Genomic DNA, 60,948 nt, shown 5'->3' on the forward strand with positions numbered 1-60,948 from the left:
CACTTCGCCCATGTTGTCTGTCAGTTGTCCGTCAGTTTTAAATCGCACAATAACGCAGTCGTCGTTGGCACTTTTATCAGCTCAGAGAATCTCCGCCATCGCCGGTTTTCGTAGCGCCATTTAAACCCCTCTCCGGAAGAAAAGCTCCGCTTCGCGGGAAATCACGCTTCGCTGAAGTTGTGGTGTCATTGCGCGACTTGTGATGAAAGTTAAATGCCCCCCCCTCCCCTCCCCTCCCCTCCCCCGACTGGCTTATACGTCAGCGGTGATTTTTGGGTGGCAAATTATGGTTTGTAGTCTGCTATTATAATCGTTGCTCCAGTTGGTATTGTTTGTCCAGTGATTGCATAGTGTAGACGTCATTCATAACGGACGCGTGGGTGATAATAGGCTCGGGGGGGCTACAGTTTATTGACAGGGGGTTTTGACGCGATTTATGTGACGATTTCTTTGGGGCAGTTTTCTCTCACTTCACTGCACCTCCAGTGTCATCCCATGCTGCTGAATTCAGCGAGCGTCTCACACACAATGCAGCCAGCGATAGAACATGTCTTTATTGTCTTGTAAGCCATTTTCCACTTAAAGACATCAAGGTCACATCCAATAGGAGTTGGCAGGAAGCTCAAATACGAGCGGATCCCATCATTGTTGGTCGTTGGCTGACAATATGCACGTTTTGTAACCAGTGATGAGATATTTGTTGCCAATACGTTGTATGTGATTGTGTTATGTTGGCAGATCCTTTATCGGTGCCATGTGATGACGCGTCTCTCTGGAAATGCAATCAACGAACACGATGTTTATTTACAGTTTGAAGCCTACGTCCAGATATACCTGTATGAAATTCTCATACTTGAGCGATTCCATTTTATTTGCTCACTCGGTTGACGCAGATTGTCAGACAAAGGAGGATAGGTGAGGACAGATGTGAAGTGCACGCACTTGTCTTTGTGCACCGCGCAGGTAGGCAGGTAACAGTTATCGTTTGGGAGGCTGGGTAGTTCCCTTGGCTATTGCCGGGTCTCGAACTCTGACTCCATCACAGCGCCCAGTCTACCGCATCCTCATCCAAGGAAGACCTTAAAGAAATGGGAACGTGTCTTATGAGTCACATTTGACTAAAAGAGCAGTAATACGGTGCATATATCAGGAATCGGGAACACTTTATTTGTCATTTCATTTCATGTACGCAGCACAAAGACAAAAACTTATCCAAAACCTACAAAAACACAACATATCAATTAAAAAATTGAAAAATCACTGTCCAAGAGAGCGAACGTTAGCCAGGATGACTGACTGCATGGGCTAGCAGTTAGCTTAGCCTGCCACGCTTCCGCGTCCTGTAGGCGGCCTTCGGTGTTTCCTCTTCGGGCGCAGCTCCAAGCAGAGCCGTGGTCCCTGGGCCCACAGTACGCAGCAGACCAGGCTCCCCCAAGCAGATCCAGCGCCAGGTCCCAGAGCCATCAGACGAAGACACAAACCCAGATGCGGAAAAAGACATTGCACGGACGGCACTGGGTGAGGCCGCCACAAACGCGAGTTCCGGCAGCCACCTTCCCACACCGGAAGCGGACATAGGGTTAACGTCCATTGGTTTGATTTATTTTCATTTTCCTGACTCTGGCATACGCGATTATGCTGATGAAATGAAATTATCTTTACAAGCTGTGGAAACCCCAGTAAGTACGCTACTCGTTAACAAAGTGAACTTGATTCTCGCTAAGTTTCTTTAAATAAGAACAAAAATGCTGAATTTGTTTGTTTATTTGCAGAGTTTGGAATAGGAACAAAGACGCTTATTCCCACAAAATGACGGTGATGATGATGAGAGTAAAAGTCTCCACTATTTATTTTTTTTAGAAAATGTTGCCTATCTGTTACTGTAGAGGAGATCCAGCCATCTTTAATAATAATAAAAAAGGCCTCTCAAGACAAATTGCCATCCCTTAGTTATTCCCGCCAGAAGAAAAAAAACTGCTCTGCTTACACCACGCCATGACACCAAATCTAATCACTCCCAGTGTGATGGGAATGATTGCTTGCATCATAATAGTTGATAATTACAAGTTCATATGCTGTCATGTGTCTTGGTTGACTGATACAAAATGATAATGGCCTTTTGAGCTGCATTTACAAGACCTTGTGTACTATTCAAAGATGAGACATCCTCGCCAAATGATCTAAGTTTTGAAAAGGCAGTAATAAGTGCTGCCATAAAAACAGGGGGAAAAACTGTCCATTGAGAACACTGAAAGGATTTTCCATTACAATAGATAACGTGTTTGACAGACCCCCATGAAAAATGTTTGCACTTCATTTGGTAATACGGACACCAGGTGGCAGTATAGGAACAAGCCCGCTTCTTCTTTTTTTCTTTCAATTTCTTTGGCTCAGTTCTTGAATGAATATTGATGTTCTTATTAAAACAACGTGCAAAATGCTCCACACCATCAGATCCATATATTAGGTACGTTCAATGTGTAAGTCCTTCCATGCAAAATAGTCCACACAACAGTCACAACCCATAAAACATATATTGTATAAACTGCAATGATGTGATATTGTTGTAATAGCAACTGCATTACTGTAACAAAACTTACCTGATGCATGTTTAAGTTTCTTTAAGATGGAAATTTCAGGTCAACCAATCAAACACGTTATCAAATTAGCTAATGAACTGCAGATACTGGTCATGAACTATCAGTTCCAAGACACATTTATACCATAAAGGTGTAACATCACATGTAGCACCACAGATTATGAATCAGGTCCAACAGGTCCAACAGGCTGCTCATCCCAGTGGAAGAGGATTAAGGATTCATTGTGGGGGCAGAGGACTTGTTGGTCCAGCACATCCCACAGATGCCTGATCGGATTGAGATCTGGGGAATTTTTGGAGGCCAAGGCAGCACCTTGAACTCTTTGTCATGTTTCTCAAACCGTTCCCCAACCATTTTTTCAGGGTGGCAGGGTGCATTATCCTGCTGAAACAGGCCACTGCCATCAGAGAATACCATTGCCATGAAGTGGTGTACCTGGTCTGCAACGATGTTTAGGTAGGTGGTACATGTCAAAGTAACATCCACATGAATAGGACCCAAGGTTTCCCAGCAGAACATTTCCCAGAGCATCATACTGCCTCCGCAGGCTTGCCTTCTTCCCATAGTGCATCCTGGTGCCATCTCTTCCCCAGGTAAACAACGTACACACACTGGGCTGTCCACATGATGTAAAAGAAAACGTGATTCACCAGAACAGGCCACCTTCTTCGACTGCTGCGTAGTCCAGTTCTGGTGCTCACATGCCCATTGTAGGCGCTGTCGGTGGTGGGCAGGGGTCATCAAGGGCACTCTGACTGGTCTGTGGCTACGCATCCCCATACACAGCAAGCTGTGATGCACTGTGTGTCCTGACACCTGTCTATCATAGCCAGCATTAACTTTTTCAGTGATTTGAACTACAGTAGCTCTTCTGTAGGATCAGACCAGACGGGCTAGCCTTCACTCCCCACGCACATCAGTGAGCCTTGGGCACCCATGGTCCTTTTGCTGGTTCACCGGTTTTCATTCCTTGGATCCACTTTTGGTAGGTACTGACCACTGCATACCGGGAGCACCCCACAAGACCTGCCGTTTTGGAGATGCTCTGACCCAGTCGTCTAGCCATCACAATTTGGCCCTTGTCAAAGTCGGTCAGATCCTTATGCTTGCCCATATTTCCTGCTACCAACACATCAACTTCAAGAACTGACTGTTCATTTGCTGTGTAATATAGCCCACCCCTTGTCAGGTGCCATTGTAACGAGATAATCAATGTTATTCAGAATCAGAATCAGAAAATCTTTACTCACTTACCTGTCAGTGGTTTTAATGTTTTGGCTGATCATTGTATAATCATATTATTATTATCATCATCACCATCATGAAATGCACTGGAATTTATTTATGCACAGTGGTCTGAACAACGAAGTTCAGCCCAGACTTTGAATAAAATATCTATCTACGTAAGTTGATAATGTCCACCCCCCCCCCCCAGCTCATTCCAAATGTCATGCATTGACCCACCCAGATAATTGTGTCATTATGGAAATTATACCGGCTTTATATAAAGCAGAATTTTACCATTAAAGATGGCCTTTCAGCAGGAGGTGTCATTTAAAGAGGATCATTTGGAAATATAAAGTGTTCTCTGTCTGACAGATGTCTGAAAGTGGGCAAACAGTGGCCAAAGGGTTTTATATGTGTGTGTGTGTGTGTGTGTGTGTGTGTGTGTGTGTATATGTATATGTATGTATGTATGTATGTGGGTATGTATGTGTGTGTGTGTATATACGTATATATATATGATTTGTTTTAGTAAGTAAATAGTTATTCAAGGAACAAAGTAACCTATTTATAATAATAATGGATTACATTTTAATAGTGCTTTTCTAGGCACCCAAAGTGTAAAAGTGCATCACATTGAAGGGGGTAACTCACTTCAACCACCACCAATGTGTAGCACCCACCTGGGTGATGCACGGCAACCATTTTGCGCCAGAACACACATCAGCTTGAGGTGGAGAGGGAGGAATCATTGAGCTAATTACATGGGGGGATGATTAGGTGGCCAGATGGAGAGAGCCAGGTTGGACGTTCGCCAGGACACCGGGGAACCCTCTTCTCTTTCCAATAAGTGCACATGGGGTTTTTAATGACCACAGTAAGTCAGGACCTCGGTTTAACGTCTCACCCGAAGGACGGCATCTCCCACAGCTCAGTGTCCCCCTCACTGCACTAGGGCAATGTATTTATTTATTTATTAGGACCAGAGGGAAGACTGTCGCCTACTGGCCCATCAACACCACTTCCAGCAGCAACTCATTTTCCCAGGTGGTAGCCTATCCAAGTACTAGCCAAGCCCACGCTTGCCTAGCTTCTGGCATGCGGCAGAGCCAGGGCACATGTTGGTATGGCTGCCTTACCATTTAAAGATGGCCTTTCAGCAGCAAGTATACATTAAGGAGGCTCATTTGTCACTATGAAGTGTTCTGTCTGACAGACATCTGAAAAACGCAAGTGGACAAACAGCTGTCTTCTCATTTAGTGATCAAAGGATTATATATATCTATATATAATGCTGGGATAATTAAAAAAGTATATGTATATACACACACACACTCTCACAGGGGTGCTGCCAGGGATTTCTCGCCCCTATAAAGAATATGACTGAGCGCCCTTTATTTATTTAATTAATCAAATAATTATTGTATTATTTTCCTGACTTCTCTAAACATTAAACCCCATCCTCTACCTTCATCCCATGCTACCAGCTTGCCCAACAACCCCCTCATCAACAGCTTCTCCAGCTTCTCCAATTAGGGACCATCTTCTTAGTTTGACAAATTTACATGCTTAATTAAATGCTCTTAACAAAAAGGAATGTGATACCACCATAGCCCAGAGTCTGCGGGCTCCTTCCTGTGGATCACGAATCAGAGAGGTCTTTGACAAGATCTTTCCATATATCATTGGGTAATTGGGTGGCGATAAGGGCTATATATATATATATACACTACCGTTCAAAAGTTTGGGATCACCCAAACAATTTCGTGTTTTCCATGAAAAGCCACACTTATTCACCACCATATGTTGTGAAATGAATAGAAAATAGAGTCAAGACATTGACAAGGTTAGAAATAATGATTTTTATTTGAAATAAGATTTTTTTTACATCAAACTTTGCTTTCGTTAAAGAATCCTCCATTTGCAGCAATTACAGCATTGCAGACCTTTGGCATTCTAGCTGTTAATTTGTTGAGGTAATCTGGAGAAATTGCACCCCACGCTTCCAGAAGCAGCTCCCACAAGTTGGATTGGTTGGATGGGCACTTCTTTGAGCAGATTGAGTTTCTGGAGCATCACATTTGTGGGGTCAATTAAACGCTCAAAATGGCCAGAAAAAGAGAACTTTCATCTGAAACTCGACAGTCTATTCTTGTTCTTAGAAATGAAGGCTATTCCATGCGAGAAATTGCTAAGAAATTGAAGATTTCCTACACCGGTGTGTACTACTCCCTTCAGAGGACAGCACAAACAGGCTCTAACAGGTACTATTTAATGAAGATGCCAGTTGGGGACCTGTGAGGCGTCTGTTTCTCAAACTAGAGACTCTAATGTACTTATCTTCTTGCTCAGTTGTGCAACGCGGCCTCCCACTTCTTTTTCTACTCTGGTTAGAGCCTGTTTGTGCTGTCCTCTGAAGGGAGTAGTACACACCGGTGTAGGAAATCTTCAATTTCTTAGCAATTTCTCGCATGGAATAGCCTTCATTTCTAAGAACAAGAATAGACTGTCGAGTTTCAGATGAAAGTTCTCTTTTTCTGGCCATTTTGAGCGTTTAATTGACCCCACAAATGTGATGCTCCAGAAACTCAATCTGCTCAAAGAAGTGCCCATCCAACCAATCCAACTTGTGGGAGCTGCTTCTGGAAGCGTGGGGTGCAATTTCTCCAGATTACCTCAACAAATTAACAGCTAGAATGCCAAAGGTCTGCAATGCTGTAATTGCTGCAAATGGAGGATTCTTTGACGAAAGCAAAGTTTGATATAAAAAAAATCTTATTTCAAATACAAATCATTATTTCTAACCTTGTCAATGTCTTGACTCTATTTTCTATTCATTTCACAACATATGGTGGTGAATAAGTGTGACTTTTCATGGAAAACACAAAATTGTTTGGGTGATCCCAAACTTTTGAACGGTAGTGTATATATATATATTTATTTATTTATTTATTTAATTTTACAAACAAACCCTTTCAATGTACGTTTTACATCATTATGTCATTCTCATAACACTTCTGCTGAAGAATGACTGATTTTTTTTTAAAACTGATTCATTTATTTTTCTTTTCAATATTTTTAGCACCATTGTGGCGCCCCCTCTAGTCTGGCGCCCTTACAATCTTCATAAAATTACGGCGCCACTGTATATATACACTCACCGGCCACTTTATTAGGCACATCTGTCCAACTGCTCATTAACGCAAATTTCTAACCAGCCAATCACATGGCAGCAACTCAATGCATTTAGGCATGTAGACATGGTCAAGACGATCTGCTGCAGTTCAAACCGAGCAGCCGGATTGGGGAAGAAAGGTGATTTAAGTGACTTTGAACGTGGCATGGTTGTTGGTGCCAGACGGGCTGGTCTGAGTATTTCAGAAACTGCTGATCTACTGGGATTTTCACGCACAACCATCTCTAGGGTTTACAGAGAATGGTCCGAAAAAGAGAAAATATCCAGTGAGCGGCAGTTCTGTGGGCGAAAATGCCTTGTTGATGCCAGAGGTCAGAGGAGAATGGCCAGACTGGTTCGAGCTGATAGAAAGGCAACAGTAACTCAAATAACCACTCATTACAACCGAGGTATGCAGAAGAGCATCTCTGAACGCACAACACGTCAAACCTTGAGGCAGATGGGCTACAGCAGCAGAAGACCACACCGGGTGCCACTCCTGTCAGCTAAGAACAGGAAACTGAGGCTACAATTCGCACAGGCTCACCAAAATTGGACAATAGAAGATTGGAAAAACGTTGCCTGGTCTGATGAGTCTCGATTTCTGCTGCGACATTCGGATGGTAGGGTCAGAATTTGGCGTCAACAACATGAAAGCATGGATCCATCCTGCCTTGTATCAACGGTTCAGGCTGGTGGTGGTGGTGTAATGGTGTGGGGGATATTTTCTTGGCACACTTTGGGCCCCTTAGTACCAACTGAGCATCGTGTCAACGCCACAGCCTACCTGAGTATTGTTGCTGACCATGTCCATCCCTTTATGACCACAGTGTTCCCATCTTCTGATGGCTACTTCCAGCAGGATAACGCGCCATGTCATAAAGCTCAGATCATCTCAGACTAGTTTCTTGAACATGACAATGAGTTCACTGTACTCAATTGGCCTCCACAGTCACCAGATCTCAATCCAATAGAGCACCTTTGGGATGTGGTGGACCGGGAGATTCGCATCATGGATGTGCAGCCGACAAATCTGCAGCAACTGTGTGATGCTATCATGTCAATATGGACCAAACTCTCTGAGGAATGTTTCCAGTACCTTGTTGAATCTATGCCACGAAGGATTAAGGCAGTTCTGAAGGCAAAAGGGGGTCCAACCCGGTACTAGCAAGGTGTACCTAATAAAGTGGCCAGTGAGTGTATATATATATACACACACACACACACACACATACACTGTGTGTATATATACAGTGCATCCGGAAAGTATTCACACCCCTTCACTTTCCCCACATTTTGTTATGTTACAGCCTTATTCCAAAATGGATTAAATTCATGTTTTCTCTCATCAATCTACACAGAATACCCCATAATGACAAAGGGAAAAAGCTTTTGTAGAAATGTTTGCAAATTTATTAAAAATAAAAAATTGAAATATTGCATGTACATAAGTATTCACACCCTTTGCTAGGACACTCAAAATTGAGCTCAGGTTCATCCTGTTTCCACTGATCATCCTTGAGATGTTTCTACATTTTGATTGGAGTCCACCTGTAGTAAATTCAATTGATCGGACATGATTTGGAAAGGCACACACCTGTCTATATAAGTTCCCACTGTTGACAGTGCATGTCAGAGCAGAAACCAAGCCATGAAGTCAAAGGAATTGTCTGTGGACCTCCGAGACAGGATTGTATCGAGGCAAAGATCTGGGGAAGGGTACAAAAAAATTTCTACAGCTTTGAAGGTCCCGAAGAGCACAGTGGTCTCCTTCATTCGTAAATGGAAGAAGTATGGATCCACCAGGACTCTTCCTAGAGCTGGCTGCCCAGCCAAACTGAGCAATCGGGGGAGAAGGGCCTTGGTCAGGGAGGTGACCAAGAACCCGATGGTCACTCTGATGGTCACTATATATATATATATATATATGTGTGTGTGTGTGTGTGTATATATATATATATACGTATATATATATATATATGTGTGTGTGTGTGTATATATATATATACGTATATATATATATATGTGTGTGTGTGTATATATATATATATATATATACGTATATATATATACTTTTTTAATTATCCCAACAACAAAGTAACTTATCTATAACACTAATTTTGCCAACATGGATGGTAATGATAATGAGAATAATATCATTCTGATCCTTATTATCGTAAAAATAACAGAATGAACTAAGGAGAGCAAGAAATGCTAAGAAAAACACGAATGTAGGAACATTATTCATAGCTATTGATCCCAAACGATTATTCAAGTGATATAGAAGAAAACAAAACAAATACTGCATGGTTTGTGTAGCCTATGTGTCACTATTGTGTTTGCGCATTATCACGAGTGCTAAGGTTTGTTTTTTTCCCCTCTTTTTTGTTTGTTTGTTTGTTTAACGATGACCCACTGATCTCAAAGTCTGTCAAATACTTTCTAAGCCAACCCAGAAAGGAAAGGAATAGAAAGGAATGTCAATTCATCAAAAAAAAAATCATCAGGACCATCTCTTAACGCAGGGTCCGATATCCATCTTTTTCAAACTTATTTTTATTGATATTTTCCATCATACAAAATATGGACTTCTTGACGTGTGGATACATTACCCCCCCCACACACACACACCCTCCCACTCCAACGTCCTCTCATCGTCTAGTGTCACACAAATCACAGGAAGAGAAAGAATGACCACATATAGAATGTTGTGGCAATTATTTAATTCCACTCTGACATTAAATGAGGAGCAAGACAAAAATATCTTACAGTATTGTCACACTTTAATATAATATAATATAATATGTTCATGAACATGACGCACAAGCCTAGATGCTTGAATGCGTGCCGATCGATACAGTACAGCTTCTCTTATAGGACAGTTGTCTGTTCTTCCCCTCCTTATCTCATGTCTTCCAGCTCTCATCCCACCAAGGCCATTTCTCCAATTAGTGTGTACAGACTTGCTACACTCAGTGAGTTTCCCATACAGTCCTCTGCTATCAACCAACAGTCAACAACAGGCCTTTGTTTGTTCACATGGGGAAGCCACTTTATAAGACCACCTTTATTCTGTTACACATGGACTTTCAGCATAGCAATGTAAAATAAAGTTAAACATGGTAGATCATTCAAATATGAATCGCTCTCACAAGAGAGAGAAAAATAAACAGATAAATAATAGTACTTATCTTACGGAATAATAAAAATAATAACAATAAAACACAGCTCTATATCCAGAATAGTAATGTGGTGCAAGTCGAGCATCATATGAGGAGGGCGTTATCCTAAATTAGGATAGCATTAGGCTTTTTAATAGTGGACCGGTATTTAAGTAGCAGCAGCAGCAGTAGGCCCTCAGCATGATGCTGATATCCATCTTTAAGGGAAGTCTGCGGATTACGGAACAGTTTGAAAATTACCACCAGACGGGGCCGTGTAAGCTAAACCACAGAGACCGAGCCATAGATGGGCTAGATATCATTTCAGCAACGGAAATAGCGTTAAAACGAAAGCGATTGATTTACTTTGCCAGTTCGGTAGACCTTTTCTTTTTTTTCTAACACGGAAGTAAAGATTGACGCTGACGCGCTGACGTAGTACGTACGTCCCGGAGATTCCTCGCGACACAGGAATGGTTTGGCTGGACTCGGTGCAGAGCAGCGGCCTGACTCGAACTGGCGTTGTTTTCTGCTATTGCAAACACAGGACAATATTCTTCATGATTGAAAACCTTGGCGAAATAAATAGGCGATGTCGCCTACATGTCGTGCAGCCAAGAGCAGGCTACGCTATTGTGGGGTTATATAGGCGACATGTCGTGCGGACATTTGTATGAGAAAACCGCACCTTTAAACGCTCGCCAGATCTCCACGATTAAACCTGAAATTAAGACGTCGAAACCTTGAATTGTAGGCAACTGATTTCACACATTTTAAAGCAAAATGCGTCGGGATACAGTTGCCCCGATTTTCCGTTTTCTCGCCGACAAGAAATTCGACCGGCGTGTGACGTCATGCGTCCGGTAATGTGCCAGGGGTGGGGTGCACAGAAACCCCTGTATCCTCCCCCTCCGCTCCGTGTCTTGCTACACTGGAAGGAGACAGGAGTCATGATGAGGCCCTTTTGCACTTAAAAACGCACAATTTCAACAGCTGCCAGTACAACTGTGGTATCTGAAAGGCTGCTTTTGATTTAATAAAAGATTACGGCATATCCACTTACATGAGGGCTTTAAGACTACACCCTATACACTCATGGCTGCCATTACAGGGCTGATTCTTTGTCTGCCAGATCTATCAAGGACTGGTGGGAGGCCTTAAACAGACAGCCTTATTTTGCTGAAAGCCTGTTTCTACAGTCTCCTAGGTAGGTAATACTTGATATGTTCATGTTTATTGTTTACAGTTGCACTTGGTGCTATGTCACGTTTGGACTTGTCTTGTTGCTGGGTCACTTATGTCTGTGTAGATATAGCATTTCTGTGTAATACACGAAAGGCAGAATAAGAACCCGCATCATGATAACGCGTGCTGATTAAAAGAACATTTCTAATTATCAAGTGCTTCCCCGTGCACCCTATGATTTGCTCTATGAATAATGGCAAGCAGCTTCACACTGAAAAATGGCATGCCGCCGATGGATGCATATTCTCTTGTGCAGTTAATCAAAAGAAGAAAATTATAAAGCCTTTTTTAAAAATTTTTTGGTTTGGCTATCCTTGAAAAACCACTAGACCCAATGATCGCTGCACGATATTAAGAATTCTTGGTTATTGATAAATAATAATAATAACATGGTGTTTTAATGATCCCACTAGAAACCTTTACTAATTCAGGACTGCGTTATTAGCGGGTCAGTACTACAGAGGCAACCTGTACAACTTGACATTATGCCATACTCTGCACCATACCCTAAAGGCCTGAAATATGTACATATTCCCTCATTATGCTACTCTTCTTCTATCTTATTTCCTTTACTGTCCCTCTCTCTCGCGCTCTCTCTCTCTCTCTCTCTCTCTCTCTCTCTCTCTCTCTCTCTCTCTCTCTCTCTCTCTCTCTCTCTCTCTCTCTCTCTCCCTCTCCGTGTTCTCCCTGCACCAGCTGCTGCTGCTCCAGAGCCAGAGTGAAGAGTCCCCTCACCCCCCTGCACAGACATAGACAAAAGGCCTGATTCGCCTGCTGAACACTGCCCCCCTTCTCTCTCTCTGTCCCTCCATGCACAGCCATGGTGGCAGGGCTACAGGAGAGACAAGGCCTGGATTGGGACTAAATCTGGGACTGACCCATAGAAGAGTGGGAAGAAGGGGTGGGGGAAGAGAAGTATGGGGGCTGATAGGGTAAGCACCGACTGAGGCCTCAACAGGAATATTTCTCATAGAATCTCTTCTCAGAGTGGAAAAAAATCTGACAAGGGTATGCCACCATTTCTTACTTCCTCTGCATATGCATGGATGTGTGTGTATTTCTGTTTGCATGTGGTGATATCACAAGACATGGTTTATATATATGTGTGTATGTGTGCTCTTGCAGTGTTGGGAAGGGGGTGCATGCATGCATGACCTGCCCATGTCCAAGTGGCTTGCAAAAGATGGGCAATTTGTTGTTCTTCTGTTCATATCACAGTGATGGGTGCAGTGTTCGCATGAGCTACATAGATTAAATAAAGGTAGCTTTTAAACTGACCGAAGAGTTCAGTGAGGTCAAGAATAGACAGGGGAGAGACGGGCTACCAGTGACGCCCCACAGTCCAGCTCAGCACCGTGGTGTGGAAGCACTTGCTGGCTCTGGTTGAGAAAAAGGCCGAGGTACAGATCTGGATTTCTTCTGCCATCATGGTTACCTACCCTCTCCCTCTCTGCAGTGAGTGTTGTGTTCTAAGTTGGGTGTGTTGCAACTGACAGTCACTGTATTGTGAATTTTATTTTATTCTTATGTCATCTAACTTTATCCTCTGCTTATGTTGTTTCATTCTTTCTTCTTTTCCCTTATTGTGTCGTTTTCATGTCAGGGTTCCTGTGATTTTTTCTTCTTTTTTTCCCTCCATTGTGACAAGGTTATGGTGGTTGGCATTATTGAGGCCTACTGTTTGTAGTACGGGTAAGGAGCTGGACGCCACCATTGTTCAGAATCCCCCCCCCCCCCCCGTGTCCATGTATTATTTTTTGAAACATTATTTTTTCATACATTCACCACATTTTCTTCTGATGTTTTATACATTTCCGTAGTGTAAAAGTGTGCAGTGTTTCCTGGTAGGTGGGCAACATGCTCTGTGTCTCTGTTTCTGAGGCCGTATTGCAGCAGTGGGCTTTATGTTGGGTGACCGGAACCAGCTGAAACCGGTTTGAGGCAGGCGGAGGGCTCACAGGAACAATGCCGTCTCTGTGCTCAACTGAAGGATAGATAGCCCAGGCTAACTCCATGGCAGCCCTTCACAACACAGCTTCTGGCCACTATGGCGCAGGAACACATCCCGCTGCCGACGGCATCTTGGTTTGCTGTGCAGTGTGGCTCTTTGCGAGGGGAGCGCAGAGGTTTGGGAAGGGACCGGGACAGGGGCACGTAACTGGCCGGGAGTCTGTGAATCTGCAGCCTAGAGCCTGCCTCGCAGGACCACTATCTATCTCTGTGTCTGTGTGTCTGTGTGCTGCTAGTGGTGCAGAGAATGACTGAGGAGGACCCTTACCAACACCAACAACACTCACCAGCTCCCTGGATGTAACCTGACCCTGTATTTTGGGCCTTTGCCTGGTTGGAAAGAGGATTTTTTTTTCTTCTTCTTCTTCTCCATGCAGGGTGGGGTGGATGCCTTTTTGTGGGTTAGTGGTGTTGTGACTGTTTGTTTCAGGATGGAAGGAAGGAAAGAAGGAAGGTTTGGCTAGTGGCTGGAGAGAGACGAAGGCAAGAGGGTGAGGAGTGGTTGATTCAATTGCATGTTTCCACTATTGTGATTTAGCCTTCACTTTATTGGGTTACTGTACTATACAGTGTGTGGATTTGAGGCTGTAACGGTGCATGTTTATTAAAGTGTTGTTGCTGAGAGCAGTTCTGTGTTGTGTATTTTTCATATTTGTCTGTATTAAACATTATCTCACGTCCTACGTCAGGCTAGTTTTTGCTGTCATGGCTGTCATTAGCTGTTCTCTCTTTCCACCAGGCCCTTTTCTGCTGCAGCTCCTCATATCTCAGCAGCCATCTTTTTTTTCCATTTCCTCTCCTATCCTTTTTCTCCACACAGTAACTCTCTTACTCCTGTTTTGTTTATTTGTTTGTGTTATAATTGTATCAAATCCATTGCCTCTATTAAGACACGTTAACGGAGTTGCATTTTGAATCAAAAGATCATGTTAGCAGAAATGGTTTTGTGTGTGTGTGTGTGTGTGTGTGTGTATGTGTGTGTGTGTGTGTGTGTGTGCATGCTTGTGTGCATGTGTGCAAACCTGCGTGTGTGTGCGTGCAAGTTCACATGTGGGTTTGTGTTGTGTGTGTGCGTGTGCGTGTGCGTGCGTGCGCGGGTGGGCGTGCAGCTACAGAGCCATTACATTTGGATTAAACAGCAGTACTGGTTTTGCTGCACGTACAAGAAGAGAAGCTCCCTGGCTGTTGCTTTTGTCCCCCCCCCCCCATATCCATCAACAACATACATTTCACTCCCATCAATTCATATGACATTTTCATGAAATGTTCAGGAAATTACAAAAGACTAGATTTATCTCCAAAGTATTGTAACCTACTGGAAACAAAGTCTCTCAGTGTTTCATAATGAAACACTCTTTCCATATATCATTTGGTGTTAATTTATTGTAATACAACTTTTATTTTTTTTAATAAATAAACGTATTGTGCATGCCTGATGGACTGACATTTTCAAATTTATTCCAGCTTGAAAGTGATCTAAACATAAAATCTTGTCATCATATTTATACACTTGCACATTGCATTCATCCAACTGATTTTATTATTTATTTTTTTTACCATTACACATTCACCACTATACTTATTTGCAAGCCCACTAATAGTAGGAGGCTCATAGGTAGATAGATAAATTGCTTTATTAGCCGCACGACCAAGGCCGGTGGAATTTGTTTTCGGTACAGCTTGTTAAACTCTGCAGCTGGCGCCTTTTTGATGATTGTGTCTACGTTGGAAGCCCACCTTAGGTCCTGGGGAGGTTGTGGAGCCCAGAAATCTGTAGGTTCTCGCTGCAGACACCGCGCTGTTGAGTCCACTGAAGTCCACTGTTATCACACCTGGTATCTCCACTGTTTTGAGCGCGTTCAGCACCAGGTTGTTATGGCCGCACCGTAGGGCCAGCTGATCAACCTCCCGTCTCTGTGCAGCCTCATCACCATCCCAGATAAGGCCAACGATGCTTGTGTTGTCTGCAAACTTCAGGAGGTACAGTCACTTGTGTAGACAGATAGATTATTTTATTAGCCACATGACCAAGGCCGGGGGAATTTGTTTTCGGTACACTTTACACTCTGCAGCATAATACATCCAAGGACAACAGCAGACACGCCACATATTATCCTGAATAATATTGTTACACAAAAACAGAAACAAACATATTACGCACAACAATTAGGGGAATGGTAGTATGCATGCCAGTGGTGTGTGAGGAGACTATATGGAGGAATTCAGTCTTAATAGCTGGGTTGGGGGGACTGTTTGTGAAGCGTTAGTCTTAGTGGACAGTGACCTGTAGCACCTCCTTGGGGCAAGGAGCTGGAAGAGATAATGAGCAGGATGTTAGGGGTCAGAGATGATCTGTGCTCACTTTACAGTATGGTGAGAATGTAGAGATCCAGCTGAGGGTGGTGGGTTGGCTAGGATTTTGGATGCCTTGTTGACAGTCCGCTGCAGTGTTTTCCCATGTTTGACTGTCCGTGCCGCCGTACCATACTGTAATAGATGATGTTATGATGGACTCGGTCATGTCTGAGTCAAACAGAATGAGAAGTTGATGGTTGATCCAGTATTTCTTAAGCTGCCTAAGAAGGTCGTTGTTGAGCTTTTGCAATGATGTGTTCAGTGTTAATTTTCCATTTCAGGTTATTGCTGATGTATGTTCCAAGGAATATACAGTGATACAATTTAATTTAGCAGATGCTTTTATCCAAAGCGACATACAGCTGAGCGTTAATACAACACAATCAAGGACCTAGTCAGGAGACAACAACGCAAGTAAGTGCCAAAAAACTAGGTTCAAGTCCAGCGCACAAAAGCAATGCATAGGGTGCATAGAAGCGATTTTATTTTATTATTATTAAAAAATAAATAAAAGAGTCTGTGGTGGTGATGGGGTCTCCATTAATTTGTATGAGTGTTTTGGGATTTGGCATGCATTGAAAGCCAATAATGAGTTCTTGGGTTTTGGCTGTATTAAGCAGAAGGTCATTGTTTGTGCACCAAGTGACAGCTTGGTCTACTGCAGTGCGGTACTGGGTTTCATCATTGTTGGAGATGAGGCCTACAATGGTTGTGTCCTCTGCGTATTTTATCATTTTCACATAACTGTCCGTGGATGTAAAGTGGGTGGTGTAAAGTGAAACGAGCCAGGGAGAGAGAACACAGCTCTGAGGAGCACCTGTACTGAGGGTAAGAGGGTGTGAGGTTAGGTTGTTAACCTTCACCCCATGTGGCCTGTTCTACAGGAAGCTCCGAATCCAGTGGCATATGGCTGGGTCAATGGTCATATCCAAGAGTATGGTAGAGTTTGAGTGGGTTGATGGGGTTGAAGGCGGAACTAAAATCTATGAACAGGATGCGTGTGTAGGTGTTTGGTGATTCCCGGTGGTGCAGGGCATGGTGCAGGGCTATGCGACATGCATCCTCAACAGACTGGTTGGCTTGATAGGCAAATTGATATGGGTCCATCATTGGTGGAGGTGCAAGATTTCAAGTATAACAGAATGATATGCTCAAATGTTTTCATGGCCACAGATGTTAGGGCAACTGGTCTGAAGTCATTGAGGTAGGTGATCTTTGAGGACTTTGGCACAGGAATGGTGGTAGAGAGTTTGAAGCACTGTGGGACCGTACATTGGCTTAGAAAGGTGTTAAATATGGTGGGAAATATTGGGGCCAATTTTGCTGCACAGTGGCTCAACAAAGCAGGACTGATGCCATCTGGCCCTTCTGCTTTCCTAACGTTCAGCTTCTTGAGTGTAGCTCTCACCTCATCCTCCTGGATGCAGAAGGGTGGCATTGGAGTGGGAGTAGGGGCATGGTTGGTGGAACAGGTTTTTCAAACCTTGCATAAAACTAATTTCATTTATCTGGGAGGTTATAATCATTACCTGGAGGGGAGCAGGGGCGTTTTTTGTAATCTGTCATGTCCTTAAGATTTTTCCATTTTCATCTGGAGTTAAGGCGGAATGCTAGCGCAGTGGTTAGCACCATCGCCTCACAGCAAAAAGGTCCTGTGTTCGAGCCCCGGGATAATCCAACCTTGGGGGTTGTCCCGGGTCATCCTCTGTGTGGAGTTTGCATGTTCTCACCGTGTCTGTGCGGGTTTCCTCCGGCTGCTCCGGTTTTCGCCCACAGTCCAGACATACAGGTCAGGTGAATCGGCCACACTACATTTTCCATAGGTGTGTTTGTGTGTGTGTGTGTGTGTCAGCCCTGTGTGATGGCCTGACCGCCTGTCCGGGGTGTCTCCCCGCCTGCAGCCCAATGACTGCTGGGGTAGGCTCCAGCATCCCGCGACCCTGAGTAAGGATAAGCGGTTTGGATAATGGCTGGATGGATCTGGAGTTACTGGAAAATAATTGTTCCAATTTTGTTGCGTAGCTGGACTTCGCTTTCTTAAGGCAGCAAGGAAATTATACTTGGCTGCTCTGTATTGACCCGTCTCCGTTTTTGCACGCCCAGTTCTTTTCTTTGTGTAGGAGGTGTAATTCTTTGAAGAACCAATGTTTTTTATTGTTATACAATGTCACTGTTTGAGAGGGATGCATATTTCCTTGCAGAACTTGATGTATGACGTCACTGTGTCAGTGAGTTCATCGAGGGAGTCGCAAGCTGCACTCAATTTTTTTTGTTTTTTTTTGTTTTTGCTGCACTCAGTATATTCCAATTAATAGTGCATTTAAAGCACGCTCAAAGCGTTTCAATGGCATCCATGCACCAGGACCTGACAGATTTATGTTTTCTTGATGTATCTACGCTTTTGTCTGTATTTTGGGATGAGGAGTAACACAACGTGGTCGGACTTCCCCCATTGGAGCCCTCGGGAATGCGCGATACGCATTCGAAATTGAGACGTAGCGGCGATCCACTGTTGTGTTTTCTCTGCTGTGGCACGTGACTTGTTGCTTATAGTTCGGGAGTTCGACGGACAGGTTCGTATGGTTGGAATCAACTAACACGATGACAGACGGGTCAGGGTTGGTGTTTTCAACAGAGGAAGTCTGTGAATGTTCTCATTCATCCAGGTCATGGTTTTCCAAAGGAGTTGAACAACAGAGGAAATGTTGCGAGAGTTCGCTAATGGCTGCGTTAGCATTAGCTTGTTGTGTAATTTAAACAGCAGCAAATACGATTGAAGCGAATTTTCCCGGAAGGTTATATTGTCTGCATTTCAAACCGATGAATTCAGTATCATAAGAGCAGTAGCGATGAAGGATTGCTGAGTTCTTACACCAGCACTGATTTACCATGAAGCAAATACCCCCACCTTTTGACCTGTGAGATAGTTTGACTGACCTGTCGGCTGCGAAGATAAGTGAAGCCAGGAACCGATTGATCCATCCAGCCATGTCCCGATAAAACAGATGGCTGAGCAGTCTCTGTAGTCTCTGTCGGTTTGTGTTAAAGATAAAAGTCCATCCATTTTATTTTTGAGGGATCGCACTTTGGATAAGATCGGTGCCGGTTGTGGGGGCCGATAGGGCCGTCTCCTGAACTTGGAGAGCCCCCCTGTTCCCCGTTTCCCTGTGCTAGGTGTGTTTCCCCGGGGTGGCAATCCAGTGTTGTAAACTTACAACCACAGAAATGTGGCAGATAGTCCCAAGTCACCAAATGTAGCCCTCCTGGCGTACAGCAACTCCTCACGGTTGTATTTCCATAGACATGATGCTTTTCTGACATAAACCATAAAAAAAGTGCAAGACACAGCAGCAGAGCCTCATGGCAGCCATCTTGAGAATCATCGTATTGTTACAATGTTACGATTTCATTTAGCAGACGCTTTTATCCAAAGCGACATACATCTGTTAATACAACACAACACATTACAATACAATACAACACAAGCAAGGCTCTAGCAGGAGGCGAAAACTTGGTTCAAGTCCGATAGGACATAGGTGTCAACAGGCAGTGTGTAAAGGCAATGCATAGCCCAGCAAACATGCCTCATTGGGGCCCATGTGGGGCCACTGCGGGCAGGAACAGAGGGCCCACTGTGGGCCCCGTTACCGGCATGAAATGCGGGGCACGTGTGGGCCCCACATTAAAGGCCCCTGGTGGGGCCCAGTGGGCTGCCCACACTAATCAGAGTGGGCCCTCAGTGGGACCCATTGTGGGCCCGCAGCATGCCCATAGTATGCTCACACTTTGGGCTGGGAGCAGTGGTCCCACACAGGTCCATAGTGCCCCATGTGTACCTGGTATGCTCGTGACATTTATTGACAGCCAGCTCAAACAAGAAAATGAAGAAAATATAAATTATACGAAGAAAGAATTTATTGAAAATTGGAAACAATTGGAATTGAAAAACAAAACTATATACCAAATTAAATGCTTTTATAAAACAGAACAACAAACATAGAACCACATTTGAACACAATAAGAACATTAAATCTAAAAAAAAAACCCCAAACATTAAATCTATTTATTTTTTGTTCCTTCTGCTCCTTCCTCCGTCTCTATCCCTGGCATTTCTGAGCCACATTTTGATGGCAGCTTCCACCTCAGATGCTGTGGCCCGGCTGCTTTTTGTCACAGCATCTGAAAAAAACAACAATTGAAATGTAAGTGCACAGTATGAGTTAGCCACAGGTGGAGCATTTAATCTAGCCTGGGATTCCATTCACCTGTTGGGGTAGAGGCAAATCTCGAACAGAGATGTCTCGAAACCTGGGCAAGTAAAGCCAAAATTATCTGTGTGTGACCATGTTTTTTATTTATGTAAACTGACACTTTGATTGTTCTGTGGACTCAGGTGGGGCAAAATTCAAATTAAACTACCCAAATCCATCTTCTTGGAGTATTTAAAGTAATGAGGATTGGCACCTCCTCGTGACCAAGCCCAAACTGAACCAGGGCTATAGGCTATATTTACTTGTGTACTGCTAGAGTGATGGCGTGTGTCAAGTGTATTACTGCACACATGCACAACATGTCAGATGTATTGCAGACTATATGAGACTACAATAAGCTGCTGTGTGTGGATGTTCGCTAAATTTCTGATGGTTCAAAATTATTAAAATTGTAAAGTTATGAGTAATAGTTAATCTGTAATTAAGTTGGGTAAAAAAAAACAGCATGAGCTGCTCTATGGGAACATTTAAGGGACAAAAAAAATAGTGTTCTTTCTCTTAACTATAATATGAAACAGCTGCGACAAACCAAAAAGTTGAGACGGTACTTGTCTTGTTGGATGGGCAGTTTTAGTTAAGTATGGGATGGACTGGTTATACCTTGGACAACTTGTTTACATTTTACTGTCATTTTTGCAGAGGTCTGACTATATGCAGCATTGGGCATGGGCGGTAAATAAAACGTTTGAGTACCGCTTACCCTAAAGCAGTTGTAATCTTAAAACGTTTTAACTGTACTGTCAACAGGGGGTTGACCTCAAAGGTCAAAACTGCTGTGGGCCTCGCATGGGCTAACCCACAGAGGGCCCATGCGGGCTTACTGTGGGCAAGACCACAGTGGGTTGCCCACAATAAGCCCACATAGGGGCCTCAAAGGGCAAAACTACTGTGGGCCCCACATGGGCTAACCACATGGGGCCCATGTGGGATTAGTGCGGGTTCGCCCCTGCCCACATTGCCCCACAGTAAACCCACACCTTCCCACAGTGGGCCCACACGGGCATGTTTGCTGGGAGCTAATTGACATATTCAGTCTAAACTGACTGCAGGTATCCCTACCCCTTATAAACAACACAGTACAATACAGTGCCTAACGACTGAAACCAAAGACCAGTTTCATGATCAAATTATAGGTGTGCCAATTAACTAGAATTTTGATGGCCATGTGTACTATTCACAGAGGGTTGGGCAATCGTTTTAATCACAGCATTGTAAGATGGCAACAGATGTACTCTTAGCCCCCCCTTGGTTCAGGGATGGTCATTCCCTCTTAACATATAGATGGCCTCTTTGACTCCCTGTTCAAACCATAGTTCCTCCCTATCAAGGATGGGCACATCCTCATCTCATTGAGAGGTAGGACATGAACCAGCGGAGGGCAGATCCTGAGATACCAAACTCATTGAGTGTGGAGAGGAGGATTTGGGGGTTAACCGTGTCAAAGGCAGATGACAGATCTAGCAGCAATAAAGCTGAGGACTGACGAGCAGCTCTAGCCAAACACAGTAGACACAATATTTATTGAGAGAAATGTTTCATCATTCATCTAAGTGACCTATTCAGTCTAAACTGACTGCAGGTATTCCCACCCTTATAAACAATACAGTTGTGTAATGACCAAAACCAATGATCAGTTTCATATGCAAATAAGTGTGACCATTAACTAGTTTCAATGGCCATGTGTACTATTCACAGAGGATTTGGGAATGTTTGCAATCACAACATTGCAATATGACGACAGATGTACTCTAATGGGGAGTCAAAGAGGCCATCTATGTGAAGAGAGAATGACCATCTATGTGAAGAGAGAATGACCATCCCTGAACTGGGGGGGGGGGGCGCTAAGAGTACATCTGTCACCATATTACAATGCTGTGATTGCAAACATTCCCAAATCCTCCTAATAGTACACATGGCCATTGAAACTCTACTTAATGGTCACAGCAGTTTGCATATGAAACTGATTGTTGGTTTCGGTTGTTATGCAGCTGTATTGTTTATAATGGTGGGGATAACTGCAGTCAGTTTAAACTGAAGATGTCACTTAGATGAGTGATGAAACATTTCTCTCAATAAAAGTTGTGTCCCGATGAACTGATTCAACTTTATTTGATTTTCTTACCTGAATTATTGAGCATGCATAAAGATAAGATTATTATGTTTTCATTATATCATATTATCATACCCCAGTACAACATAATCATTATTCATAACAGAATACTCTCACAAATTTGTCAGTCAGTTAAATCATAATTTGTGATTGTACATGAATGTACAGGTAGTTTAGAGGCTGTACTCCACCTGTCAACGGATGAGATATTATTTCCTTTGTGGAATCAAACAATAATTGTGTGAAATACGACATCAAAATGTTTTTATATCGTATGAGTGATATAAATTTTCAAATGAATACTGGTTCCTAAAAGACGTTTCAGTTCCCTGTAACATTTTCAGTCTTTTCCAAATAGATTTTGTAGACCTGTATGCATTAACAGTGTGACATTTTGAAGGATTTATTGTTCTGTCATTTCTTCTTGGGAGATAGTGGTAACTGTTCAATAGCATGACCAAGTAAAACTACCGTAACACTGAAAAGACATTTCAAAGCAAAAACTTGAAGTCAAGGATTGTTCTCTTTGACAACATTAGTCTTTGTCTTGACTATAATTCCAGCTTCTGAGGGATGATTTGTGCAGCGCTTTACAGTTTATTTTCATTGGTTTTCAAAGCTTGAATGATCTTACTTTAACTCAGTTGTGTAGTAAGCAATACCTACTGAATAATGTGGGCCTATTGTTCTCGGGCCAAGATTGTACTTAGTTTTTTTTTTTGTGGTTTTTTTTTTTTGGGGTTTTTTTGTTGTTGTTTTTTTACAGACAGTAATGCTCTTGGGGTGATGGAATGACATCTAACACAATTGAAAAAAGCATCGAAAGGTTTTTTTTTTATGATCTCTCTAAAAGGCTGAGAAGACAGACATGCTGAGAAGAAGCCTTGTGATACTTACTCTTACCTTGTTTTCCTTCCTCCAGCTAATCTCCTTATCAGACGAAGAGCAGGACCATGGGCGATATGAAGACGCCAGACTTTGATGACCTGCTGGCAGCTTTCGATATTCCTGACATGGTGGATCCTAAGGCCGCTATTGAGTCTGGCCACCATGATGACCATGACAACCAGCTTAAACAAGCCAGTGGTGGGGTGTCTGCCAATGATGATGAGGCCCAAAACCCTTCGGCAGGACATGATGTTGGTGTTAGTGTAATTGTCAAGAACATCCGAAACATGGACACTGGTGAGCATGGTGGAAACCTATCAGAAAAAGAGGGCCATCTACAACCACAACCTCATGCTGTTACCATAGGAAATGGACTTCATAATGGCTTCTTACCAGCAACATCACCAAGCAAACATTACACAAAGAATGGATGGAAAGCTCCCAGGGAAGAAGGTCATCCAGTTAATAACCCAACATCTACCTTTAATCAGTTCAGTCCTATCTCCAGTGCTGAAGAGTTTGATGATGATGACAAGATTGAAGTCGATGACCCTCTGGACAAGCAGAGCAATCAATCATTTTTTAGACCCACTCCAAACTCCATGATTGGACATCCTTCCTGTCCCAGGAGAGAGGACCAAAATCCAAACCCACCTAAATCACTGGAAAGTGTTTCTGAGCCTAGAGTCATTGGAGATTCAGGTCGACCAAAACCTGATCAAAACAACAACAATGGTACTTTCAGTTGTGCCAAAGTTAATGACACTGCTAAATCTAGGAAACCTGATGAGCAAGCCAAAGAAAGTGTCACCAGGGTTCAAGGACAAGTGGGAAAAGAGTCTGGAGAGCTCTCAGCACTTGGCTCTGTCGCTGTGTCTGGTAGCACTCAAACCAAAACCAAGTCCTCAGCCAAGCTCTCCTCCTGTATAGCAGCCATAGCAGCCCTCAGTGCCAGGAAGGCCAGCACTGAAGACTCAGAGGCCCTGGATTCTCCTACCTCCCAGAAAGAGCCTATCCCTGTTAGCCCACTGAGAGAATTCCCCCAGGAGGTCAAGGAAAATCCAAGGACTTCAGAGCAACCACACGAACAAGAATCTGCCCTGGAAGTTGCTAAAAGGCTGCTATTAAGGGAGCCAGACAGCCCTTCTAGTGTCATCAGTGAGGGTAGCAGTAAAGGGTCCCCTGCCTCACCCACAGGTACCACCCCTGTCATCCCTAAAGTCAGAATCAAAACAATCAAGACTTCATCAGGTCAGATCAAACGTACTGTCACCCGAGTCCTTCCAGAATTTGACCATGAGAGCCTTAAAAAGGGAGAAAATTCAAATATTCCTTCAGTCATGGTTTCATCTATGCTCTCCTCCCCCACCTCTGCTGCAAATTTCTCCTCGCCAACACGACACTCTATCCCCACCACAGTAGTAGCCACCTCAGGAGGCCCTTCCATGGAAATAACCAAGCAGATGACCATCAAACCTGTAGCAACAGCCTTTCTGCCAGTTTCAGCTGTCAAGACAGCAGGTTCACAAGTTATAAACCTTAAATTGGCCAACAACACCACAGTCAAAGCAACGGTCATCCCTGCTGCCTCAGTTCAGAGTGCTAGCAGTGCCATCCTCAAAGCTGCTAATACCATCCAGCAACAGACTGTCATGGTGCCCGCTTCTAGTTTGGCTAATGCCAAACTTGTGCCAAAGACTGTCCATCTTACCAACCTTAACCTTTTGCCTCAGACTGTGTCCACTGTTGCCTGTGAGCTCCACCAGGCCCTGTCCACCTCAAAGCAACCACATCAGCAAGTCAAGCAGCAGTCTATACTGGCTAGCCAAGCCTCAAAGAAAGTCTCTAGGGTGCAAGTGTTTGCCAGCTCCCAAAGTTCTGTGGTGGACGCCTTCAATAAAGTCCTGAGTAGCATCAACCCTGTCCCTATATATGTGCCGAACCTTTCTCCCCCAACCTCTGCCTGTATCACGCTACCTTCACGTGGTTTCAAGTGTCTGGAGTGTGGAGACTCCTTTGCTCTTGAGAAGAGCTTGACCCAGCACTATGAACGCCGCAGTGTACGGATCGAGGTCACCTGCAACCACTGTGCCAAAAACTTGGTTTTCTACAATAAGTGCAGCCTCTTGTCACATGCCAGGGGCCACAAGGATAAAGGAGTGGTCATGCAGTGTTCACACCTCATCCTGAAACCCATTCCCACAGATCAAATGATTACAACATCAGCTTCAACAGGCCCCTCCAACTTCACTCCTAGCAACCCTATCACCCAAGCCCAGGGTTCTGCTGGTCAGATCCAAGGGAAGGTTGCTGGTGGTGGTAACCAAAATGCTGTGATCTCCGCCCCATGCAGTGCTCCTTTAGTGGCAGCCATGCCCATAGAGGATGATGCATCAAAATTATGCAGGCACAGTCTCAAGTGTTTGGAGTGCAATGAAATGTTGCAGGACGAAAGCTCCCTAGCCATGCATTATCAGCAGTCACTGGAGTCCAGTGGGCAGGTGTGTGTGTGTGTGTGTGTGTGTGTGTGTGTGTGTGTGTGTGTGTGTGTGTGTGTTGGAGGAGGGTGGTATCAACTATGAAGTTGATGTACCTTAGTTTTATCTGAAGTATTTTGAATTAGAAACTCCCTTGAAACATAAATCCCATAGTCCTCAACCAAATCACATTACATTAATTAACAATTCATTACACATGTTGGTAATACAATGAGTCCTCTATCTTAGTGTAAACTCACCTTATGTACTCTAACAATTGTTCTAATGCCAAGACAAATCAGAGAGTTTTAATTTTGTATCTCCTCTCTTCCTATAGAAAACATGCACCATCTGCCAAATGCTCCTTCCCAATCAGTGCAGTTTTGCGTCACACCAGCGGATCCACCAGCACAAATCTCCTTACATCTGCCCTGAGTGTGGTGCCAGCTGTCGCTCTGTCCACTTCCAGTCTCACGTCACCAGAAACTGTCTTCATTACACACGCCGAGTCGGCTACCGGTCAGTAGTGGAGAACAACCTATTTGCATTTTATGATATTATTGTATGTGTGATTATTAGCCTTTTTTTTTAAATTTTGTCTTTAGTTACAGTCCAGTCATTCAGGATCTTTGTATTCAAATTTAGGTAATACATTGATTTCCTTAAAGAAATACCGTTTTCAAATAATTACATCTGTCATAGATCGCTGTTGCTCCATTGATGCAAGTGGCCAAGTGAAAGTGAACTCAGTGTCAATTCAACCCTATCATTTGATGTTCTATGCAGTCATTTTAATTACAGTTATTATAACATAGTATGTGATACAGCTTGACAATCCAAAAGCATTCTAAGTGATGTTATAGTCAGACTGAGATCAAAAGAAAACATATATTATTCAAATAATGGAGTGAGCATGTTGCTATAATGGCTCTTCATTTAATGTCAAGCATGACAGACCAAAGTCATCTGCGATACAGACCTTTAAAAACAGAGTCCATCTCTCAGCTTAGGGTCATATCCTTGCCAGTGATACCAGCAAATTAAATCAACAATACACCCAACTCTGACCCTTCTAACATGGGGATGATGGTAGGAGCAGACTTGTAATCTGAAGGTCAACTGCTTGAAACCCTGGAGGGAGAAATCATTTAACCTTTGCTTAACAGCTATTGTACTCAGTAAAAGCATGCTTAGTCGCCTTTGAAGAGAGTCACTTAACCTCATTTGCTTATAAGCCTAGAATAAGACTATTGTACTGGGCTTTACAAAGTAATTTTTTTTTGTGAATGTAACTGTCACATCCCATCTACTCCAAAATGTCAGTGAAAAGGATTGTGTTGGTAGCTAGCTTTCCTTTTATAGAACTAATTATTCAGGAAACCAATGAACTTCTACAAACTAGAAGAGTAGACTCAGGGCATTCAGGTAGTGGTCTATTCTAGTGCCTGCCAACACGGGGATTGCTGGTTCGAATCCCCATGTTACCTGCGGCTTGGTTGGGCGTCCCTACATACACAATTGGCCGTGTCTGCTGGTGGGAAGCCGGATGTGGGTATGTGTCCTGGTCGCGGCACTAGCGCCTCCTCTGGTCGGTCTGGACACCTGTTTGGGGGGGGGGGGGACTGGGGGAATAGCGCGATCCTCCCATGCGCTACGTGACTACGTCCCTGTGGCGAAACTCCTCACAGGCAGCAGGCGACTCCACATGTGTCGGAGGAGGCACATGGTAGTTAGTCTGCAGCCCTCCCCGGATCGGCAGAGGGGGTAGAGCGGCGACCAGGACGGCTCGAAAAAGTACAATTGGGGAGAAAATGGAAAAAAAAAGAAGAAGACTGGACTCAGTAGAGTGCAGATTCCCACCAGGCGTATCTCCCTTTCTCAGGAGTTTGGACTTGGTGGCACTTAAGCTGAGGAGTTAACACTGAATTGGGGAATAAAACGTTTTTTTCAAAGGTTTTGAATCACTGCCACTATGAGAGGTCCTTGATCGTACAGTCATAACTGTGCACAAAACTTACGAGGCTGACAAGCCCAGTAGTATGCGAGGTTAGCAGCAGACAGATACACGCACATACGGACAGAAAAAAACGTGTTTTACCTGCCAATATAAGAAGTTTATGCGGCGCTCAAGTCAATTGAATGGGAAATAAGGGGGGGGGGTTAAATATGTAACACTCAAGCTAAATAAAACAAAACAAAACAAAACAAAACAAAATCTACCCAATAAAGGTGTGTTGCCTGTCAGTCTGTGGAGCCCCTTCACTCCATTATTATTATCCCCTCCAGGCTATCCGCCTGAAGGGGATAATAGTGACATCAATGGGAGACTCCTTGTTGGAACTCTTGATATAATCAGTGCACATTTTAACATCTTTATACAATGCAATAAAAATGCAATAATAGTGTCAGTGTTAAATAGTGGAATAGTGTTGTCATATGTAAAATACTTAACGTATCATACGAAATTCTTACTTACAAAAACTAAGTTGATAAGTAGTTACTTTTGTAAAGAAAAAAAATAAAGAAAAGAAAATAAACACTGTTGAAGTACTGAGTTGTGTATTGTTTCCTGCAGTTGCTGGTTCTAAACCTTGACCAACAGAAGAGGAGTGTTTAGGTATAGATGTCTATATACATAGTGTGAAGATGAATAATGTCTCAAAAGGGACTGGGAACTTCTTTTTTTCAACATGCATTGGTGACATCCGATATGTAAAATGGCATATATCTGGTTCTATTTGGACTAGAGCAATAATATTGGTATCTCTGGAAAGGTAACATTCTCCTCTGTCTTGTCATAATGGGGGATATGAAATTTAGGGAGGCCACAGCCCCGCTAAAAGTGATCTAATAACATCCATGCCTGCCATGGCCACTACAGGGTTAATTTTTAGTGGCTCCATATCTAAATTTCTTCTAAATATATTAAGCTACATATGTACCAAGTTTGACGCTTTTATCACAAAATGCACAATTTTTATGCTAAGCTGCCCCACTATTAACATTGTAACCAAGACGTTCGTTGGGGAATCGTGGTCTGTCTCCTTGCTAATTAATGTAACATGCTTTAGGATGTAGCTATTCTTCATATTAGGCTTGAGTGCATCTTACATTCCTATGAAGTTTTATGAACCATAAATTACTTGTTATGGCTGCCATGCTAATACAGAATGCTTTTTTTCTCTTTAAACCACATACTATCGTCTGTCATCTTTGTCTTTTTTCCTTGACTTTCCCACTAATGTTAAACATCGTTTCAGGCTGTAATATGTAAAATTTGAATAAAAAATATAATTATGATAAGAGATGCATGTTCGTCTGTGAAAACTATGTTACTGGTTTCATTAATGTTAGTAACAACCATTGCCTCCTCTTGATATAATCTTAATCCAGCCAGTGTTGTCTGTTGCCATGTGGTAGACCATCACCACCGTGGTCTCAGTCTGGATTTATATTAATATTCTTATCAGAGTAATGTCTTTGACCAATTTGGTCAACTTGATTACTTTCATCCCAGCAGCGACCCCATCCAGCAAGGCTGAAACCTATGATCTGTGTGATAACTCCAGTGTAGCACGTTAGCACGTTAGCATGTTAGCACGCTTGTCATGTGATCAAAGCCTAAACTTTCCTTTTGGCCAAACGCCTCCACAATCTGCAGCTCCTGAGTTCTGTTTGCTGGATGACATGACCACCAATCTAGCATATTCTAGAACAAATTAAACAGCATTTGTGCTGATTTGTATGAGTAAGATAAGACAACTTCTTCAACTCAGTATTATAAATCAAAATATAACTTTATTCTTAATTTCATTTTAAATTAATTTCTTTTTTCCTCCACTTTCATTCCCCCTGCCCTTCTCCATTGTCTCCTCTAGTTGTCTCCACTGCAGTGTGATCTTTGCTGATGTTGCTAGTCTTAAATCCCACATCCAGAGTAGCCACTGTGAGATCTTCTATAAATGCCCTGTCTGCCCCATGGCCTTCAAATCTGCACCAGGAACACACTCCCATGCGTCCACACAACACCCCGGAGTAAAGATAGGGGAGCCCAAGTAAGTCTACTGAATGTTTATCGTCCAAAATGTTTTAAATGGTTTTACATTGTTATCACGGTTTTATAGTGTTTTAAAGTTAGTTTTGTAGTGTTTTAAAGAGGTACAAGGACGAGGAGGAGGTTTTGCTTCTCTCATGACCGTGACGGATTCTCTATTGAGAATTTTTTTGTTAAATTCTTCTGGTTTTATTTTCATCATTTGTTGTTGTTGTTTTATAAATGCTTGGTCATTTTTTCTTTTATTTTGCATGTTCGAAATAAATACATTTGATTTGATTTTGATTTAATAGTCTTTTTTTTTGTTTTTGCGGTAAGTGTTTACACCAAGTCTAAATTAATTCACCTTTCATTACAAAAAGATAAATAAAACGGAATTAAAGAATAATCATCTCCATGACCCAGAATCAGATTAGGGTGAGTATGTAATTGCATTGATAATTGCATTAATTCAAACAGGTTTGTTCAAACATTCATCTCGTGCCTATTTCATCCTAGATAACTGCCCCTTCCAAACACATACATGAATACAACCACGGTCATTCATATTAACGTGCTCACAACTTTGCAAAGGCACATGCTTTTTAAACAGGTAAAGTTACCCAATACCCATGTCCAAATCAATTTGGCCGGAAAAGTCAACGGGTCTAACTCATGAACAGCAGGCTTTAATAGGTATTAGACACAGCAGCTTTGCCCAATTCTGTTTTTTTCCACAAGGCACTGACTTTCATTCTCTCCATCATCATGCAACTAATGAATCCAGCTTGCTCAGAGGCAGGTGTTTCCTGACCACGGCGGCCCTGGACCAGCCATGTCTGACTTAATGCTGCATGAAATCCAGTCCTCTGGATAACACGAGTACAGCACACCAGAGAGGAATCATCACAAACAAAATTTACTTTATGTTGCTTTTGATTTGATTAAAAAAAAAAAAAACTCAATAAGATATAACAATAGCTGTTTTCTTATTAAAACAATTTGATTTCGCTAGTCAAAAAATCATTCATTATTCTTTATTTTCTATCTATGATATGATATTTAGATCTAGTATATAGCTTTTGAGCATGACACATTAGCTACATATAATATAATTTAATATAATATATAATACAATAGCTGTATCAACTGAGTACTTGTAATTGATCCTTGCAACACAACACAATGAAAGTGGGGTAATGAAGGCATGATAATTCATGTGGTGGAATAAGTTGTTTTGACAAGAAAATAAAATTTGTCATGATCTTTGTCATGTCAAGATAATGAATCAATTATGACATGACAACTAAAAAGTTGTGATAAGCCTTCTCTGGGCTGCTGCAGAAAAACCTTTTGATGAGCAGACAGTCATTGTGAGACAACATACAATTGATTGATTACATTAGGATTTGCATGAAAAAAATACCAACTTTTTTTAATTTATTTTCATTATCTGAACATTTTAAAATGTGACTGTTGTGTACAAGTGGTGTATCAGAAGTTGTATGCATTCACACCTCTTATAGATAATAAATATTCATTAAGGGCTTCATTTTAAAGGTTCGTAAAGGCGTCGTTTATTTTGTAAGAAAGCACAAGATGACTTTTTTTTTCTTTTTTGCTCAGAAACTATTTGAATTATCTTATTTGGCCGTTCATTTAGATTCCAACAATTTATTTTTTTTTACTTCTATTTTTTTCAATAACTCATTCTTTTGTTTTCTGTTCTCTGCTTGTGGGCCTATTCAACCACTTTTTTTTTCTTTCTTGCAGGTTGATCTATAAGTGCTCCATGTGCGACACCGTGTTCACTCTCCAGTCCTTACTCTATACACACTTTGACCAGCACGTGGTCAATTATAAAGTGTCAGTGTTCAAATGCCCCGACTGCTCTATGCACTACGCCCAGAAACAGCTCATGCTGGACCACATCAAGGTATATCTGAGGAGCCAATAACTCCCCTAAGTCATATTCCCACGTCAACCTTGTTAATCACATTCCCAGTTTTTATGCATTGCAGGTTGCTATACGTAGTTTACATAAAATAACTTGTTATGATTTAATAGACGGGTAAACATTGGTTTTAAAGCTGCTACAAGTAGTTTCCATTCTGATGCCTCTATATGACCAACTTAACCAAATGAGACCATCAGTGAGATTATGTATGGCTTTACTGGGCTTCCGGGTGGTGAGGTGATCTATTCCATTGCCTACCAGCACAGGGATCGCCAGTTCGAATCCCTATTTTACCTCCGGCTTGGTCAGGCGTCCCTACAGACTTAATTGGCCGTGTCTGCGGGTGGGAAGCTGAATGTGGGTATGTGTCCTGGTCGCTGCCCTAGCGCCTCCTCTGGTCGGTTGGGGTGCCTGTTCAGGGGTGAGGGGAACTGGGGGGAATAGCGTGATCCTTCCACGCGCTATGTCCCCTTGGTGAAATGCCTCACTGTCAAGTGAAAAGAAGCAGCTGGTGAGTTCACATGTATCAGCGGAGGGTAGTGGTAGTCTGCAGCCCTCCCAGGATGGGCAGAGGGGCTGGAGCAACGACTGGGACGGCTTGGAAGAGTGGGCAAATTGGCCGGATACAATTGGGGAGAAAAAGGGGAGAGGGATCCCTAAAAAGAAAAAAAAAGATATGGCTTTATAATGATACCAAATGTTTGTCTCCGGATCGGATTTCCCCAAAATCTGGCAAAACAATTTATTGCACACATGCGTCGCTATGGAGATAACACATCCACAATTAAAGAGAAGTGACCTCATCACTGCACAGCTTGCAAACACATATTTTTCCAAAACACAACTGCCTCTCTCACTGTTCTCTTCCAAATAAATGCAACAGCTACGAGAGGGTGAATATAGGTCTTTGCAACAAGAGGCAACGCTTATGCGAAACGAAATCGTTCTACCATGAAGCACTACCTCTTTTGTCCACGAGGGTGCGCACAGTCAACAGATATCCAAAACCACTGGTGGCAGCTTTAATCTCGCTGAAAAGTTGGCAGTCAACATCGCAACAATCTCATGTCAATTTCAGGTTGTGTAATCAAGCCTATGGATAATACAAATGAGTTCAACATATCAGTGGTCTTACATTTCTCTAAACAGATTTGTTGTGATGAAAATTATTCCTCTTTCTGTAGTTCTTCCAAAGTGTATAATCTTTGTAACCGTGTTAATTCTTTCCAGGCCATACACGGGACGCTGAAGACCGTAGAAGGTCCTCCCAACCTTGGAATCAACTTGCCGCTGAGCACCAAGCCCACCAATTCCAACAGTAATAACAGCAACAGCCCAAGCAGTAATAATAACAACAGGGATGGGGGGAATGTCAATGGTCAAGACTTGGGGGACAAGAAGCCCCTTCCAATGCCCATCAAGAAAACCAACAGCTCAGCAGATAGCAAAGCTCCCCCTGGTCCAGGCTATACATGTTGGGAATGTGATTCTATCCACACTTCCAGGGAGGTCTTTGTGGCCCACATGAGACGTGAACATGGAAAGGTAAATAGAGGTTTTAATTTATACTCAAGGGCATCCACATTAAGAAATCTTGAAAGACATGTTTTATAAACCCCAAGGCAGAGCGAAAAGACCAATTGATCAAAACAGTAAAATGGCTTCATTTATGACTATGGAAAAAAAAACTATGTTCTTGAACAAAAACAGTCATTTTTGAGTAGATCAGGAAACCTGTTATTCATCTCTTGAAACATGGAGATTGGCAATTTACTGTTGCAGGTTAAAAACCAGAAACAATGAAATTAGCATTGTTTAACTTAATTAATTTTAAATGCCATTTTAGGTAGGCCAAATATTTCTTTTATTTTACTATTGTTTTTGCTTGGTAACTATTTTGTATTTTGTATGTTATAAACCAAAATCTGATAAAAAAAATTAGCTACATATTGTGAAATTCCTTTTTCATCTTCACATACCAGATTATGAAAATGAAGAAATATGGACATGTTTCTTAAAGACATAGAAAAGGACATTAAAGGCACTGATGACAGTTTTAAATCAGTTTGTGATCAGAAAGTTAGTTTAACAGAGGTACAAAAATGGAATGACTCTCTTAAAGACAACAAATCTGGAAATGATGGGTTGATAAGTTAATTTTAGGGGCAAAGTCTTTATTAAGACACTAACCCCATTTTTAGTTGCAACTCTTCGACAAGGTGTTATTGAATTGATCCCTAAACCAAAAAAAAAAAGAAAAAAAAGATAAGTATTGAGAATTGGACACCAATTGGTCTTTAAATAACAATGCCAAGGCCCTGTGATGGCCTGGCGGCATGTCCAGCGTGTCTCCCCACCTGCCGGCCAATGACTGCTGGGATAGGCTCCAGCAGCCCCGCAACCCTGAGAGCAGGATAAGCAGTCCGGATAATGGATGGATGGATGAATACGGAAGCGAGATTTAGAGATTGGGAGTGAATTTCTACCACCAAATTGAAACTAGCCAATGTCCACATTTTTCTAAAAATGCCCTGCTATCATGGGCTGCCTGTCAAATCAGTTTCCCTCCCCTCACAAAATTCCACCTGAACATTCAGTTTCATTCAGATTAAATCGCAGAAGTTTGCCATGCTCTAAATGCAGTTTCGTGGAACCAATAATCGAGCCAATTCGAGCGTGAATCATTTTTTCTTAACCTTCTCCGTTGCAGATTTTAAAGAAGCATCCATGTCGGCAATGTGACAAATCCTTCAGCTCGTCCCATAGTCTTTGCCGACACAACCGACTCAAACACAAAGGGCTGCGTAAACTCTATACCTGCCCGTGAGTAAAGAAACCAGTGCCTCATGCATCAGTGTTTTACAGTACTCAAAACAAAATGTGCATTCAAATTCTGTTCAAACATAATTGTAAATTGTCTACCAGTCCATAAGAAATAGGACATCCTCAACAAACATAAAATGAGTTGAAAATGTTATTTCACCAGAGCTTTAAATTAACCCTGTTAATGTACTTCTACAGACACTGTCCAAGCCTCAGTCAGCCCTTCACTAAAAGAGTGCTGTTGGACCAACACATTCAGCTGATGCATGGAGTCAAAGACCTAGAGGGGAAGACTATTAGCCCGGATAACATGGACGCTATACCTGACAATGAGCGCTCAAAGGTAAATGACATATTACTACTAAAACAAATAAGCACAGGTGTTGAAACATACAAATCTTCAAGCAAACATACATGTTCAGACTAGCAGACAGAAAAAGTGTATTAGGTATTATGGCCCTGTTCACACTAGAGCTAAATATGGTTGTCCCTCCTCATGTTAGTGCTTAATCTGGTCAACTTCACAGTCAATCCCGTTAATAATGGGAGAGACAACTGGTAGTACATCCTGGCAGTAAGTTGTGCTCGAAAAGAATCTACTACTACTACTACTACTACTATAACTACTGCGCTACTACTACTACTACTACTACTTTCGGCTGCCCCCATTAGGGGTCGCCACAGCAGATCATCGGTTTCAATCTCTTCCTGTCCTCTGCATCTTCCTCTGTAAGACTAGCTACCTGCATGTCCTCCCTCACCACATCCATAAACCTCATCTTTGGCCTTCCTCTTTTGCTCTTGCCTACCAGCTCCATATTCAGCATCCTTCTCCCAATATACCCAGCATCTCTCCTCCAAACGTGTCCAAACTGACTCAATTTTGCCTCTTTGGCTTTGTTCACAAATCGTCCAACCTCAGCTGTCCCTCTAATATACGCATTCCTAATCCTGTCCTTCTTCGTCACTCCTAATGAAAATCTTAGCATCTTCACCTCTGCCACCTCCAGCTCTGCCTCCTGTATTTTCATCAGTGCCACCGTCTACAAACTATACAACATAGCTGGTCTCACTACTGTCTTGTAGACCTTCCCTTTAACTCTGGTACCCTTCTGTCACTAATAACTCCTGACACTCTTCTCCCCCCACATCACCCTGCCTGCACTCTCTTCTTCACCTCTCTCTCACCCTCCCCATTACTTTGAACAGTTGATCCCAAGAATTTAAACTCATACGTCTTCATCACCTCTACTCCTTGCATCCTCACCATTCCGTGGTCCTGCATCTTGGTCACACATGTATGTATTCCATCTTGCTCCTACTGACTTTCATTGCTCTTCTTTCCAGTGCATACATCCACCTCTCCAGGCTCTCCTCAACCTGCTCCCTACTCTCGCTACAGATCACAATGTAATCCGCAAACATCATAGTCTACAGAGACTCCTGCCTGATCTCGTCCGTCAACCGACATCACCATTGCAAACAAGAAAGGTCTCAGAACTGATCCTTGATGTAATCCACCTCCAACTTGGACCCATTCATCATTCCTCCTGCATACCTCCTGCATACCTCACCTCTGTCACACTGCCCTCATACATATCCTGCACCACTCCTACATACTTCTCTGCCACTTCCGACATCCTCATACAATACCACACCTCCTCTCTCGGCACCCTGTCATATGCTTTCTCTAAATCCACAAAGACACAATGTAACTCCTTCTGGCCTTCTCTATACTTCTCAATCAACATTCTCAAACCAAACATCACATCTGTAGGACTCTTTTGTGGCATGAAACCACACTGCTGCTCGCTAATCATCACCTCTCCTCTTAACCTAGCTTCCGCTACTCTATCCCATATCTTCATACTGTAGCTGATCAGCTTTATACCTCTGTAGTTACTACAGGTCTGCACATCACCCTTATTCTTGAAAATCGGTACCAGTATGCTTCTTCTTCATTCCTCAGGCATCCTCTCACTGTCCAAGATGAACAGGCTAGTTAAAAACTCCACTCCCATCTCTCCTAAACACCTCCATGCCTCCATACATTGTATCATGCTCGAAACGAATAGGGACAATTTAAATAAAGTCCAGGTTCTATGCCGATAAGCTTGGCAGTGCACGTATGGACAGGACCAGGCGTTAACAACTGGTGGGATGACGTGCAGTAATTAAATCAGCAACACCCCCAGAATGTTTCATTTCCCTTCAAACATTGGCTGAGTTGGCAGATTAACCACAACTTGCACAGACACTGAGACAAAATTGTTTTAAAGTTTACGGGCATATTCTTCATTAATGCATTCACCGCTGGAGAAGATGTGAAAGCAAACATCTTCGGCTTCTCACAGCAGAAACAAACAAAACCTTTAAGGCCTGCCTCCATATTTGTTGATACTGGAGATCAAATTTAAATCCACGCGGCATTTGAATTGTGGGATTTTAGTCCAGAGCAAATGTCGCACGATAGCAAACTTCCTGACAGTGCTCTAATTACAGGATTGAGTCCTGTTATTGGTAATTTTAACCATTAGTTGTCTTTTAAATATGCAAGTGTGTACAGACACTGAACATGAGCAACTCCTGTTAATAAGTCTTGTTGGTGAGCCCGCTGTTGCAAATGTAAACAGGGCTTTTGAGAAAATGGTATACCATGCCATCTAGTGAATATTTTTAAAAACTTTTAAAGCTTCAAGAGTGAAATTGTCTTAATACATAAGAGAGCTCAAACCGGCATCCAGGTGGTGTCTATTCCATTGCCTACCAACACGGGGATCGCCGGTTCAAATCCCTGTTACCTCCGGCTTGATTGGACATCCTTACAGACACAATTGGCCATGTCTGCGAGTGGGAAGCCGAACGGGGATAAGTGTCCTGGTCGCTGCACTAGCACCTCCTCTGGTTGGTCGGCGCACCCGTTCGGAGGGGGGGGGGAATAGCATGATCTTCCCACACGCTACGTCCCCCTGGTGAAACTCCTCACTGTTAGGTGAAAAGAAGCAGCTGGCGACTCCACATGTATTGGAGGAAACATGTAGTAGTCTGCAGCCCTCCCTGGATCGACAGAGGGGGTGGAGCAGCGACCGGGATGGCTCGGAAAGAATGGGGTAATTGGCCGGATACAATTGTGGAGAAAAAAGGGAACCCCCCCCCCCCCAAAAAAAAAGAGAGATCAAACCACTGACCATTGTAGTGTCAGCGGAATTTATTATCTGTTAAGACAATGCACCATACTATATCTCTTCTCTCATCTATGATACATCCTCCTGATCTTCTGTACAGACCCTCAGCCCCAAGAGGAAGCAAGAAGAAGATGAGGGATCTCCAGGATTGCACTCCAGGAGCTCGGACTCACAGCTGTTGAAGAAGCTCAAGGTGAACATCGTCAAAGTTCACAAGTGTGCTGTCTGCGGCTTCACCACCGAGGACATCAGCAGCTTCCACGGGCACATCCCCCAGCACAAGTCGGACGGGTCATCTTTTCAGTGTCAGGAGTGTGGCCTTTGCTACACCTCCCACCATTCTCTGGCCCGACACCTGTTCATCGTGCACCGTTTGAAGGAGCCGCAGGGCTTGGCGCAGCGCAACGCACAAGGTGCAGACGACGAGAGTCAAAGAGAGAACCAGCTGGGTGTCACGGATGAAAACGACGATGGTACACCCAACACCAAATGCAAGGTGTGCGGGAAGATGTTTGAAACAGAGGGAAATCTGAACACACACATGAGGACACATGGAATGGCCTTTATAAAGTCCAAGAGGCTGAGCACTGCTGAGAAGTGAAAGTGGACGCAGCTCGGAACTGCTGCTGTAGTAGCATTCCATCGAAGACAATGTTCTTGCTTTAAATTTGAAACTGTATCAGTCAGACAAGTGGGACAAAGAATAGTCACCCATCTCCACTGACTATTGTATCAACATATACAAACCTTAATGTATATGTGATAAATATATGTAAACAGAATACACACATATTTCACATGTGTTTAAAATATGTAATATATTTCAAAGTCACCTTATGTGTATTTAATGAAGTTGAACATTGAGATAACATTTTTGTATACTTTATTGCATAGATGTTTCTATAGGCATTGAATAGATCTTTTTTGCCTCCTCTGCTAAAGCACTGTGGAGTAGTTTAGTAGATACAAAAGGACTGACCTCAGATCTTTTTATAAATAAGAGGACTAAACAGACTCAGAAAGTGACACTCCGTAGTGGAGAGACTTAATGTTGACCAAGGCAAAACTTTATATCCCTTACACCTGCTACCCCAAATCTCAATCTCTGCATTTTTATGAGCCTACGTATAAGCTGAGTTCAGGACAATCAGTCCAAGAGGCGTCAGCCCATTTATCATTTTTAATATTCTGTTCGCTCGCTTCCTTAACATCATCCATCCACCCATCCATTCTTTATCAGTTCTTTTAATCCAGTTCAGGGTCACATGGGTCTGGAGTCAGTCCCAGCAGGCATTGGCTCTGTCTTTTTAACTTTGTTTAATTCATCAAAGAAATTAACATGCTGGGACGTCCAGGTAGCGTAGCGGTCTATTCCGTTGCTTGTCAACACAATGATCGCTGGTTCGAATCCCAGTGATACCTCCGGCTTGATTGGGCGGCCCTACAGGGACAATTGGCCGTGTCTGCGGGTGGGAAGCCGGATGTGGGTATGTGTCCTCGTCGCTGCACTAGCGCCTCAGCTGGTCGGTCAGGGCGCCTGTTCGGGGGGGAGGGGGTACTGGGTAGAAAAGTGTGATCCTCCCACGTGCTACGTCCCCCTGGCGAAACTCCTCACTGTCAGGTGAAAAGAAGCGGCTGGCGACTCCACGTGTAACGGAGGAGGCGTGTGGTAGTCTGCAGCCCTCACAGGATCATCAGAGGGGGTGGAGCAGAGACTGGGATGGCTCGGAAGAGTGGGGTAATTGGCCGTGTAGCGCCGCATTATGTAATAACGCCGCATTATGTAATAATGTAATAAATTTTCACATCATTATGTAATAACGCCACGTATTTTCAAATCAAGACATAAATTTTGGTGGTTTATTACATAGTGCACCAAATTATTGCATTGTCTTCATAAAAAAGTGTAACATCCGCATTTTGTAATAACCGGTGCAATATGTAACAACTTATTACAAAATGCGGATGTTACACTTTTTTATGAAGAAAATGTAATAATTTGGTGCATTATGCAATAAACCACCAAAATTTATGTCTTGATTTGAAAAAAACGTGGCGTTATTACATAATGATGTGAAAATTTATTACATTATTACATAATGCGGCGTTATTACATAATGCGGCGCTACAGGCCGGATACAATTAGGGAGGGAAAAAAAAGGGGGGGGCAGGGAGAACATGTCTCAATTTGTGAGCCACATCTTTAGACAGACAGTGAAATACCCTAAAAATCAATCTACAGCCTGGAATATGTCCCTCCTTTGTGTTGGATCACTGCAGAAACTGTTCCGTTTCCTTTTTATGTTGTTGATGTTGTCTTTTGTGGATCTACTGAGTGGGCCAAATTCATACTTGTTTTTTTAATTTCAGTTTGTATCCATAAAGGGCACATTCTCTATGTTTCAAAATATCATTTGGTGCCGTTCTTTTGTTTCCATGTCCTTATTTACCTGAGTATTTAAGATATAATATTTAAAAAGCAATTGCCTTTCTTTTCTTTTTTTTACAGCATTTTTTTCTTTTTTTACACAAGTATACTACATTATTCTGTTTGGTCCAATAAAACTTCAAAACCAGAAATGTATACTGTAATGTTCCTGTATAATGTAACTACTGAATACATCATTGTTTCCTTTCTTTATAACACATCTCTAAACTGTGATTTTTTTATTTTATTTTCTAATTTAATGCAAGCTCATTCAGGAGTCTTAATGTCAATCATGTTACTGGTCAATAGGGGGGAAAGAGTAGGTGGGCAGGGCGTCCCGTTGGAAGTAAATCTTCCACAGTTAAATAAATACTTTGCCTTTTCAGAATGTAAACATAGTTGTGACAAACAGTTAAAGTGGATTTAACATTGAATTGTAAGACAGAAAAAAAGCCATCATGAGATTATTTCCCGTCCCTTTTCGTTGCCCTTGTTTTTTCACTAAACAGTGTGCTGTTTTGGGACATTGGTTTTCTACCCTGGCGATAGGACTGTGTCTGTCTCAAGCTGTAAAACTGCATGTGGACAGCAGTATGTGAATTGTCCCCTGTTTGATAGAATGTGTCTTGCTGCTGCTGTTTCTTAGACATGTCCAATGCTTGTGTACAAAAGCTGTTCTCGTTGTCAATAAATGATGAAACCCACGTTGAGGAAGCTCTGATGTCCCCTGCACACGAGGCATCAGCTCCTCTGATGGAAGCATATCAGGATGGATCTCCTGTTCATTCGCATGCTAAGCTGGCTGAAGGTACAGCGTTAGAAAATGAGGCTAGGGGGCATCCGGGTAGCGCAGCGGTCTTTTCCGTTGCCTACCAACACGAGGATCGCCGGTTCGATTCCCCGCGTTACCTCCGGCTTGATTGAGCGTCCCTACAGACACAATTGGCCGTGTCTGCGGGTGGGAAGCCGGAAGTGGGTATGTGTCCTGGTCGCTGCAGTAGTGCCTCCGCTGGTCGGTCGGGTCGCCTGTTCGGGGCGGGGGGGGACTTGGGGGAATAGTGTGATCCTCCCACGCGCCACGTCCCCCTGGCGAAACTCCTCACTGTCAGGTGAAAAGAAGCGGCTGGTGACTCCACGTGTATCGGAGGAGGCATGTGGTAGTCTGCAGCCCTCCCCGGATCGGCAGAGGGGGTGGAGCAGCAACCGGGATGGGTCGGAAGAGTGGGGTAATTGGCCAACTGGGGAGAAAAAGGGGGAGAAAAACCTAAAACTTTTTTTTTTAAATGCTTCGGTTCTCCATACTGCTCGTGTACTAGTGGACTGCAGCACTCAGGATATACCCTTACAAACTCCATTTAAGGCTTGTGTTTTTATCGTCCAGGGAAAATCTAATTTCATATACTGGTTTTAATTTCCCATTATCTGTCTACTGTTCCTTTTCTTTGGGGTACCACGTGATTTTTAATGCCTTGTTTTGATTTGGGGTCTTTAGAAAACAGTGCTTCCTGAAACCAATATTAACTGGCGGGCAGTCCGTACCAAATCGCTGGATTCGGTGGCAGAAAACATGACGTGTCTGGCATGAGACAGTGGGCATAATGGTCTGAGCATCTGTGGTCCTGGTGGTCTTCCCACAAGCACCCATTAACTGAATTTTAGGGTCTTAATAAATGGTATTCTGTACACCCCAATTTGATACTACTCTATAAAAACAGAAAACAAATGGGGCAAACGTGGTTAAAGTGGCCTTGTAACAAGTCTTGCAGCCTGGTCTAACGAGCCAAGGCTGATGGGTTCTGAGCGTGGACCCTGCACGGGAGCTTAACCCCCTACTGTGTGGCAACAGCACTCTAATTAGCGAGATGGGATGACTCCCAACCGGAACCAAATCCTACTCGCACCTGGCGTGGGGGAGACAGGTGTGTGAATCCCCGACCCAAATTGTTCAGCGCAGACCACGGGAGCAGGATTTCACCCGGTCTCGTTGAAGGTGACGTGTGTTTCCACAGTGATATTTAAAGAGCCTGTCCTCCGGGGAGACCTGGTCTCCGCTGAGATGTCCCCCGGCTGGATGGTGTGCGTGCTGCTGGTCGCAGGCTGTAGTGTCGTGGCGGAAACTGAGGCGCTGAACGTGTCGGAGAAATGCATGCAGGACACCGAGGCCTTCCTCCGGGAGATGGACCAGGACAGACCGAGCCAATACGCTGCTCTGAGTGAGTATCTGGATTACATCATTATGTCTCTGTTGTTGAGTTGCCCTCTTTCGCATAAAGGGCAACTTCAGTTTGGGCCGCTGATATTAGCTAGTCACAATTTTGTGACCTTGTTTGTTTATTTGTTTGTTTTTTCATATAAAATACAATGAAATTAGCATTAGAAGTCCCCGGATGTAAAACAAAAACAAAACAAAAAAGTAAGCTTGGACTTAAAAGTCACACTAGTAAAATATATTTATTTTAAGCTATCATATAATTTATCCATCCATCCTTTATCCAAGCTGCTTGGGGTCGCGGGGGTGCTGGAGCATATCCCAGCAATCATTGGGTGGCAGGCAGATATAAAATAATAATAATAACAATAATAATAATAATAATAATAATAATTAATAATAACAATAATAATAACAACAACAATAATAATAACAAAAACAATAAAATAACAACAACAACAATAATAACAATAATAGTAATAATGATAACAACAACAACAATAATATAATAATAATAATAATGATAATAATAATAATAATAATAATAAAGGGCAGCAAAAACAAGACAACCTCCGAGGGCAAAAAAGCACCAGCAGCCCCATCTGCAGGAGGAAAGCGCAGGGGACGACCTAAGAAGAAGGAGAAGTAAGTAAGAAGAAGTGGCCTTGTGATGGCCTGGCAGCCTGTCCAGGGTGTCTCCCACCTGCCGCCCAATGACTGCTGGGATTGGCTCCAGCATCCCCGCGACCCTGACAGCAGGATAAGCGGTTTGGATAATGGATGGATAATAACAATAATAACAGCAATAAACAATTATTAATTAATAAACTAATTATTATTATTAATACTTAATTAATAAAATAATGGGTATAATTAACATACAGTCATTATTATGACTACAACTTAAATGCAATAGTTGGATGTTTTTGTCATCTGTGCAAGATGTTTTAACCAGGCCTCACCAAATCACCCACCGCTACTCTTGCTACTCTTTTTTTAAAATTTTGAAATAAATGAAAGTTATTGACTTACCCAAATCGGATGTGTGTTTGTGTGTGTGTTTCTGTGAGTATGGTCTCAGTGTATGATGCATTTGGGAAGATGGGCAGCGATGTGAAGGGGGGCAATGTCAACCAGCCTGGTTCGCTGCAGGAGTGCCTGTCCGTCCACGCGCCAAGCTTTGCAGGACAGTACTGCCAGGTGTTCCTCAAGCAGGTGACGACACACGTAGCTTTAAAACAAAGATCCTCCTGTGGGACATGGTATTGTAGATACCATTTTTTAAATATAATTATTTTACTTTATTTTTATTTTGTTTTATTCTCTAAACCAAAAATGCTAAGTTCAATTCCTAGCGCATGTAATGCACATGGCAAAAAAAACTGTTTTTGATTGTGATTCTGATTAACCTGAGTTTTTATTAATGGGAAAATACAACAGTAAACGAGCATGTAAGAGGACAAATTATATTATGTACCTGTATTGTGTCTGTGTCTGTATCTGTGTCTGTGTCTGTGTCTTTATGTGTATCTGTGTCTGTGTCTGTGTCTGTGTCTTTATGTGTATCTGTGTCTGTGTCTTTATGTGTATCTGTGTCTGTGTTGTTTATAGTCTATGCTCTTTTTACACTCGTGTTCAGATGATGAAGGTGTCATTTGAAATTGTGATTTTAACAGGACCTGGTCCAGTACTTTGTTGGCATTTGCGTTCCTGACTCCTGTGGGGAAGAGGAGGTGCAAGCCCTGGTGGTTTGGGGTCAGTGGGTTAGATTAAAAATGTTTTTCCAGTGATTTGATATTGCAATATCTGGATATAGCATAGCATAGCATAGTAACATAGGATGCTATAAACTTGCGGGCTTCAATTTTCACGAGTCCTTTGTTTCTCAGAGACATTTCAGCAGGGTCAGATGTCCCTCATACCTCCTTTACCTCCAATCCTGGTCCCTCGGTCGACACAGGGAATCTTCATGACCCAGTGTGTGTCTAACACCACCACTCCTGACCTGTCCGCAGCCACCTGCCTGTGTGTAAAGGGTTTGATTGCTGTAGTCTTTTCTTAACAAATGAAGCCCACCCTTTCTTCATCCGTACTTGGCAGAGGGAATTGAACTTTAGGGATGTATTGTTTGGGGCGCCCGGGCAGCGGGGCGGTCCATTCCGTTGCCTACCAAAATGGAGATCGCCAGTTCGAATCCCCGTGTAACCTCCGGCTTGGTCGGGCGTCCTTACAGACACAATTGGCCCTGTCTGCGGGTGGGAAGTCGGATGTGGGTATGTGTCCTTGGTCGCTGCACTAGCGCCTCCTCTGGTCGGTCGGGGCGCCTGTTCAGGGGGGAAGCGTGATCCTCCCACGTGCTACGTCCCCCTGGTGAAACTCCTTACTGTCAGGTGAGAAGAAGCGGCTGGCGACGCCACATGTAACGAAGGAGGCATGTGGTAGTCTGCAGCCCTCCCCGGATCGGCAGAGGGGGGTGGAGCAGTGACCGGGACGGCTCGGAAGAGTGGGGTAATTGGCCGGATATAATGGGGGAGAAAAACGGGGGGATCCAAAATAAAAAGGAGTGCATTGTTTAAGGGCAGTATGTCACCTCAGATTGCCATTTTCTTTTTCAGTAATAAAACATCTCTTAAAAATCCTCGCGAGCCTTTACCTGCCCTCACCCTATACTCTCACCCCCAGGTTTGTGTGCTGTGTAATGGTTGCAATCCCTCTTGCAGCCACCTTGCTCTCGGCTTTGATAAGGTGGCAGCAACAGAGAGAGGTCGCTTCAGAGGTAGAGTCTTCTTCTCTGAACACCAATCCTAACCTGTATGGTACCCTGGCACCTAATGGCGCCCCTAGTGGAAGGAGTATCGGCGTCTACACAGTCCAACAACAGAGCAAATTGGACCGCAGGAGCAGCTCAGAAGAAGAAAACAGTAAGCAGAGAACTTCTGTCAAGTTGCCAGCCCGCTTTGTCTGTGGCTGTATGTGTGCACACTACCTTGGACTTGCCAAAAGCTGTCCCATTGTCTCCACGTGCAAAAGCTGTACACAGATACACAGTTTTGGTGTTTTGTTTTTCTCATTAGGCTGCATGTACTGGTGCCTTCAAGCATTCTCTCTTCAGAGTACCAGCCAGGGGGTCCTTGGCACCACCCCAGCTAGTCCGGGAGGAAGCTACTCCTCCCTGAATGGAGTCCGCATACTCAGCCTGCTCTGGATCATCTGTGGCCACACCATTCAGCTCAGTGCCTGGAACAACCTGGGTGTGAAACCACTAAACCCTGAAACTCGTACTCAGTTTCTCTTCTTTAGTTAGTTGCTATTTACTCGCTCGCTCATTCACTCACTCCCATTTGCGTCAGACCGAAAACAGAAACCACAAATCAGAACTTCCCATGCCTAAAAACACATGGAATACTGCATTATAAAACATTGAGCGACATTTTTATTTGTAAATTAATTATATTGTGTTTTTTATATGTCTTCATCCATTACTGTTCTCACTTTTCTCAAGAACTGTGAGTCTAGGCCTCATCAATATTCATGAGCTGGCCTTCGTGTGACAAGTATAAGCAAGGATTTGGCAGTAAGGATCAGTGGGGTAGAGTGGCATCATGGTGCAGTGGGCACACGCCTCACAGTAAGAAGGTGCTGGGTTCGAACCCTGGTGTTATCCAACCTTGGGGGTCATCCCAGGTTGTATTCATTAAAGTAATTTATTCTAGAAATGTTAGTGTTTCAATTTCCGTCAGTTTCACCCATCCACTACCTGAATGGTTGACTCTCTAGCTTGCTCCTTGCCTGCAGCATGTTTTCATTCATTCATTCATTCTTATATATATATATATATATATATATATATATATATATATATATATATATATATATATTTAAATGTTTTTCTTTTGTAGATAATGACAAAATATGGAAGGAGACAGTTCAAAGCAACCCTCTCTACATTTTCGCCTTCAGTGGACCTGTATATCTGGGAGTGGACACCTTTCTTCTTCTTGGGTGAAAAGCAGCGCCATGCATTGTGCATTCTGATTGCTTTCATGTGAAGTTGTCAATCTTTAATTGGTGTCTATAACTAGCCATGTGTTGTAGGGGTCTCCTCAGTGCCAGGTCTCTGCTGGGCTCCATCCACAGGGCTGAGGACAAATTAAGCCCTGGTCTGGTTGCCACTTACCTATTCAAGAGGTTTAAAAGGTGCATTCATGAACTTAGTCATTATGTCAATCCATGGATGAATTGCATGAATCCTTCAATGGGAAACTATCTATCTACCTATCTGTTTTTTCTGTCCATCTGTCTGTCTGACCAACTTTCTGTCCGTCTGTCTCTGTCTGTCTGTATATCTTTCTATTGCAATGCTGTCTGTCCATCTATTTAATAGGATCATATTACATCTAATCCTTCTCCCCACCCAGGGTCCAGCCACTGCATCTGTTCATTGTGTGTCTGGTCATTGGCTTCTTCTCGGTGGTCCAAAGGGGAGCCTTCTGGTTCATAGCTGATGACGAGGTGATGAACTGCAAGAAGTACTGGTGGTCCAATCTACTACTAGTCAATAACCTCTTCACCATCACCGACATTGTTAGTTGATCCAGTAATTATGATTTACTCTGCTTCTGTTCTGTTCTGAAAGCTTTAAGCTGATTTTTCCTTAACTTGACTGATTCTACTCTCTTCATGTCCTTCTTTACCTCTGATCTCCTTGTATCTTCTCTTGATATAATAGATGAAATATCACACACAAGAAAATGAACTGTTTTACCTAACTTTCCCCTTGAATTGACTAATTCCCTCGTATCTTTTTGCAATTTCCCCCCCCAGTGTGCTCCCTGGACATGGTATCTGTCTCTAGACTTCCAGTTTTATGCCACCACTCCTCTGCTGGTCTACCTTTACAGACTGTATGCAAACAGTTTTCTTACATCTTCCCTGCCACATTGACTCGACTTAAGTGTACTTCTTAGGTTGCATCAAAGCCATGTCAAATCAACCTGACCAAATACTGTCTTAGCTACTGTCTCAGCTCATATCTGATCTAACAAATCCGATGTTTTATTCCCATTTTGCTCTCTCTCAATCAGGAACAGAGGTGCGTTGTTTGCGGTGGCAGCGATTCTACTACTGATGTCTAGCTTGGCTGGTGCTCTTTTGACTGCCGTATTAAAGCTCCCCGTCCACCAGCCAACCACACTGTGAGAAAAAAATATTAACATCTGATCTTGACCCGATCTTTTGTGCTGTACAGGATTATGGAGATAGGGATCCTCAAGACTTGTGCAACACTATCTTGATAACCAACTGCACCAGTTATTTGTTGTTATATGCAGGAATCCAGTCTGGCGGCACAGTGGCGCAGTGGTTAGCGCTGTCGCCTCACAACAACAAGGTCCTGGGTTCGAACCCCGGGTTTGTCCAACCTTGGGGGGTCATCCCAAGGTGGAGTTTGCATGTTCTCCCCGTGTCTGTGGTGGGTTTTCTCCAGGTGCCCCGGTTTCCCCAGCCATCAAAAAGACATGCATGTTAGGGTTAATACTCCTGTCTGTGTTCTTGCCCGAGGCATGGCAAGACGAACTGGAGTTGGTCCCTGGGTGCTGCACGGTGGCTGCCCACTGCTCCTATAGCTACACAGCTAGGATGGGTTAAATACAGAACGTAGTTTTCCTACGGGGATCAATAAATGATCTCAAAATTAAAAAAAAACCTACTCTATTGAAGTGTACTACCAATTATTATTTAGCTTCAAATTTCTCACTGTTCTGTAAAATGTACAGAATTTGTTTTTTCTCTCCCCCCCCCCCCCCCAGAGGTTATGAGAGCTATTTCCAGTATTACTACAATAAACCCTACACCAGATATGGGCCCTATTTGATAGGAATCCTGGCAGGAATACACATGAAGACAAAGAAAAATCAACTTCTGAAACACAAGGTAAAGATTCCTGAATGCTATGACGCACATGTCATATCTTTTATTCTGCATCAGTGCACGTGGCGGGTTCATTTATTAAAATGCTTATCTCTTCATACGCATGGCCTGACCCACGGGTGCAGTGTCACACCTGAGCATTTTTAATATTTGACAGTATTGTTAGCTCAAAAACCAAACTATTACTATCCAGACAACCACCTAATGGTCATCCCTTTCACCTGCTCTTCCTGCCTCTGCTGCTCCAGTGGCAGGCTGCGGTGGGCTGGTTCTCCTGTCTGTCAGGCATGGCAGTGTTAATTGGATTGGCCTATGCCTTACGGGAGGTCCCATCTCAGACGTCTGCACCTCACGCTATCTATCAGGGTCTGCACAGACCCCTCTGGGCCCTGGCCGTAGCCTGGATCATACTGGCATGTGAAGAGGGCTATGGAGGTGGGTTTGGAGGCATCCACGATCAGGCAAAGGAAATATTTTCAAAATATTTTGAAAAAAATCATTAAGATCAGCCTCATTATGCTCTCCATTGGTCTTTTGTCCGTCAGTCCATCTCTCTCTCTCTCTCTCTCTCTCTCTCTCTCTCTCTCTCTCTCTCTCTCTCTCTCTCTCTCTCTCTCTCTCTCTCTCTCTCTCTCTCTCTCTCTCTCTCTCTCTCTCTCTCTCTATCTCTCTCTCATTTTTCTTGCAGGCTTCATCAACAGTCTATTGTCTCTAGGTCTCTGGCTTCCTCTTTCCAATATTAGTTTTGCGTGTTATCTGATCCACCCCATTTTCATCATCCTCTACAACGGCAAACAGGAGACCCCAATCCACTATACGAACATCATTTTGTAAGCATTATATTTATCCTTGCACTTGGGAACTAGCCTAAAACGCTATTAAACAGCCCGATTGAGCATTATTTTGACATATTTCTATATAGCTTTTGCTTATTTTTCCTTCCTAGATGTACCTGTTCATAGGCCACCTGGTGCTCACGATGGTGGTGGGCTATGTTCTGACTGTACTGGTGGAGAAACCGTACCTCTTCCTGAAAAGGAAAAAGTGATGAACTGAAGCACCCAGCCAATGACCTGTCCATTCTTGTTCTGACACCCATGCCCTATGTGCTGTGACTTTTCCCCCTGTTCAATATTTCCTCTTTCCACATCCCTCAGGTCACACATTTCTTCAGGTCTGTACTGACCGAGAAGCTTGCTTTGGTTTAAAAAGGAAATCGTAGTCAAGGACATGTCAGCATAGACAAATGCTAATTAAACTCATTGTGTCTTACTCTCTGTTTCCCAACAGTTCCTACGTGTCACACTTGTACATGTTACACCTCTGAGAGCCAAAATATCTAAGCTTAAATCAGTAAAAACATGTCCAGATGCATAGCTGGTTTTGGGGAGGGGCCAACAGGGGCCAGTGCCACTGTAACACTGAACTTGGACTCCCTGTGGCCCCCCCTCCAAACGAAGAGTCTACAATAATGATATAATTATTGATTTCTTGCGATGATATGGCACTGACGTGAAAGGTGGAACAAATGTGGCTCAACATTCTAGTCGGATCCCTTAGAGCAGCGGTACACCGCCACTGGCTGGTTGAAGCGTGAAAGAAAGTAGGCTACCAGCCACCTGTCAGCTCTGACCAGAAGCAAGTGTAACCTACAAAAAGCCTCACTGGCCGATCGGTCAGGGGGTCAACCCCCTTTAGTTGAGTAGTTAGTGATGTTGCCTCGTGGTGCAGTACAACGCTGGATCGAATCCAGCAGCGAGCGGAAATATGCTCGGTTACATTGGTGGCAGGGGTGGGATCCAGAATTCTCCGGAAGTGTGCAGATGCTCAGAAGTCTCTTCGGAGCGCGGGGATAACAAAGCGCAAGGGCGCGCTTCCGGGAGAAGGTGACTCCTGTAACCTACAAAAAGACTCTGGCTGATTGCCAGTGGGGTCGGCCCTCTTTAGTTGAGCGGTTAGCGATGTCGCCTTGTGGTGCATCCGACAGTGGGCGGAAGTATGCTCGTTTACACAAGAATCAAAGCTAAACGAGCTATGCAAAACTACCATGAAGAATTCAAGGTGAGCAAAACTATTTTATTTGTTCAATTGTTACAAGGTAGGACTTCTGGTCAGGAAATGTTGTTGACTATTTAAGTTAATAGCAGCCAGTGTAAACAACTACAGGTAAGTTTGCTTGTATTAACCCTTTCGCGCATACGACCACACTGGTGTGATTAGCATTTAGCACATATGCTAAAACCGGTGTGATTACAAAACCAGATTATAAAAATTATAGCTAATTTTAGCTTTGAGAAAGCAGCGATTTAACATTAAAAAAAAACAAATGCTAACTGAACTAACTATTTGCTCTGGACTCCAGAGCAAATGGAAATTATTTTATAAAAGGAATGTGGTACTGTGTTTTCAACGTTATTTTCCTTTTATGGATTTTAAAGTGACCTCTGAACTAATCTATTTGATTTATGGTATAAACCTGTGTAAAAAAAATAACCAATGTCATGTTTTGTTTTTTGTGTTTTTTTTTTTTTTATACCAAAAGGTCTTACATCTTACTACATAATAGTCAACTGGGTCATATGAATTCAGGAAATGATTGATTCGTTTTGCTATAATAGCCCTCTAGTTAATCAAGTGTCAGCGTTTCATACTGGGAATTTTTTTTTCTGTCTTTAGGCTGAGTTGTGATTTTCACTCATATAGTGTAATTAGAAAATCAAACTTTCTCACAAGAGCATGGCTCAGTGATTCATTAAAAAAACGTCATGCATGGTAAAGAGAGGGAGGACAAGGGTGAAATACCAAGAGGGACCGTTCAAGATGGCGGCATGATCAGACAGTAGAAACTTCTCCAAAAAGTTTTTCAGTATAGCAACTTCAGTTTTGATTAGTGTCACACCATTCAACTGAAACAATAGGACAGTAGCAACAGGAATTGTTTTTCACTTTAATAGTCAATCTTTTGTCGGCGTTTCTCATCAGTACAGCGACTTTTCAAAGCAGCTCGCTAACTTCCGTCGTCACGCAGTGAAAACCCATGTCATGGCTAACAATGTGAACAAACGTAAGTCTGCTAGTGTTGGGGTTAGCTCATCAGCTCCAGAATCCCCACTGAAAACCCCAACCGGCAAAAAAGGAAAAATATTCGATGATGAGCGGGATATTGCCCAAAACACCATTGCTAATCTCACACAGGCGATAAATGAAAGAGCAGATGGCCTGCAGGCCGGAATTGTCAGCTTGAAAGGATCAGTTGAGTTTGTCTTCGCTGAGGTAAAAGACCTGAAGGGAAGATGGAGTATAGGGTTATCTGAGTCGACAAAACCGAAGGAAAACTGGCTGACATGGAAAACAAGGTGCTTGAACTGTCACGGTACAGAAGACGCTGGGATTTGCGCCTGTTCGGTGTTCCCGAAGAGGAGGGGGAGGACATTCGAAAGAAGGTCATTTCCATTTGCCAGATGACGGCCCAGACCTCAAGGATAAACTCCCTGACGTGACTGATAGTGTCCACCGGCTTGGAGAAGCACCTCAGGACCAGCAGCGGCCAAGGGGTGTCATGCACACAGTTTTCGATGATGCACTGCCGCGATGGCATCTGGAAAGCTGGGAAACACTCAACTTTCCTCCGAGAGAAGAAACTGCGCTCCAAGGAAGATTTCTTACCAGAGGACAGGGCAAGACGTAGTCTGCTATGGCCGTTGGTGGAGAAGGCTAGGAAAGAAAGCAAGCTAGCCTACTTCGTCGGGGCAAGAGCCTCCATCGAGAGGAAGGAGATTCATCCCCCAGCAAACTAATTATCGCTAGTTAGCGTGCAGGTTTGATCAGTCACATTCTGACATCGTGCTTCACATGTGAATTCACTCGATTCCGTTTTGAAATGTTCAGTAGTCTGACTTTCTAACGTTAACGGTAACTTTCAAAAAAGAGGAAGATTTATTACTGAACAGACTGCCTTTATCTCCAGAGTAATATTTGAACTTAACTCTTTGTCCTAACTCAAGTTAATTACTGTGCATATGTTGTTCTCGTTTTCGCACTAGTGTGGCCTATATGATATAAAGTCGTTTACTAAAGTTTCTCTGTTATGGTTTACATAAGGAGAGCGTTCTGCTCCAGAGAGTATACTACTCTTCAGTTCTCAGGGTATAAAGCTACTTAGCTACACTCTAGCTCACTGCAGGTCGTCCCCCCCCCCCTCATCATTTCATCCTTAGCAGTCGTTTCCTTTAATGCTCGGGGTTTAAGGGACAAGGTAAAACGAAAGGCTATTTTTCTTTATGCAAAGGGTTTTAATGCTGACTTTTGTATTATTCAGGAGACTCATTCAGAGGCAAATGACGTAAAATCGTGGAAGTCGCAATGGGGTGAAGAAGTATGGTTCTCCCATGGCTCGAATCATTCTGCAGGTGTCTTAGCATTAAAAGACAGGTTCAGTGGTAAGATACTTCTCTCGATTTCTGATCCTCTTGGTCACTTTATTTTTATTTTTTTGGTTATCTCACTAAATGAGGAAATTTTTTTGCTTGGCAACATTAATGGGTATAATAATAAAAAAGAAAACATTGAATTAATGGAAACATTGAACAATAAAATAAAATATATACAGGGTAAATATACAAATATGAAAATGATCATGGGTGGAGACTTTAATTTGACTATAAATGATACGATTGACAGATGGCCTGCAAAGGCTAGTACCATCCCAAATGCCATCTTGATAGACTTCATACACAATTTAGGTTTTACATATATTTGGAGACTAAAGAACCCAAATATGATCGATTTTACATAGGGAAACGAAACCGGTTCTCTTAAATCTCGAATAGATCTATGGTTAATGACTCCACACTCAGAGCTATAATCTTACCGGCCCCCTTATCTGATCATAAAGTTATTCTATTGGAAGTGGCTGTGTCTGCCTATCACCAAACAAGAATGAACTGTGGTTACTGGAAGCTAAACAAATCTTTATTAGCACACACATGTTTAGAAAAGGATATCTTAGAGAAAATAAACAAGTACAGGCAATTAGGTCTTACTCAAAATGCTTTTAGTAAAAATTGGGAACTCCTCAAATTCGAACTCTGGAAATTGATGATGAAATTAGGAGCTGAATTAGTCAAGTCCAGAAGAAAAGAAAAAGCCCAGTTAATTGCAAATATCGCCACACTAAATAACTTGGCGCCTAATTATATGTTGGAGGAGAATAAAGTAAAATTAGCAGTTACAACTCAAATTGGACAACATTTACATTCATAAAGCGAAAGGAGCCTTTGTACGTTCCAGGAAAAAATGGCTCGAAGAGGGAGAACAAAATGTATCTTATTTTTTTAAACTAGAAAAACACCATCAGAAGAATAATTGCTTAATTAAATGGAAAATTGATGATTCGGTCATAGAAGACCCCCTAATGATTTCTAGCCACTGTGAACATTTCTACAAAAAACTATATGAATCCAAATCCTCAATCTCTGAAATACACAATTATATCCAACAATTAGAAGGTGTTAAAGCATTAAATGATGAAAATATAAGCATTTGTGACTTACCTATCACTATAAATGATATTAAAGATTCTATCAACAAACTCAAGTCTAATAAGTCTCCAGGGACTGATGGTCTAACAGCTGAATTCTATAAAAAATTATCTAATGAATTATCTCATTTCCTACATAGGGTATTCATAGAAGCTTTCGATAATGCATATTATCTCCCTCCTTCCATGAATCGAGGTCTTATTATTTTGATTCCAAAACCACATAAAGATAAATTGCTTATTGATAATTGGCGTCCAATTTGCCTCCTCCAAAATGATTACAAGATAGTAGCCACATGTTTAGCTAGAAGAATTAAGGATGCTCTTACTGATATAATAGATGAAACCCAGTCAGGTTTTATGGTAGGTAGACACATAACCAACAACATTAGACTTGATCTGGACATTTTAGATTATTCAGACTTGGTGGACGATGAGGGATTTTTTTGTTTTATTTCTTAGACTTCTATAAGGCCTTCGACATGATAGAGCATGATTTCATTTTCGAAGCTTTAACTATATTTGGCTCTGGTAGTACTTTTTCAAATGCAATTAGAACCCTCTATAAAAATAGTAATTGTGCCATTAAATTGTCACATGGCACTTCTAAAATATTTAGCATCAATAGAGGTCTTCGTCAGGGTTGTCCGGTTTCACCATATCTCTTTTTGCTTGCTATGCAAATTCTCTCGATTCACATCAAAAACAGTGGTGTCATGGGTATATCCATTGCTGATAAATCTATCCTCATTAGTCAATTAGCTGATGAAACAACATTATTCTTAAAAAATAAGGTCCAAATTAAAAAATCTATTGATGTAATTAACGTCTTCTCCAAAGTTTCTGGTCTCTTTTTAAACATAACAAAATGTGAACTACTTCCCATTAAGACATGTGATGATGAAAGATTACAAAACATACTGGTGAAAAACACAGTCAAATATCAAAGTGTAATCATAAAGAGAGACCAGAACCTCAGAGCACTAGAACATTTTAATCCTTTGATCAAAACAATAGAGCAGAGATTCAATCTCTGGCTTCAGAGGGATTTATCAATTTCTGGAAGAGCTTTGCTAACAAAGGTAGAGGGTTTATCTAGACTTATTGACAATGCCCAAGCAACGGATATACCCAATGATTACTGTAATAAAATAGACAAACTTTTGTTTAATTTTATTTGGAAGAAGAAACCTCACCTAATAAAAAAGAGTGTGCTGATGAATAAACCCTGCTCTGGTGGTATCAATGCATTCGATTTCTCTATTTAAATGTGACCTTTAAGATAAACTGGACCAAAGCCTATCTCAATAATCCACCCTCAATCTGGAATCTTATACCCTCCTATGTTTTTAATTCTGTTGGTGGTCTACCCTTTTTGTTAAGATGCAACGATGATATTTCCAAGATTACACTGAAACTTTCGACTTTTCATAAACAAATGCTCTTAAGCTGGTCATCAATGTATAAGCATAACCTTTCTCCTCATAAATATTTTATATGGAACAATATTGACATACGTTTTAAGAATAAGACTCTATTCAGTAAGAGGTGGTTTGACAGAGGAATACTTTTAGTTAGTCAGCTATTCAACTCAGCAGTCCATCTACTCACATATGAAAAATTCCTTAGCATGTATAATTTTCCTGTCAGTCCAAAGGATTATGCTGTTGTGTTCGATGCAATCCCTTCTGGAGCTAAAATGTTATTATCATCTGCGCCCAAAGGAGATGTTTGTGTGATTCCTTCCTTAGACCCTGTTAACATTTATATTGATGCTGAATGTCCTTTACTGAGTGACAAAGCTACTAACCAGCGCATAAGGAATATTATTCTAGGGAAACAGTTACTACTCCCTCTGCTGTTTTCTTTTGGAATAACATATTTGACAACATTCAGTGGAAATGGTCATGGCTTCTCTCAAAATAATACTCGTTAACTAACAAAGTTAAGGAAGTGTCATTCAAAATAATACACCGTTGCTACCCTGTTAAGACCTACTTTTCTAGATATAGGATTGATACTGATGTTAGCTGTAGCTTTTGTAGAAATGAGGATGAATCCTTAACTCATTTTTTTCTGGGAATGTACATATAGCGGTGTCTTCTGGACTGATGTTAATAACTTTAGACATAGGGAAATCACTAACTTCAATGTGAAAATGGAGCATGCGTTATTCGGGGGAACTAAAGATGACCTTGATAATGTCCAATTTTTACATATGATTACTCTTCTTTTAATTTTTGGTAAATATCATGTCCATACCAGCACATTTTCTGCCCGTAAACCCAACTTCTTTGTCGTCAAAGCCATTTTTGACCAATATTTAGATACTCTCAAATTTAGCAAACACAGTTAAGCCATCAAAACTAGAAACATTTGTGAAACTATTTTGTCTTCCTGAAAATACTGTACTGAGCCCCCCCCCCCCCACTTTATACTATTTCATTTTACACAACCTTTACTTTTTGTTTTGTTTTTCCTTTTGGAGTATGCTTTGTTTTCTTTGTATCCTGCTGTTCATTGTATCATTGCACATCTGTTCATTGTACATTGTATTATCTGAATTGTACTTATTTTGATTAATAAAAAGTGAAGAAAAAAAAGGGCGAAATACCTAAATAGTACTGCCCTCTTCAGGAGAATCGGAATAGTGAATATCTAATTAAATTAAAATACATTCTGCATCCAAAAACCCACCTTTATCTCCGTGATATTGATTCAATGATACATTATCATTTTAATAGCATAGATACAGTGGGCCTTAGAGTGTCCACTTAGGTAACAGCCTCCTTCCTGGCGGTGACGAAGGCATTGCCAAGTGAATGTGAGTCAGTTGATAGACTCATAACAAAGGTCTTCTGACTGTTATGGTGCAGGCAAACACACAGCCATGCTGTCACACTGGCATGAGAACGATGCACAGATGGCAAGCTCTCTGACGTGTTATGTTCAGTTAGGTAACGGTAGGTGTAAAGCCTTATTGAAATATCTCTCTCTCTCTCTCTCTCTCTCTCTCTCTCTCTCTCTCTCTCTCTCTCTCTCTCTCTCTCTCTCTCTCTCTCTCTCTCTCTCTCTCTCTCTCGCTCGCTCTCTATCTATCTATCTTTATTGAAATTACTCTCTCGCGTTCTCGCTGTCGCTCTCTCGCTCTCTCTCTCTCTCTCTCTCTCTCTCTCTCTCTCTCTCTCTCTCTCTCTCTCTCTCTCTCTATCTATCTCTTTATATATACACTACCGTTCAAAAGTTTGGGATCACATTGAAATGTCCATATTTTTGAAGGAAAAGCACTGTACTTTTCAATGAAGATAACTTTAAACTAGTCTTAACTTTAAAGAAATACACTCTATACATTGCTAATGTGGTAAATGACTATTCTAGCTGCAAATGTCTGGTTTTTGGTGCAATATCTACATAGGTGTATAGAGGCCCATTTCAAGCAACTATCACTCCAGTGTTCTAATGGTACAATGTGTTTGCTCATTGGCTCAGAAGGCTAATTGATGATTAGAAAACCCTTGTGCAATCATGTTCACACATCTGAAAACAGTTTAGCTCGTTACAGAAGCTACAAAACTGACCTTCCTTTGAGCAGATTGAGTTTCTGGAGCATCACATTTGTGGGGTCAATTAAACGCTCAAAATGGCCAGAAAAAGAGAACTTTCATCTGAAACTCGACAGTCTATTCTTGTTCTTAGAAATGAAGGCTATTCCATGCGAGAAATTGCTAAGAAATTGAAGATTTCCTACACCGGTGTGTACTACTCCCTTCAGAGGACAGCACAAACAGGCTCTAACCAGAGTAGAAAAAGAAGTGGGAGGCCGCGTTGCACAACTGAGCAAGAAGATAAGTACATTAGAGTCTCTAGTTTGAGAAACAGACGCCTCACAGGTCCCCAACTGGCATCTTCATTAAATAGTACCCGCAAAACACCAGTGTCAACATCTACAGTGAAGAGGCGGCTGCGGGATTCTGGGCTTCAGGGCAGAGTGGCAAAGAAAAAGCCATATCTGAGACTGACCAATAAAAGAAAAAGATTAAGATGGGCAAAAGAACACAGACATTGGACAGAGGAAGACTGGAAAAAAGTGTTGTGGACGGATGAATCCAAGTTTGAGGTGTTTGGATCACAAAGAAGAACGTTTGTGAGACGCAGAACAAATGAAAAGATGCTGGAAGAATGCCTGACGCCATCTGTTAAGCATGGTGGAGGTAATGTGATGGTCTGGGGTTGCTTTGGTGCTGGTAAGGTGGGAGATTTGTACAGGGTAAAAGGGATTCTGAATAAGGAAGGCTATCACTCCATTTTGCAACGCCATGCCATACCCAGTAGACAGCGCTTGATTGGAGCCAATTTCATCCTACAACAGGACAATGACCCTAAACACACCTCCAAATTGTGCAAGAACTATTTAGAGCAGAAGCAGGCAGCTGGTATTCTATCGGTAATGGAGTGGCCAGCGCAGCCACCAGATCTGAACCCCATTGAGCTGTTGTGGGAGCAGCTTGACCGTATGGTACGCAAGAAGTGCCCATCCAACCAATCCAACTTGTGGGAGCTGCTTCTGGAAGCGTGGGGTGCAATTTCTCCAGATTACCTCAACAAATTAACAGCTAGAATGCCAAAGGTCTGCAATGCTGTAATTGCTGCAAATGGAGGATTCTTTGACGAAAGCAAAGTTTGATGTAAAAAAAATCTTATTTCAAATACAAATCATTATTTCTAACCTTGTCAATGTCTTGACTCTATTTTCTATTCATTTCACAACATATGGTGGTGAATAAGTGTGACTTTTCATGGAAAACACAAAATTGTTTGGGTGATCCCAAACTTTTGAACGGTAGTGTATATATACACACATATATACACACACACACACACACACACACACACACACACACACACACACACATATATATATGTATATATATATATATTAGCAGCCGATGAGTGTGCAATGCACGAAACAGGCTTGTACTGCTATGTATTAAAAGTTTTTCCCTGTATTTATTGGTATATATATATATATATATATATATATATATATATATATATATATATATATATATATATATATATATCACTTCCTTTTTGTCTCTCTCGGACACAAACATATTATAAACAGCCCTGTAGGTTATCTATCATTATTGCAATATGCTATTATAATGTACTAGGATCAGCCTATTAAAAAGTTATCTATTACTGTGTGATGCACTTCAAAGTCTGTTGACAGTGGGTTGCTATCTGTTATTAAATATATGTTCAAAACGGACTCCATTGCTATCTTTCACTAGAACTTACAGCATATAGATTTGATTTTTTTTTCTAACATGTTATAGGAAAAATCAGTACAACTTTTCTCGGCAAATACAGCTACAGATCTGTAGTGTGTCGATGTTCAGCCGGGATGGCACGTCTGATATAAGACTGCAATGAGATGACCATGTGAGGTTTGCCATGTCTTTACTTTACACGTTGACGTGGTCAAGATGTATCTCAGTTTTTCCATTAGCAGTCATGGCATTTCTGCCTTTATTGGTTTGAGCTGTCTTATTATGTCCCCCATACTCTCTCTCTCTCTCTCTCTCTCTCTCTCTCTCTCTCTCTCTCTGTCACTCTGTGTCTCTCTATCTTTCTCTTGCTCTCTCTGTTTCTATCTCTCTCACTTCTTCCACTCCACCTGGTCGTGCACAGGGTGCACGTCCAGGGAAGGAGGGCAGATGCCAGTCTCAGGCACTGTGCAACAACATGGTGTAAATATAACACGCTTTGGTAATGTGACACTCACTTCTACATGGCTACTCACAAACACACCCAATCCGACTCCCAACAACAACAAGTCTCTGTGAAGTTCTAATGTAATACAGCATTTTCAAAACTTAAAATGCTAAATAACATTATATGGGTGGTAGGAGCTCTTTTGAGCCACTGGTCTGTTTTTTTGGTGTCCTTTGTGGAGACTAAAAGAGAGATTTTGCAGGGTTTTGAAATTACACTATGATGAGTTAGCCATATTTAGCAGTCCTGGCTGATGGCACTTGTGTTGTATAACTGTATTTTACTGTTATTTTAAATGATGCGTATCTTAAATTGTCATGCCTAATTTTCTGGTTGGTTGAGTAAAAGCTATGGTTGAAATGAAACTTCCTGTGGATTTAATGTTGCTCCAACAATCTATCAACCATCCACCTCCTACCAGCTGTTCCTTGTAAAGACTTTTAATGTGACACTTCTAAGAAAGCACACAGATGCTCATATATGGATATCCTGTGACAAGGGCCTGCAACACTTCAAGTCCAATCCTAAAACACATGCTAGCCATGAAAAAATCAAGTAATAAAAATGGCACAAAAATTTGATGGCATTGAAATTTGAAATTCATTTGGAATGTGAAATTAATTCCAAATTATAATGGTGGGGGGTGCACATGTGTTCATGTGCATCTGACCATATATGTGCATATCAACATGTGTGTATGCATCTTTTTTTCTTTCTTTTTTTTGTCAAAACCACCAATGCATACATATATATAATGTTTTTATCTTGCTGCAATCTGACACACTCCACATAGTACCATTAGTGGTGACATAACTCTGAAATGTACGAGGTGGACATCTTGTCCTTGTATGAGTTGTCATTGTTGGCAGTACCACTGCATGAGAATATCCATTTGCACCAGTCAGTTATTCACAAAGTCATGACAAAATTAGCGTGTATGTGTCACAATATGTGTTTTTATGAAAGACTTATTCATCTCTTAGTGGAGCAATGAACGGTTTCCTGCCAAGTATTGTTATTAACTAAGCCTTTTTATTTATGATCCCCATCATGATAAATTGCTAGTCCTGTTTAAATGACATTAAAATAGATGCCAATTTCCCTTCTTTGGGAAATGATGAGTAACAGTTCACTCGCTATTTTTTGATAGATTTTTGTGGCACCATAAGAGCAGGGGATGGAACAAACTAACTGTTACACATCAACACTGGAAAAGAGAAAATAAATCTGATGAAAATGTGTGATCTCCTCCTCACCCCTTTATTGTACTTGGAATGACATATCAGTGCTAGGAGGCAGAGGGGGAAGCCCCCATTCATAAATTTCCTTGCTAACTCTCCACAAAGACACACAGACTCATGTGCACAAAAGCACACACACACACACACACTTAGTCACTTTCCAAAGTTGTTAAACCAATATTAATAGTGTGTTGATTCTGAAGCAGCAAAAACAGCAACTCCCCACCTGCCACTGCACCACCCACAGTGTGGGAACAATGATGCAACTGCCATAAATTATGACAGGTTATAAAACTGCCCTGTAATGGAAT

General features: G+C 42.3%; 3 protein-coding genes across 5 annotated transcripts in view; 2 read left to right on the plus strand and 1 right to left on the minus strand.

Annotated features, from left to right (window-relative positions):
* grp (gastrin-releasing peptide) overlaps nt 1-165 on the minus strand; it is a 2,523-nt gene extending 2,358 nt beyond the window's left edge. Inside the window, exon 1 of the mRNA XM_056291192.1 lies at nt 1-165. This exon is cut by the window's left edge and continues 142 nt beyond it. Within this exon, the coding sequence (XP_056147167.1) occupies nt 1-12 (12 nt within the window). The 5' untranslated portion in view covers nt 13-165.
* A 22,939-nt stretch (nt 166-23,104) lies between these two features.
* On the plus strand, nt 23,105-38,226 carry znf532 (zinc finger protein 532). 3 transcript variants are annotated; one of them, XM_056290779.1, is made up of 8 exons: nt 23,105-25,540; nt 25,854-26,035; nt 29,395-29,571; nt 31,323-31,485; nt 32,737-33,051; nt 34,217-34,329; nt 34,528-34,672; nt 37,615-38,226. In XM_056290779.1, exons 1-8 carry the CDS (start codon nt 23,105-23,107, stop codon nt 38,113-38,115), a joined length of 4,032 nt encoding a protein of 1,343 aa, XP_056146754.1. In that variant the 3' UTR covers nt 38,116-38,226. The 3 variants fall into 3 exon arrangements, with proteins under 3 accessions (XP_056146754.1, XP_056146755.1, XP_056146756.1); XM_056290780.1 differs by lacking the exon at nt 29,395-29,571; XM_056290781.1 differs by lacking the exons at nt 25,854-26,035; nt 29,395-29,571; nt 31,323-31,485.
* Nucleotides 38,227-42,088: 3,862 nt separating this feature from the next.
* Nucleotides 42,089-48,913, plus strand: oacyl (O-acyltransferase like). The gene is made up of 13 exons (XM_056290418.1): nt 42,089-42,155; nt 43,233-43,366; nt 43,828-43,906; nt 44,041-44,176; nt 44,834-45,402; nt 46,051-46,153; nt 46,247-46,348; nt 46,570-46,735; nt 46,976-47,055; nt 47,236-47,346; nt 47,959-48,082; nt 48,328-48,514; nt 48,768-48,913. Exons 1-13 carry the CDS (start codon nt 42,089-42,091, stop codon nt 48,911-48,913), a joined length of 2,004 nt encoding a protein of 667 aa, XP_056146393.1.
* Nucleotides 48,914-60,948: the final 12,035 nt, after the last annotated feature.

The sequence above is a fragment of the Lampris incognitus genome, chromosome 12 (genome assembly GCF_029633865.1).
Source record: "Lampris incognitus isolate fLamInc1 chromosome 12, fLamInc1.hap2, whole genome shotgun sequence".
NCBI classification, from domain to species: domain Eukaryota; kingdom Metazoa; phylum Chordata; class Actinopteri; order Lampriformes; family Lampridae; genus Lampris; species Lampris incognitus.

Bases quoted from the DNA above. Each gene is read 5' to 3' on its own strand.
- znf532 (XM_056290779.1), top strand. From the start codon at position 23,105: ATGGGCGATATGAAGACGCCAGACTTTGATGACCTGCTGGCAGCTTTC. The intron at 29,572-31,322 runs GTAAGTCTACTG...TCTTTCTTGCAG, and splicing joins GTAAAGATAGGGGAGCCCAA to GTTGATCTATAAGTGCTCCA. The intron at 33,052-34,216 runs GTAAATAGAGGT...TCTCCGTTGCAG, and splicing joins TGAGACGTGAACATGGAAAG to ATTTTAAAGAAGCATCCATG.
- oacyl (XM_056290418.1), top strand. From the start codon at position 42,089: ATGCAGGACACCGAGGCCTTCCTCCGGGAGATGGACCAGGACAGACCG. The intron at 43,907-44,040 runs GTCAGTGGGTTA...TTTGTTTCTCAG, and splicing joins GCAAGCCCTGGTGGTTTGGG to AGACATTTCAGCAGGGTCAG. The intron at 44,177-44,833 runs GTGTGTAAAGGG...TCTCACCCCCAG, and splicing joins CTGTCCGCAGCCACCTGCCT to GTTTGTGTGCTGTGTAATGG.